The sequence below is a fragment of the Bidens hawaiensis genome, unplaced genomic scaffold (assembly GCF_021521415.1).
Source record: "Bidens hawaiensis isolate Kalapana, Puna unplaced genomic scaffold, B.hawaiensis_p1.1 tig00000636_1, whole genome shotgun sequence".
NCBI lineage: Eukaryota > Viridiplantae > Streptophyta > Magnoliopsida > Asterales > Asteraceae > Bidens > Bidens hawaiensis.
The window spans coordinates 802,028-874,116 of record NW_027491038.1 but is presented as its reverse complement, the minus strand read 5'-3'; the positions used below and the strand labels follow the sequence as shown (position 1 = coordinate 874,116).

The following is a 72,089-nucleotide window of genomic DNA, read 5'->3' as shown; positions in this document are numbered from 1 at the left end:
CGGTGCCCTACTTTGAACGTTGGATTTACTCATAGACACAGTTCTAAATATCAGAGTTAATTAAAACTTTACGCGGAATATAAAACTTTCATAACATTACAATAAAAATTCATAACTTGTCTTAAAACATTCATCTTATCTTTCAAAATCAAAACATTAATTATAAAAATATAGCAAGTCTTCAGATGTCAGGCTTTTATTCTTCTGTCATGTGCCCTCGCTCAAGCCAGTTGTCTCATCCTACTCACCTGCGTGCATATTAAAAGTCAACTACGCTGAGTGAGTTCTAGTTAATCACCTATCACACAATGCATATACTTTCCTTCAATTATGCATCCGAAGATACATAATGGATACTTTACTAGATTACTTTCATTACATAATTCCATACATACATTCATACTTTATTTCTTTCATACTATATATTTACTGTCTGTTTTATCTCAGATATTATTAGGGTCTGATCCCTCTTTCCTTGTCTATCTCAGATATTATTAGGGTCTGATCCATTTTTGTCTATCTCATATATTATTAGGGTCTGATCCCTCTTTCCTTGTTTATCTCAGATATTATTAGGGTATGATCCCTTTCTTGTCTATCTCAGATATTATTAGGGTGTGATCCCTCTTTTCTTCTCTATCTCAGATATTATTAGCGTCTGATCCCTTTCTTCTCTATCTCAGATATTATTAGGGTCTGATCCCTTACTTCTTCATCTTCGTACATTTTGTCTTTACATACCCGTAGCATACACATACCACATACTTTCTTTAATCATTATACATACTCATATGGTGTGTGTGTGTGTGTGTGTATCATACGCATTCATATTTCATATACATACCTCCCTTGTCAATACATGCAATATCCGAAGATCGTTCACGTACCGACAAGCTTTCATCCACATTCATAACATAATATCTATCACATAAATCATACATGGCATACACTTACCTTTTAAGGTAGGTGTATTAACTATCACATCGAGTATGCACACAGCCCCAAAAACATAACAAGGAATGAGGCTAGAAACTCACCTGAATGTGGTTACGTTCAATTAATGGTAATCCATTTCTTTAGTTATGCACAACTAACTGTATAACAATTACGCGTATTAATTACTACCACTTTCCATAACGTATTTCTAGTTTAATCGTAACCCTCAACTAACGGGGGTCCGCGGGCAGCGCCCCTGGCAGCAGGGTTCTAGGGGCGGCAGCCCCTAGCAGAGTTCAAGGGGCAGAGCCCCTGGCTTGGGTTAAGCTGCCAGGTCAGCTTGAAAAAAATTTATTTTCATTAACCGTCTTAACACATTTTCTATTAGGATTTTTAAATTATTATTTAATTCGTCCACTAGTTTGCTATAACGAATTAAGCCTAATTTGTTATCTAAACATAGCCCGATTCGTGGCCTGATTCGTTATCAGAACATGGCCTGATTCGTTACCTTCACTTAGCGAATTGGTGAGTAACGAATCACCTGATTCGTTATCTAATTCGCTATCTTACATGATCTGATTCGTTATCCTAGTTCGTTAGCCTAAATCGTTATCTTTCCTTAACGAATTGGCATAACGAATTAAGGCTTATTCGTTATCTTTCCTTAACGAATTGGCATAATGAATTAAAGCTTATTTGTTATCCTTCAGTTAACGAATTACTGTTAATTCGTTAGTTTTCCATAACGAATTAGGGTTAGGGTTCTGACATTCTTTTCAACCTCGTACACGCTTTTCCGGCATCGTCATCCCCGGAAAAGCTTGTTTCACCACCGTTTTCGCCGTTTTTCGTCCCGTTCGATCCAGATATGAGATAGGGTGATCCCTAAGCTCATTTTTTGATCGGTTTATACCCGATTCTATCCGGATCTCGTGACTTTAACGGTTTAGGGTGTCGGCTCGTTGTTTCGCGACTAGATCTAGCGGGTTTGGATCCATACAATATCAACCTCGGGTCGAGAATCGATTCTTCTTCTTGGTTTTAGCTAGAGAGAGAAAGTAGGATGATAGAGAGCTAAGTGTGTTTTTTTGATGGTGTATGGAGTTAATGAAAATGAATGGATTAATGCATAAGTTTGGTTTATATATCATGGGTCATGGGCTCAAGCCCATGGTCTTTTCTTCCTTTCTTTTTAATCCAAGTCCATAACCCATATCTATTTAACCCAACACTAGCCCGACTCATAATAACTCATATTTTTATTTTATTAACCGAAACGAGAAAACGGGATGTTACGCCATTTTGGTAAAAAAAAACTCCATTTCTATCCCTACATTATTTTTTTATTATTTATTTCTCTTTCTTTCATTTAAATTCTTAACTACCAACTATTTTGTTTTATTATCTTTTATTTAGTGTTTATTTCTATTGAAATTTTATAAATTGTGACTATTATATATATATATATATATATATATTTTGGTGTTATCATTTTTTTCTCTTATATTAGAATGAGAGAACTTTTTTTAATCTTTTATCCAACGATAACAAAATATAATATAGATTAATAGTCATCGAGTCTAAATGATATAACATTATGCTATAACATGTTTCAAACTCTAACTCATAACGTGAATGAAACAACAAAATGTAATGTGGTATCGCTTATTGTTTAGAATAAAGTATCCATTGATGTTCAATTAGATCTTCTTGAAGTTGATGATGCGCCGAACTATCTCTTATATGAAGATGACCTTGGATTAAGTCCATAATATCAGTTGTGTGATTGCGCGACAATTCGGGGAGATCTTCAAGTTGATCATACTCAATGTCAAGATTGTCAACATTATCACACTCATCTTCAATGATCATATTATGTAGAATAACACATGCTTTTATTATATTTGTCATGCCTTTCACTTTGGATAGCCGAGAAAGTGCTCGAAAGATGGCGAATCTTTGTTAAAGTACACCAAATGCTCGTTCGACATATTTTCTTGTAGATTATTTTGCTTTTGCAAAATGTTTATTCTTATTCCTACTAGGTGATGGAATCGTCTTCACAAAAGTACACCATTTAGGGTCACTACCATCTGCAAGGTAATACCCCATCGTATAGTCGTGATCGTTGACCGTATAATTGACTGGAGGCGCACGCCCTTTTGCAAGTTCAGTGATAATAAAAGACCTCTCTAGCACATTAATGTCGTTATGTGAACTAGGCATGCCTAAAATAATAGTAGGTTCATGAATGTGGCCAGAGTACATACCTTTCCAGGCCGCGGGACAAATTTTCCATTTCCAATGCACGCAATCGATGCTGCCGAGCATTCCGGGGAATCCTCGTTGTTCAGCAACAACAAGCAATCGAGTAATATTGTTGGTGTTTGGTGACCGAAGGTATTCAGTTGAAAAAACACTTACTATCATCTCACATAATTTTTTGAGGCTCTCCATTGCGGTGCTTTCACTAATGCATATATATTCATCCATAAAATCTCCGGTAACTCCATACACCATCATTCTAAGTGCTGCATTTATCTTTTTCATAGAAGATAAACTGAGTCTTCCGAATTATCTCTTCTTTGGATGAAGTATGGCTCATTAGACTCTACCTGATTTAGAATACAAAGAAATAGAGGCCGACGCATCCTAAATCTCTTTCGAAATAGCTTTGAGGAATATGTCGGATCTTCTGCAAAATAATCTTGAAACCATCACTTTTGTCCTCAAATACGATCACGTCGAATAAAATTTACGACGCCAGTGATTATGCTGATGACTTGCTGACTGTCGATCAACATCCTCATTAAGTTCAATATCACTATCATCTTCAGAAGAGGATATGCATGTCATCAATTTTTGAAAGAATGTACGAGTCATGTGATAAAAGCATATGATGCAAATAAAGTAGAATATGTTAACATAATGGCATTAATGTGAAAATAAAGCAACAAATGTGATGCATTCAAAATCATATAGAAAAGCAAAAGTAGTTGGTTTGCAAAAAGAAAACTTAGTCAACACTTACATAAACTAAACTGGTGGTTTGAAAATATAGTTTAAACCATACAATCAACATCCAATAGAAAGAAAACTTAGTCAATACTTACATAAACTAACTGGTGGTTTCCAGAGAGGGAATATCTCATAGAATAGTAACCAACTTTCAAAAGTGTTCCAATTAGGTCATTAATACATATTTTTCCCAAATTGGGTTATTAAATCTTCAAATAGAGTTTCATCGATTTTTTTGTGCGTCAAGAAAGAAATGGATGATAAGATGTGGGGGTCAGAATTTGCAATATATGTAGTTAAATTTAGAAAATTTTAAAAAACGTTAATTATATCAAAATTTCAAAAATAAAAAACAAAATTCACGTCGCCACTCGACATCAACATAAAAAAAAGATAAAAATATTTCCTATATGAAACAAAAAGTAAAAAGGCTTAAAACATGTTAAAACCTTTAATTTAATAAAATATGAAAGTTGAGTGACTTAATTGGAAAACTTTTTAAAGTTGAGTGACCTAATTGGAACACTTTTGAAACTCGATTACTATTCTATGAAATTGCCCCTTGCAGAAATTACAAGTTAGAGTAATAGAATAATAGAAGGTTGAATCTTAATGTTTGTTGTTCCTAGCTTTTTATAGTACATAAGAGGATGCTGAATAATAAATGTTGATTTTATAGTACGTCAGCGTGAGCAGTTCCATGTCTGCATGTTCACTTCCATACTCGACCCGTTAAGCAACTTATGACCCGCTGACAAGTGAACCCGCTTGACCCGTGAACAACTCGATTAACCCAACAAAATATTTTATACATGTAATTGTGATACAACTAAAAATAATTTAGGTGTGTGGAAGACCTCCTGAATGAAAAAGGATGATCTAAAATGATCTAAATGAAAAGGTTGTCATATAATATAAGTCAGGTGTGTTGCAAAATCTTTTTCATGTGACTCTGGCCATAATAGGAATATTTGAATAAAAAATAATTAGATTGTTACATGTTCATGTGATGAACTTTCTATTTGAATACGGTAACTAAAAAGGGTATAGCAGGGAATAATAATATAAATAATAATAATAGTATGCTTAGTAAGTAAGAAGATATCTAATTGCCTTTAGTGTGCTAATTGTTATGAGCCAAATGTTTTCAACATGCATATTTGACAAGGGGTATAAATGTCTTTTATGCTGATTTCGGATATGGTTAATTATCTAAATTAACATTTTCAGCAAATTTTGCTTTATTTCTTTGTTGGTGCTAAGGCTGTAAACGAGCCGAGCTGAATATGTTCTGTTATATATCATGCGTCTTAGTTATACAAGTACTATTAAACATCATAAGCAAACAAAATAAATCCTTACATGCGTAAGATGTATGCAACCTAATGTTTGGTTTTTCTTGAACACACATTGCAGCCTGCAATATTGCTGGAGAATATCCCTAAACACCTTGGTGTTTATGTCTACAACCTGATGCAAATCGCATACAACATTTCAAGTACAAGCAGGTTGATTTCAATCAACAGTAACAATTGCAAAAATTACTAATAACATAAAAAAATATTGCACGCTTCATGTCACACCCCAACCTACGGTGGAAATGCCGGGGCGTGAGATGATTGCTCACAGCTCTCAAGGTACTATCATGCAATATTTAAAAGTGGAAATATCTATTCAATTCGATTAAATGATTCAAATAATTCAAGTACAAAGTACAAAATCCATAATCATACAACAATATAACTTATATCACAAATGTTCTTGATTAAAAATTTTTTAATTTAAATTCTTCACTAAGTCTTTACCAAATATAGCAACTAGTTCAAACAATAACTTGCATATGCGTATAAAATAGAAATGTTTGTCAACAACACATGTTGAGTGGGTAAAACACCAGTTTAAAACACAATGATAATATATAAAGAAAGATGCAAACTGTTCCTGTAAGAACAAACAGTTAAACCAACCATAGCATATAAACAAATCACACAAATATAAAGCAAGGGCTAGGGGTGTGCATTTGAGAATACCCGACCCGAACCGAGCATTACCCGACCCGACCCGACCCGAGTACCTGGAAATCCTGTAACTGAAGACCGAAGACAAACCCTAATTTGAGAGATCGGTTAACCAATGAAGTCGGTCTCGGTTGCCGGGTATGCAAGGAAGACTGATTAACCGATTCACACACAAAAACATCTGCAATTCAGTGTGAGCAAACTGCAATTCAAGCCAATCTTCATCTTCTCCACCCCTTGTATTGTTCTTCAGCATTTTTAAAGGTAATTTTCTGTGTAATTACATGAAAATGTTTGTCTTTTTACGGGTTAAACTGATGAACGCGATGTGTGAATTTGTGATTTACATGTGATTCTTGTTTGAATTTGTTTAAGGGGTTCAACTCAATACAAATTTATATGTGGCGAATTAGCATTTTTTTGATATCTGTTGATAATGGTCGTAGGGAGAATTGAGGAAAAAAAGGTTATACAGTATTTAAATGGTCTCTATACATGGTTTTTTTTTTAATCTTCTAGTAGTTGATTTATAAACTATTCATCATTTCTGAAAAGTTCAGTCCAATTTACATGAAAAAACCTGCATATATGAATACTTACGTGGTTATACCACACGAAATTGGCAAGTGGCAACTGTTGTAACAAGTGTGTTAATCACATGGACAATAGTGATGCTCTATGAAACAATCAGGTGATATTACCTGGGTCGTTCGATAATAAGTCTAGCTTGCTAACCACATCAATGTGAGAAGTTTAGATTCTTTGATGTTCGATCAAGGTATTCACATGTTGACCATCATACTTTGATTATGAATGAAACAACTAATATTAACATAAAAGTTATCCTAAATTCCTTTGTGGCCATCCTTCCAGATAATTGTGTTGTGATCTTTAGTTTTATCATATAAGGAATTGGAAAATGGGAAATAGAATGGGAGTCATTCTTGACACAAACAGTTAAAAAGCCCGTTATCTATAGAATGAGAGTCATTCTTGACTTCTGTTAATGCTTGACTTTCATTTCATATCAGTAATAAACTTCCAAATAAACATTAACTGTTTATAAAGTTAACATCTTTATAATTAACAACTAAACATCACTGACAGTGCTAGAAACAAGAAAGCATTCATGTGACTTTGATTTGTGTAACTTTAGAACAAGTTTTATCGGTTTTGATTAGGGGTGTCACCGGTTTAAAACCGTGATACCTCCAAACTGTTCATTTGTTAGGTTTCGCAATCGGTTTTTATAAATGTAGTGTTTTAAATTTGTGTATGTTAGTTTTCATATTCCTTTCTATGTGACATCAGATCATGCTTTTGAGAATGATACATAAGATTTGGTTTTTTTAGTTTCATTAAGCTTTTGATGGTGTTGTGCACATTTAAGTTAGGCGCATGAAAACTTCATATTAAAAGCATTTCCGGATTAATTAAATTTCATGAAATATATAAGCTTAATATGTAGAATCTTAAGATTGGTGTGCTTTTGTTGCAGGTTATCATATCATAGTGTAATTTTTAACAGTTTGGTTCCGATTGTCAGTAATGAAAAACCGTTACTAATTGTTTGGCTTACAGTTTGACATACATTGTAAATAGGTTTCTTTTATTTTTGGAGCATGTTGCTATATGGTTAATAAATATATTTTTTTTGTTCAAGTTTTATCTTTTAACTTTCGAGATGAACCTGGCAGGCAAGTTCAAGGTGCTATTAAGCTCAAGAACACCAACAACTCTCATGAAGGTAAGATCATTAAACTTATTATAGCTTGATTCAATATTAGTTGATAATAGGCTTGCATGAAACTTGATGGGGTTGGGCTCGACAATTATTTTAAACTACAACGTCAATATATATATTGGCAGAAAAAAGAAAAATTTAAGTGGAGGGTCTATATAAAATTCTTTTTTACTCTTAATCGTGTTTCGGTTATTATTTTAAGTAATTGACGTACTACATACGCAAGAATGAATGGCGACCTCTTTTAACGTTAATTTAGAAAATTTGCTAAATTATATTTTAGAAAGTCATAATAATTTTTAGAAAAATGATATATTTATTAAATAAAGAAAATGTTATTCAGATATAAAAAGAAAAATCCAACGGCTTACTAAAAAAACTAATAAAAATGAACAAAATTAAATAAACAAATAAATTAGAAACTAAAATAATACAAAATATCTTAAAAAGGTTAAACAATTAATAAAGAATTAAATTGTTAAAGTCTTTAAAATTTGGCCATTAAAAGATTAAATTTTAGATCATGTATGTCTCTTGTAAAATGTAGACATTTGTTTTTGTTTTATTTTGACTGAGAGAAAATTTTGGGCCATGGCTTAGTTTTGAAAAGGCCCAACAAATCTTGATATTAGCCATTAGGTTATGCCATCTTCCTTATAATATATTTTAAACCATGGGAACGCAGGTGGCTGGCAATCGGAAAATATGGCTCTTATTCTAATCTTCTTTCTCATCTCCAATGCTCCGAATCTACCAAACAAGACGAAGTAATAAACCCGTATTTGAAGAATTTTGTCTCATATATATCGGGTGTCGGTTTTTAAAGGTTTTTCAAGCGACCCGACCCGATACCGACCCGATAACCGATCGTGATAAATTCCAGGACCGACATTCTCTACAATACATTAGGGTCGGGTCGGTTTAGTCCTTTTTCGGTCCGGTTTTACGGGTAATTTCGGGTCGAACCCGAATCTGCACACCCCTAGCAAGGGCTAAACTGTTGCCATGCGGATGGGCGTTGGTTACCAAAAATGAGTTGTCGATAAGCTCGATGCCAGATGAACTGGATGATAGCTACTACGACGGTCGTATGATCATACTATAATGAGAATATGTTGGACATCTCCGAAATGTATTCAAATAAAGCAAGTAAACAAATAACAAGTTAGGCATAAACTGATATACACACAAGGATTAAACAGTTGCGGTTTTGGATACTAGATAATATATAAATAGTGTAAATACGCATATGTCCCCAAAATGATTTAAAATAAGCAAAAAAGGGAGTGACTACTCACCTTAGCAATTAAGCAAAACGGTAAAGAATACGACAAGAAGCGATAAATCACGATCTTTGGGAACTACCGACGAGAATCCTAATTATAATAGTTATGGAAAATAAATATGGATTCAATAACGAAGTTAAAACTTGATAGAAGTTCGGGATTTGATGATCGGGTGTTTTCTTGCGAAAGTTATCTATTAAGTTAATTAGATAATACATTTTTAGTTATGTAAAATAGGTGTTTAATAAATAAATAAATATTTAAAGTTATTGGATAGATTATATAAAGAGGTTGTTTTAAAATATTTACTTTAAACCAATCTACCTTTAATATATTATATACTAGTTTGAGCCCCGTGTATTACACAGCTAATTATTGAAAATTTTAAATTTGATCATTAAGTAAAATACAGTCAACAAACTGATCATATATTATTAATACAGTTACAATTAAGTAAAAATTACAGAAATTACATAACTAAGATTACACAAATATGTTACAAATAGGTAAAAACTTTCTTTTACACTACATTTGTGATTGTATTAGCAGTATACATTGTTTATCAAAAATCAAAATTTTTAGTCCATGTCTGCTTGTAACTCTTAATAAAGTAACATATAGATCTGCTTATAACTCTTAATATAGCTATATATAGTTGTTCATGTGAAAAAAAAAGTTATCCAAGTACATACCAACTTAGATAATTGATAATATATATCCATGATACTAATAAAAAAATATTCATACACATAAAATATCATAGCTTTTAATCAATTAATATGATGTCATTTGAGAACATCTCCTCATGTTTATCCAAAAACAAAAACATGATTATCCCAAAAACCATATACCTGAACCTTGATGATATAATTATCCTTAGAATCTTTACAATTTGCAATTGATTGATCATGATAAATTTATTATCATTAATATTCTGCGTATGACAAATTTTTAATTGACTTTATATTTTACAATTAAAAATTGCATAATCAAGCAACATAAAAACCAAAAATTTAAATATAACAAAATGATTTATTCATTTCATATGAATGTAACTGATACGAAAATGAAAAATGCATACTAACGTTAAAACCATGTTCAAATAATAGTGATTATTCTGAGTTAAAAGAATATTACAAGATTTAAAGTTGCATATAATGAATGTAGTGATTCTTATTTATAATCGTTGAAAGTAATTCAGGTTGGTTCTTGGGTCCGAATTCAAGGTTTCGGGTCAACCTGAAAACTCTTAGTTTTAAAATCATATGTATTTTTAGGTATTAAAGGCAAAGCCTTAGCCGCTGACGTTATCGGAATTTAGTCCAAGTCGATTGTTCTCATTCCACATATTATGAATCAAATGTTTATTGTTTATTATTTTGAATATAAACCATAAAAACACTTTAATTAACACTTTGAAATTCACTAATCGTCTCTTGTCAATCCATATGGAGAATACTTATTATATGTAGTAATAGATTTAGTTGAAATAAATACATGTTGAGTGGGTAAAACACCAGTTTAAAACACAACAATAATAATATATAAAGAAAGATGCAACTGTTCCTGTGAGAACAAACAGTTAAACCATAGCATATAAACAAATCACACAAATATAAAGCAAGGGCTAAACTGTTGCCATGCGTATGGGCATTGGTTACCAAAAATGAGTTGTCGATAAGCTCGATGCCAGATGAACTGGACGATGGCTACTACGACGGTCGTATGATCATACTATAATGAGAATATGTTGGACCTCTCCGAAATGTATTCAAATAAAGCAAGTAAACAAATAACAAGTTAGGCATAAACTGATATACACACAAGGATTAAACAGTTGCGGTTTTGGATACTAGATAATATATAAATACTGTAAATACGCATATTTCCCCAAAATGATTTAAAATAAGCAAAAAAGGGAGTGATTACTCACCTTAGGAATTAAGCAAAATGGTAAAGAATACGACAAGAAGCGATAAATCACGATCTTTGGGAATTACTGACCAGAATCCTAATTATAATAGTTATGAAAAATAAATATAGATTCAATAACGAAGTTAAAACTTGATAGAAGTTCGGGATTTGATGATCGGGTGTTTTCTTGCGAAAGTTATATATTACGTTAATTAGATAATACATTTTTAGTTATGTAAAATAGGTGTTTAATAAATATTTAAAGTTATTGGATAGATTATATAAAGAGGTAGAAGAGATGAGAATGCTACGCTGGATGTGTGGGCACACAAGGTTAGACCGAATAAGAAACGTTGTGTTTCGAGAGAGATTAGGGGTATCTAACATTCAGACAAAATAAGAGAGTGGGAATTGAGATGGTTTAGACATGTGAAGAGAAGACAGACAACGAACCCGGTTAGATCCGTAGAAAACATTACTATAGAGGGGAGGAGGGGTAGAGGACGACCTAAATTGACGTGGGATGAGAGAATTAGACATGATTTGATAGACCTAAATCTCTCAAAGGACATGGTTAGGGATAAAAACTTTTGGAGAAGTAGAATTAAAGATAAGAATTTTTAGGGAGAAATGAATACCTTAGGGGCATCTATTTACCTTATTTTTTATCACACATCATTATGGTATTTTCTTTTCATATATATATATATATATAGTATTATCATTTTTACTACGTGCTACTATCAATTATACTATAGTTGAACTTTGATTTCCTTTTATATTGCCGTATCTCACCCTTCCCAGACCCTATTTATAGCTTTGCTATTGGTGGGACTCCACTAGGTATGATTGATTGATATTATATATATATATATATATATATATATACATATATTTATAAGGATTTGTTTAAATAAATATTGTAAATAATAGTTGATAGATGATAAATAATTAATCAAGCTTCGAGAAAAGTGAACGGTTAATATGTTGGTTTTAACAAAATATTAATTATTACAAGTTTTATAATATTAATATTAATTAAATGATTTAATATATTATAATACACTTCCTAAAAATAAAAGAAAATTAAAAAAACCAGGACTGAGGATTCGAACCTGCGACCCCCAGCGGCTCTAGCCGTAACTATATCATCAGAATACAAACTTTTAAACTGAAAGACATAAAACCCATATGAACTAGGAACCCTAACAACATCAATCGGTTAATCCGATTGGTATTGTTTTAATTATTGTTAGGGCTAATGATCAGTGGCGAATTGCGATTCTTATGCATATTTTAAACTACCTTAACTGGTGACAAATTGATGGTGAACCAGAGCAAGAACTCGACGACGGGACTCAAGCCTAGACCAAGATCAAAAGTTGATGATAATTCAATTGCACTTAGGGTTGTGGTCGTGGGTTTAAAGGAATGGTGCAACAAAGATTAATTAGATTATTGACAAGTTTATATAAGCAAACCCGATTACAACTATGACGATTTAGAAAAAATAGGAATTATAAACATATTGAGATTCGTTTTCCGCAATTAGTTGAGGTATATTGACGTTGAAATACGTATAAACGGTATGCACGAATGTAATTTGATTTTTAAACGAAGATTAGGGTGCAAGATAACATAAACGAGCAAACGGGTTACAGATGGATCCTAATTATGGGTTTGGGTTTGGTTAAATGGGTTATATTATAATGTAATAAGAGTTTGCAAAAATGATCCATAAACTTTAAATGTGGATACAACAATGGGTTAAAGTTATTGTTTTAGGGTTATAAATGCATATATATTAAAGTTTATTTTAGTAGTTATAATAAACAATATAATAATAAGAAAAAGATAAAATAATATTTTAATATTGATTTAAATTTCCTGAAAACGAAAACAGGTCGGGTAATTAGGCATTTGTTTATTATCGAAAAATCCAAGTTGGTACACTTCAGACAACTACTTCAAATAAATTCAACATCTAAATCAAAAATAACAATAATTAGTTTATTCAAGAAGCATCATTACGACCCATAACACCAAAAAATGATACATTTATGGATGCTTAAACTAAGACAAAACATCGCTCTTAGAACCCATAACACCAAAAGTAGTCAATAATAGTTCTTCAAAAGCCTTCGGTCTTCAATGATGTTTCTTCAGGTATGACTGTCTCTCATCATGATTTCCCTCTGACATTTTTCGATATAATCATTGCAATTCTGACATGACACTCACATCCATCAACATAATTCGCTCATCTGATTCCTTCCTTGCTAAATCAATTTTCTCAGCATCAATCCTCAATTTCTCAGCCTTAAGTTGATTTTTTTTCCTTCTTTTTCCTTTTCATACTCCATCTTCTTTGTATTGAGATCAAATTCTTTTTCTTCTTTCGCCTTGTTATACTCCATCATCTTAACCTAATGATGAAATTCTTTATCCTCTTTTGCCTTGTCATGCTTCATCTTCTCAGCCTAAAGACGATAAAACTCTTTCTCCTGAGCACATGACTCTTCTAAAAGAGTATACTTCATCTTTCTAATTTGGTAATTTCCTCAGTTTGCTTGCCCAGGGACTTTCGTTTTTCCTTTTCAACTTTCCCACCAATTGGACGGCCCAATTCAATAACTTCATTCTCGATAACATCTTGCTTTGGATATGTGGTTGTGGTCGGTCTCAAGGTTGAGATTGGGTTCGGGGATGGGAACATAGTTTTCCTTTGCTTTGTGACATCCTTTGTGGAATGCGAAACCCACTTAAGTTCGTCCTTTAATATGTTCCAACAATGCTCGAATTGGAAGTTACCTTTTTCATTTTTTTGGTACATAAACTTCGCTTTCTCATACTACAAATAAAATACATGCTAGAAAAGAAAAGGAAAAAACAACAATCTCAAAATAAGTAAGAATGTGAAATTTCTACCTTATCATGATCAATCAAGCCACTTTGATTTACGCTTTCAACTTGAGTCAGGTACGAACAAATTTATTTGTAAGCTTTTGAATTAATGACTGTCGATGTATTAAAGACCTTGTTGATCGCTCAATAGTAGTTTTCTTAAATTCTTTGAAGTAATTAGAGACTTTTTCCAAGAGTTGGGAGTGTTTCTGATTAGCTCCTTGAATGGCATCAATGTTAGTATTTAGCCATGCAGAAACAAGTAAGTTATCTTCGTCAATGCTAAAGTTTGCACCCCTAGCGGGGTTTTTCACACTAACTGGGTTGCTTAAGGGTATGGGCGGCAAGTCTTCAAGACTCAAAGGAGAACTTACACTTTGCCCACCAAAATTTTGACCAAGTTGAGGATCTTGGCTAAGAAGGTTGGTGAAGAACATATCTTGTGAATTCATATCTAGAATACTAAAAATAAAACATAGAAGAAAACTTAACTCAAACACATATAAATCAATCTTAAAGCAAAACTAAACGCACCTAAGTTATGTTTTTAAACTTAATTCATAGTTAAAACAAATAAGCAGTGTTTAACCATCAAAAATTCAAAATAAATACAAGTAAATCAGGTTTCTATCTATTGCAAAGATATATGTGAGCATCGACATGTAATAACTGATGCATATGCATATGCTAGATTCTTGCTCAACCCCAATTATGAGTGAGACTCATTCAATCAATAAAGCCTAATTAAGCCTACATTGCAATGAAACTCGATGATGAACAATCATATAGGTTTCATTTGGATTCAATCAGTTTCAAACCAAATCATTTTAAACTAATTTAAACAACATGTGAAATTACATGTTCTGCATATTGTTGTTGTCGGCTAGATTGAAAGGATGATTGAAAGAAGAATCTACCATTAACTTGCACCAATCAAAGCACATATAGAGATTTTATGATGAGAAGTACTATAATAGGTCTTGATTTATTGGTATTCTTTTGAGATAGAAAAATGAAGAGGTGAAGATAAAAGCAGGAGAATTGTAGGGGGAAGAGAAGAACGGGAGAAAGTTGACATAGAATACAATGTAGATTAAAAGTGAGTTTGTATATTTAGGTTGTTACTGTAGCTACCATATAACACATCCATATAATAGAGAATGAATTGGAGATTTGATTTTGATGGTTTTTTCAAATTTTGCCCTAAAATATATGGATTTTACAATTTTAAAGAATGAACTGGGAATCTCTTAAGCTATTAATTTGGATTAGGGTGAACATTAAACAAATATTATGATTTATGGACTTTGGTTACATACTGTAAGTTAATCATAAGTTCCTAAAACTTCCTAAAAGAATTTATTTATCCATGATAAAGCGGGTAAAAGAGTCGCCTTTGTAGCGTTGACATTCAACATTTGTACAAAGTGTTAAGTGTGTGATGGTGTCGTTTCCGCCTTAGTTTTTATGTTGTATTTACTAGTTTAGACTATTAAAATCTCCTCCACCCCTTGTGGCGTGGTGGTGTTTCACAACATAATCTAGGGATGGGCACGATTCAGTTCGGGTTATAGGCGAAACAGAAACAGAAACCGAAGTCATTGGTTATTTGAATATACAAACTGATTGGTTTTCAGCTTTTTGAATATTTTCAATTTTGGTTCGGTTATATTCAGGGTTTTTTTCAGGTTTGTCTAGACCGTGCAAAAAAATATATTTTAAAAGCAAAATGCAGATTTTAAGTTTGTAAGAACGTATTAAAGTTTCACATAATGTATATTGAATTCAAAAGACAAAATTAGGCACGTGTTACGTGGAATCATACGAATACAAAGTTACTAGAGTAGTAGAGGACAATTTCAAAACTTAGTTAATATTCTATAGACCTTTAAAATTTCAACAAAGTTTTTTAATCAAAAAACACTAAAAGTTTAGTTCCAATTTTCATTCATCATCTTATTCATTTTCAAGGTTTGGTCTTGATCTTTCATCATTTTCATAAACTTCATCACCATCAATCGGTTCGGTTAGGTTTTTCAGTTTTTTAAAAACGGATAACCGATCAGAAAGCGAAAATTTGGTTTATAAAACAAACAAAAAACTAACCGTCGATTAATTTTTCAGTTTAATTTTTCAATTGAATCGATTAATTCGGTTTTCTGCCCTTACCAGAAGGGGAAAAAAGAAAAGAAAAGAAAAGTTGGATAGTAAAATTAGTTGTTAAACAAAAAAAGACTATTAAAAATTAATTTACTCATAGCAAAATTTATCGAATCAGAGGAACCGTTTTAAAAGAATCGGATCCGACCCCACCCGACCCAGGCTTTACAGCTAGGGTTTCTTCTACTCGAAAGAATTAGTTGTTTGGAATCAAACAAGCTTGGTTCACCTCCGAGGTAATCTGCTCGTTCTCTCGTAGGTAAACCTTTTTCAATTTCTTGTTCAATATCATGTTGCCGTAAGGTGTTTAGATTCCAGTTATCAAATTTTAAGGTTTATGTACCCTTGTTCTAATTGAAATTAGTGTTTTATGCTTAAGTATTTTACAAACATAACATCTTTTCTTATCAAAAACAGAAACAAACCACTTTGAATGGCGTTGGTTATAATTTGTGGTCAACCCTGTAGCGGAAAGTCAACGGCCGCGTTTTGCTTATCGGAAGCTCTAAACGATCTTGAACCCAAACCTAATGTCAGAATCATTAACGAAACGTCATTTCACCTCCACCGCAACCAAGCGTACGCGGAAATGACATCAGAAAAGAACTTAAGAGGAGTGCTTAGATCAGAAGTTGACCGGTCATTGTCAAAAGACAACATCATTATAGTCGACTCGTTGAACAGCATTAAGGGTTACCGGTACGAGCTATGGTGTCTTGCACGCGCTGCAGGAATCAGGCATTGTGTTCTGTTCTGTGATGTTGAAGAAACCGATTGTCGGAAGTGGAATGCTGAACGCAGGGGTAAAGATGGAATTTCATTCTCAGATAATGATGCGGTTTTTGAAGATTTGGTTAGACGGTTCGAAAGACCTGACAGCAGGAACCGATGGGATTCACCTTTATTTGAATTATGGCCGGTTAAAGACGGGATAGAGAAAATGTCTCCGAGTATTGTTGACTTGGTATCTTACATAACCAAAAAGGTTGACTCGAAGACCCGAGACGTTAAAATCTTGCAACCGACAATAGCGACACAAAGTGCTCGGTTTTCAGAGGCAAACTCGCTTTATGAAATGGACCGAGCCACACAGGAGGTGACCAGTGCGATTGTTGAGGCGCAGGCATTAGCCATGGGTGGGCCCGTGACTGGGCTGGTTATTAGCCGTGATTTTCCGGTTATTAATATTTCGAGGTCGGTTGGGTTACCGGATCTCAGGAGGTTAAGGAAGACGTTCATAAAGTTGACCGGTCAATCGAGCTTGAGTGGCCCCCCACCGCCCGCGGATGCTGACAGTGCAAAGAGAATGTTTATTGATTATTTGAACAGAGAATTTGGAAGTGAGTGAAGAATGAAGTTGTCTTTTATCAAAGTTGGTTTTTGAAGGTGATTTCTTAAGCTTTTATTGTTATATTTAGCTTAAGTTTTTGCCCCTTGTGATGAAATCTTGAATATTTATGAGATTAAGTTAACAGAATCTATATTTATGATTTAGGCAAATGAGAAATGTTTGAATACATTTATTTTGGGTGGTGGTTGGTGTTTGCGGTTTTATTATTGAATTGCGTGCTTTATGATTTGTGTAACAATTTTGTAAACTTGTGGTCTGTAAACGAGCCGATCAGGTTGGTTTCGCTCTTGCCTCGTTTATCTTGACGAGATGAAATGTTGTGCTCGAGTTAGGCTCCTGAAAAGCTCGATCCAGTTTGTTTACTTTTAATATTTTTGAAGTTGTTTGTATGTTTAGTTTTACACATTAGTATATAAAATAAAGCAAAAAATAATATTTTTTAGTATATTAAGATGCAGAATTTTTAAACTATGTAATTTATAACTCAAGTTAAATGTGTAACCAAGTTATAAGGAATAATGATTGATGGTTCAGTATTAGAGCTGTTAATACTTAATACCCTAAAAAAACTTGTCTTTCAAAATTGGCTCTGGCTAAATGAGCAAGCCAACAAACGAGCCAAGCTGACCATGGGTTGGCATGAGCTCAGCTTGTTTACAGATCGAGCCGTCTCGGCGCGACTCGTTAAATTTAGAGCAAGCGCCATCCAAATGAGTCGTGAGTTCGAGACTCGTTTGATTTTGAGCGAGCGTTTTCCAAATGAGTCGTGAGTTTGTGAACTGAATCGTCACTTACATTTTGCTGTGTTTTTTATGTATAGTATCGTTTATGTATCATCTGCATCATGAACTAGTGTTCGTCATTGTCTTTTGTATTTTGTTTAATAGACATGCGCATGTTAATACATTAAATGTTTTACGAACGTATGCATCTAAATTAGTTTCTGTTCTGTACTCGAGTAAGTATGTATACTTTCTTGAATGCACATATGGTATACATATGTTCCTAAGGTTACTGAAATTTGGAAAGAAGAGACAACAGAGAAATAAAACAAGATTATACTTTTATCATTTTTTATATATAAAAGTATATTGTTACACATCTAAGACAAATGCTTATTTCACCAGTAAAGAATTCAATTTTGGATTCGACAAACCATACATGATCAATCGAAGAAGCAATAGTGACGATTCCTAAATAACCACTTGTGGTTAATCTCATGTGCCGTCACAAAATCACTTATTTTTGGCTTCTTGCCATCAGTAACCGGTTGTTTCTCGAGCTCTAGATCTAACGCTGGTTTCTTGGCTGCACGACTTTGATCCAAGACATATTAAAAGTAATAAACCAGACCAAGAAGCACACTCACGAGACCTATAATACCGGCTGCAGAGAAGACCCTGGGCTTTATAGTGTAACAATAATAGACACCATCAGTATCTCTTTTCACATCTTTCTGACTGCTTAATTTTGCACCCGCGATAAAAAGAACAACAGCTATAGAAGACGTAATCCTGTACAAAAGCAGATAAACTGTAACAAAAATTGATGGAAATCTTGATCAAGGATTAAGTAGTTGAATATGTAGTTACATACCATGATATAACAATACAGACACGGCCGAATATGGGAGCGTTGGGGGTAGGTATGCAACACGAACAACAGACGGTGGCTGATGTGATGATCACACGCGCTAGCACAAGAGCCATGGTTGCTGCGATGGCTAGGCCCATGGCTGGACTACTTGGGTACTCGCATTCAGGTTCCAGACCATCAAAAACCAGTTTGAGCTGAGATCTCTGACATATGTGGTAAAAACATGGATATTTGTTAGTATTTGTAAAGACTGATTATATTGTTGAATTTGAAAAATTGGATATTTATATCTAAACTATGACAAATTGGGTGATAATAATTCAACAATTTAACTAGTGACATTCTTAACATTCAGTTGCACTTGATTCGCTCATAATCTTCCATGTAGGTGAAATCGAGTGGAAATCACATGTAAGTCTATGATGATTATGCCAACAGGATTGCTATTGGCAACAAAAGTAAAAATTATGATCAGGTAATAATGATCAAACACCGCTGGATAGTTTTGGTTATTAAAATCCAATGTCTTATTTTACTCACATATATATGTGTCATTTACCTTAACCCTGGTGGCTTCAGCAGCAAAACCTGCAACGGCAACTGCTATCCCAAGTGAAGCCACGAGAGTGCCGACCAAAATCGTTTTGCACCTCATTTATTCCTTAATGATGTTACTGCTGAAACAAAACGGTAATCTAGTTTTATAGTTGGGGGGACTTGAAATGGAGTCATCCTCTCTCGGGGGTAACGATCATGAAATGGGATCAACATTGGGAGTGTACAACTAGCTATGTATTAAATGTTTTGGTAGATTGTATTGTACAAACATTGTTACTTTCAAATGTTTTAAAAATATACTCAACACAACTTTGGGATAATGTTATTTGGTTGTGAAGGGGTTCAATACAAATAAACTCTAAGTAACGATGTAGTGATGTCCATTAGGATGCCGGTTTTCTCTCAGCTCTCATGGTGAGCTGTTGATAATCACTGACGACCATGACTATCACCGCATTTTTAGTTTTTCTTGGATTTTATTTACCTTTCGATGATCACTAACGAATACAAATAGTCTTGAAGTGGTTGGTTATCTGACGACTTTCAGCCCTTGAGTCACCACATTCAATTTCAACTATAGATCCCACTTTTGTGCCATCTTAGATATAGTAACGGAAATCGAGTTGTTAATTATAACCAACCCTTCATGAGACTAAAAGCACTTTTACCATCTATTAACCTTGTATGTTTGCTGACCTGGCATGTTTACGGGTTGGGAGTTGTAATGGGTAAATGACCGTGTGTGTAGAGGATTCATTGCGCCTTGTATGAAAATTCAATTTGACAACCACCTTATTTAGATATAAAGAAAAGATAAGAAAGGGTGTTTGAATGTGCTTTTTGAATTTGTCTGTGTCTGTGTCTGAAGGGAAGCGGTGGTGGCTGCGCTAAAGTGGCGTTGTGAAGAATCTAGAGAAGATCCTTAAATACAACTTGTGTAAACAAACCTTGTGAGTTATGATAACCCATGTAGTCCTGTAACTATAATTAATACTATAGCATAATGTAGTAAGTTGTAATCCACATGATGTTTTGAATCTTAAAAGATAAACAAACCTGATAAAGAAATGTCAAATAACTTACAGCTTTTATTTAGCACATAGCCCTACTATAATACTGTCAAAGTATTAACAATAAAATTGTAAAAAAAAATCAAAACCAAAAAAATATGTGATTTAAGTTATACCTTTAAGTCAGTGGCACTTATCTTCTCTGCAAAGTTGGTCTACAACCACATTGCTTGGAAATCACCGTTATATAATTTCCTGGAAATTAATCACAAACCGTTCAATTATTTAGTTAAAAATATAAAAACCATTCTAAGCGCCCAAAGCTCAACTCTACACCTAATGCAGGCTGTTTTCGGTGTGCTCTAAGTGTTTGATAGAATTTGCTAGCAACAAGCCAACAAAGCCACGAATTATTACATGGTCAACATATCTCCGTTACAAAAAGAAACACTGCATAACATAACATAACATAACATAATACAACATAACACGACATAACACAAATCCAAAATACAACAAATCCAACATACAATTCTACCTTCATTCCAAAAGAACATAAACTTTTGTCCCCTGACCAGGTACCCTGGCATGTGTTAGGAAGTTGGCGTAGGCATCATCATTATTAATCAATAGAGGAGTCGTTCCCAATCCCGGCAAATACTCGAGTCTAAAGGCTTGGTTGGCAGGAAGTCCTCGGACAAGTCGAATGAATTGTTGCCTCGGGGTGTTTACAGGGAAACAGAGAAGAGAAAAACGCACGTCAGATATGAGTGATCTCCATTTGGCCATATTGTCCGACTACCATTATAACCAATGTTCACAAGTATATTTGGCATCTGCATAGATTTGGATTTAGTATATATCTATTACTATAATATATAATAGAGATAAGAGAGAGAAAATGAAGATTTGAATGCAGGGCGGGGCGCCTATATCCATCACTTTCTTCTCAAAGCCGTATTGTTGATTCATTTGAAGATGGAAATGGAACTGCCATTTCCAACCCACCTGGAGGAAGATGAAGATGAAGATGAAGATGAGGTTTGGTTTTCTGATAATTCTTATATAACCCGTCACTGGTTTGCCTTTCTTTTGTCATTTTTCGATTATCAAGAGCCCGTCTATTTATAATCCGCGTTCTCTGGTTGATTTTTGAAGGGATGAAACAATTGTGAGAGGATCCTTATGGTAGTTCTCAGAGGAGCATTGTATGTTTTTCGTGTTTAATCGATTTAGTTGTGCGGTTGGTTGGTATGTGTTAATTAGTTTCTGTTGTTTGTTACGAGAAAGTGTTTTTATGTTTTTTTTTTTTTATTGTTTTTGAGTTTGAATTTGCAAATATTTAGGGTTTGATTGATTTAGTTGATGTTACATGGTTTTTGTGCAAATCAAATTGTTTTTATTTATTATTAGGATTGTAATTCAAAATCACATTTATTGTTATTGTATATATATCTGGTAGCGTTTAAACTGATAACCAAAGTGCAAGAAATAAACATCTTATTGTTCTTTTTACACTCATTATATCCTTCAACAATAGTATGATTCTTGAATAGGGGGTTGGATCTGATCTTAAAAGTTGGATTTTGTTTTTGAAATGTTAAATTATCTGTATTAACTTTAATTTTTGGGAAGGTAGTATACAGAGAACCTTTTTTCCTGTTGCGATCAGAAGATGTATACTATTTTAGTGATATTCTAAATGGTAGTTGTAAACAAATAAGTTATAACAGATGCTCCAGTATGGTACTTGTTTTTACTAAACAAAGTATATGGTAGCCTTTTTTTCATTTTTGACCATAGGTTTATTTGACTCTATAGCTGACTATGCTTTTCATTGAATAGCTTTTTTATGTGACTATAATTTTATATAGTTTTTACAACAGACCAATATGGTTATATAGTACATATTCAAGAAAAATATGCCCGAGTTTAAATAGTTTTAATTGGTGACGTAAGATTTAAGCTAACATTATTTAAGATTTGTGTTTCTTCCTGATATTAATCACTAAATGGTTTATTATATTTTTACACTGTTGTTTAGCTGGACAATGCTCTAAGTATCTGTATTAGTTTGTCAAACTATATTTGCAGGATAATTTAATATGGACATGGATTTGGTTAAGCACATGCGCCTAAGAACTATCTAGAAGACACGGGCTTTAATAAGAAAAGACGCTAAACAGATCTAATTTGTTTCTTTTGCAGCCACAACTTAACAGTTTGAAAAGGAGCCCGATAATGATGGCAGGTCCATGGTTCAAGTATACGCTAATCCAGCAAAGTCACAGGTTTGTGGGTTATTTTTATAACAACAGGTTTATTATTGATAACTATTCACTGACTAATTTTTTTGTTTGAATAGAGGCTGCAGTAGGATCAGAGAAGGTTTTAATACTCCAGGTGAATTTTAAGATCAAATATAAACATTAAATATTGTTTTTTGAATTGGCTATTATTTGAATGGTTAATGTAGCATACCATTCTCTATGGACGATATTTCCAAATCAGTGTTGCACGAGGAAACATGTGATATTGAACCTTCATTGTTGATATGTGAAAAAAGTGGTTTTGTGTTCTTAGTTCTTACATCAACACACAAAATGATAAATGAAAATAAGTTTCTTTTGATGTCATTATGGCTGCTAGCATAAATGCTAACGCATCATATTTTTTAGTCTTATTTGCTTGTGTGCAATGTTTTCTTCTTCTTCTTCTTTTTTTGTTCTGGTGGCTAATTTAGTTTTGCCTGCTTTGAGCCTTTGAGTTGGTAATTAGGGCGGTCATTTGATGTGATTAGGCAATTGATGATATTCCAAGAAGTGTGATGTTATTTTAAATAATTATGTTAATGTTAGGGAGGGTCTTGGTGGATTTAGGGTTTATATTCACAGTTGCAAATTAATTGGTTACAATCGGTGATAATGACAACAAAATTAAATGAATAAGTTTTTATGATGTTCTAACTGGACTAATTATGCATGCTTAAATGATGAGATGCTTCTAAAAGATGTCATGACCGAATTAGTGTCAACATATTCTCATCAAATTTGGTTGTACTTGAGGAGATTAACGCCCTTTTTTACTTTGTTTTTTTTTCTTCCTACATTTTGAAGGTTTAGTTTGGGGAATCTACATTCAAGAGGCTGCCTCCTACTTGTGTTCACTGTATTTGGAATATGTAATGGATTAAATGGATATATTCCGGTGTATTATGTTATACTGATGACGTGAGTATCATCATGATTTTAATTGTTAAGTGGAAGGAAGGTCTTGTTTTGAATCCAAACTGCTTTAGGGTTTGACATGGCTCTTCGACGGTGGTTCACCACATACTGAAACAGTTTGCATGATGTTGTGGCATATAAAGGTCAACTTGGGCTGTCATACAAACTAAAGTCATTTCTATAGGTGATCTTATTCGTGTCTTCGATTATTGGCTTTGTAAATTGTCGTCACCCCCGCCGCATCGCGCGGGTTTCCGACTAGTATATATATATATATATATATATATATATATATATATATATATATATAGGGTAAGGATCTTAAGAGAACCCTTTGCAAATTGAGAACCATTTTGGACCACTAAAAACACTTTTGAAAAAAATATTTAAAAAAACATAAAACAAAAAATAACAAAAATTTTAAAAAAGTAAAAAAACCAAAATTCTTATATTTCATTCCGGTTTCATTAAAAAAAAAGACACGTCGTATTATACACATATGTATAATTTTATTTAATCTTTATTTACGTAATATACACATATGTAAGTGTCATATATCTTAAATTATACACGTGTATATAAAAAATCATGTAAATGTACATATATGTATATATTATACATATGTGTATATAATTTGGCTAAACCGAGTTTTTTTTTATGAAACCGGGACGTTAAAATAAGAATTTTGGTTTTTTTTACTTTTTTCATTTTTGTGTTTTTTTTTTATTTTATGATTTTTTTATTTTGGGTTTTTTTTGGTCTAAAATGGTTCTCATGGTTCTCAATTTCAAAAAAGTTATCTCATGATCCTGATCATATATATATATATATAAATCATGACTTACTAATTAGCAGTTAGCAACTAGAATCAAAACCCTAAAACATATGAATCGAAAATTAATTTTGCCCAAATTTAGAAAATCCTAAATAAAAATAGTTACCTTCGAAATTGACGGTCTGCAGAGAAGATGAACAACAATGGTGCGATTAAGGTTAAATGATAATCATTAAGGTTGTTCACTCTTTTTAATTCTTTGCAAAAAGTGATTTTCATATTTTTATTATTTTAATGATAAAAGATAGAATACACTTCAAGTCTTCATCATATATATTAAAGTACGTGGATTTTTCCAACCTTGGATTTTAAAATAAAACGGTTGCGGGGGTAGTGAACCATAGTCGAATACAAAAACCAAACGCGAATGACATTTAATCGAACAAATGCGTGCACTAAGAAAAAAAATATCTAAAACCTTTATTCCAAGGCCATCAACCAATATAGAACCAAAAAGCCTAATTTTTAGCCCACAAACCATAAACATATTTGGTTTCGATATCATTAAAAAGTTCAAAGGAAGAGAATCTTAATAACAAACACTTGAAAAGCATAAAGATACTCGAAACACAAATGAAAAGAACAAATATATAACACAAAAGAACCTAAAACCAAAAATCAACAACTCCATATACAAAAGACTCCATAACCAAAAAAAAAAAAAAAAAATGAATGAGCAAACACAAAGGAGACAACCACAACATTAGCTTCACAAAATAACCATAGCCTTCTTCGGCACACCCACCCCCCTCTCCTTTGCAGCCCTAGACGTGAAAATATGTGTAAAAATAAACAAAATATCAAAACATTCAAAATTAAAAGCTAACTAATTGCAACAAACAACATTCAAAAACCAATTAATTAATTACAAAATAAGAAAGTTAATGCCACAAACTTGGATTTTTAGTAGGGATGTTCATTGTTCACAGTTAGTTTGAAGCCGCCCAATCCGGTCATTAGATTGGCTTAACGTTTAGCGTTTTTAACTTTTGGTCGTTGATTTAAAAAATTTCAAACCGTAACGAACTGTTTGGTTCTTGGTTTGACCTAAAAGCCGCGAAAACTAGAACATGAACACCATTAGTTATTAGGTTATTCAACTTTTAAAAGCTACCAAACAGTTGCTACATACGCCAATAAACTACAGTAAAAAATCACTTTAAAATAGAAAATACCTTTTGTTTAGGAGAATCTATAACACCAACCACCAATCAACTGTAATGTATCACCTAATCGAATCAAACGAAAGTTTTTGTAATAGTTAAAAGAGATTCAACAAAGGACATGCAAAGTAAAGTTGTCTAATTTAAGAACCAACTATTTCTATTTCTAATTACTGAGAATTTGTTTCTAAATAGATTATATGTAAAGTGTCTAACATAACAGTTACAGTTACTTAAATGAAGTTACTTAAATGAAGGACCTGGAAAGTAAAAACATTTGTATGCAATCCCCAAAAGCATGAAAGATAGCAAACATCTGATAAAACAAAATCGACGTTAATTTGAAAAGCACGTAAACAATAATTCATGCGGTCACACACTCACGCCTAAAAATCAATTTGGAGAATTCTAAAACCTTAGATTAATCCTAATTTGCAAATGTGTTACGGGTTTAAGGAAATTCACTTAGAAAGACGGATATTGGCCGGTAACTAACAATACATAAAGATTGTCACAAGTCATACAACATTAACAAAACAACAATCAAAACACCTAATAAGACACCAACCTAAAAACGACATAATATGTATAACATACCAAGAAACCACAACAGGCCTGGCTCCGAGAACGGTCAAAAAATTTTAGGTCGAATGCGAAATTTTCTTTGGACCTTGGTAAAAAGGGGTATCTTGTTGGGTAACAATTTAATTTTTAAATGAACCTTAATTTTTTGGGTCTTATGATTTGGTTGTGTGAAAAACAATTTTTTTTATAAAAAATATGGTTAAAATGTCTCAAGTGAGATTAGAACCTAAAACCTTTTGTTTAAAAGTCATACCCCTTTACCACTAAACCAAGTTAGTGGTTGTGTATTTAAGTTTAAACATTATATATACATATTGTTTTTCATAAATATATATATATATATATATATATATATACATAAATCCGGGTGTAAGGCCTCAATCCCGGTGTCCTGCTTTAGCGTCGGATTTACTCATAAACACAATCTTACAAATCAGAGTTAATTAAAAACTTTACGCGGAATATAAACCTTTTATTAAATATCACATATTACTGTACGAACATGTCTTAACAACATTTTTGACTTTCAAAATAAACGTCAATAATGTAAAAACGTCTTGAGTCGTCGGATGTTAGTCTCTTATTCGTCTGCCATGTGCCCCGCTCAAGCTGGCTGCCTCATTCTACTCACCTGCGTGCATACTAAAAGTCAGCTACGCTGAGTGAGTTCTAGTTAATCAAGCAACTTACATACAACCATTACATACAATTATATACGTCTCCGAAGACACATAGTCCACTATCTATACAGCTTACCTTACCGCTTAACCACTTAACTGCCCCTTACGTTTTAGCCACTTGTTTACGGAAGCACATAGAGGCTTTCCCTCACACGCACTCACGTTATGCCACTTAATAACGAAGGCACGTATAGGGTTACCTTACCACGCACTCACGTTATGCCACTTTAATAACGAAGGCACGTATAGGCTTACCCTACCACGCACTCACGTTATACCACTTTAATAACAAAGGCACGTATAGGCTTACCCTACCACGCACTCACGTTATGCCACTTTAATGACGAAGGCACGTACAGGCTTACCCTACCACGCACTCACGTTATGCCACTTTAATAACGAAGGCACGTACAGGCTTACCCTACCACGCACTCACGTTATGCCACTTTAATGACGAATGCACGTATAGGCTTACCCTACCACGTACTATCGTCATGCAACTAACACCCTTAATAGACCCCTTACCACTTCTATCACACTTTCATCTACTTGTCTACAACACACTTCCTATCAGTTTAACATTTACATAATAAGCACGTCACACCATAACATTCACACACTTATAATCACTTAGAGATCATTTCCTTTGCCGACACGTGCAATATCCGAAGATCGTTCACGTACCGACAAGCTTTCTTTCATAACGTTCATACATCATCCTTACATTACATTCAATATTCATATTTTTATTTATAACCTGACAGTACGTGCAATATCCGAATATCGTTCACGTACCGACAAGCAATCATTCGTATCTATCACATATATCATACATGGCATACACTTACCACTTAAGGTAAATGTATTAACTGTCACATCGAGTATGCACACAGCCCCGAAAACATAACAAGGAAATGGGGCTAGAAACTCACCTGGGTCCTGTTTCTTTCTCCGTTTATCGTAATTCCCTTCTCTAATTGCGCCCTACTAACTGTATATAGGGTACGCTCATTATTATTCATTCTATTTGCATTCCAATTGGAAATGACTAAGTCTGGTATGATCGGTTGGCCTTGTTTAGATTTCATTTACTTATTATATTTTTCTTAGAAACCCTAATGTAAGGTTTTTAATTATTTTATTATCAGTTTCTCTTTCATAAAATATTTTATTATTATCATAATACTCGATTATTTAAATATTCTTTTAATATTCTTTTCTTTATCGAGTTCACGTCCCGCCTCATAGACTGTCACGTGTTTATAAGAAAAAGCTTGTTTAAGCGATTTTTCGGTTCGTTGTAGCACTTAACAACTCGTTTAAGCGATTTTTCAGTTTGTTTTAACACTAACAGCTCGTTTAAACGATTTTTCAGCTCGTTTCAGCACCTAACAACTCCTTTAAGCGATTTTTCAGCTATTTTTAGCACCTAACAGCTCGTTTAAGCGATTTTTAGCTCGTTTCAGCACCTAACAAGCTCGTTTAAGAAATTTTCAGCTCGTTTTAGCACCTAACAGCTCGTTTAAGCAATTCTCAGTTCGTTTCAGCACCTAACAGCTCGTTTAAGCAATTTTTAAGCTCGTTTAAGCACCTAACAGCTCGTTTAAGCGATTTTTCAGCTTGTTTCAGCACCTAACAGCTCGTTTAAGCAATTTTTCAGGTCATTTCAGCACCTAACAGCTCGTTTAAGCGTTTTTCAGTTCGTTTCAGCACCTAACACGTTACAGCTCGTTTTAATAGCACCTAACATGTTACAGCTCGTTTAACAGCAAAAGCTTGTTTAAGCGATTTTTTCGGTTCGTTTTAGCACTTAACAGCTCGTTTAAGCGATTTTTCAGCTTGTTTCAACACCAAACAGCTCGTTTAAACGATTTTTCAGCTCGTTTCAGCACCTAACAGCTCCTTTAAGCGATTTTTCAGCTATTTTTAGCACCTAATAGCTCGTTTAAGCGATTTTTTAGCTCGTTTCAACACCTAACAGCTCGTTTAAGCGATTTTTTAACACGTTTCAGCACCTAACAAGCTCGTTTAAGAGATTTTATGCTCGTTTCAACACCTAACAGCTCGTTTAAGCGATTTTCAGTTCGTTTCAGCACCTAACAGCTCGTTTAAGCAATTTTTCAGCTCGTTTAAGCACCTAACAGCTCGTTTAAGCGATTTTTCAGCTTGTTTCAACACCTAACAGCGCGTTTAAGCAATTCAGGTCATTTCAGCACCTAACAACTCGTTTAAGCGATTTTTCAGTTTGTTTCAGCAACTAACACGTTAGAGCTTGTTTTAACAGCACCTAACACGTTACAGCTCGTTTTAACAGCAAAAGCTTGTTTAAGCGACTTTTTCGGTTCGTTTTAGCACTTAACAGCTCGCTTAAGCGATTTTTCAGCTTATTTCAACACCTAACAGCTCGTTTAAACGATTTTTCCGCTCATTTCAGCATCTAACAGCTCCTTTAAGCCATTTTTCAGCAATTTTCAACATCTAACAGCTCGTTTAAGCGATTTTTTAGCTTGTTTCAGCACCTAACAGCTCGTTTAAGCAATTTTTAGCTCGCTTCAGCACCTAACAGCTCGTTTAAGAGATTTCAACTCGTTTCAGCACCTAACAGCTCGTTTAAACGATTTTCAGCTCGTTTCAGCACCTATCAGCTCGTTTAAGCGACTTTCAGTTCGTTTCAGCACCTAACAGCTCGTTTAAGCGATTTTTCAGCTCGTTTCAGCACCAAACAGCTCGTTTAAGCGATTTTTCTGCTTGTTTCAGCACGTAACAGCTCGTTTAAGCGACTTTTCAGCTCGTTTCAGCACCTAACAGCTCGTTTAAGCGATTTTTCAGGTCATTTTAGCACCTAACAGCTCGTTTAAGCGAGTTTTCAGTTCGTTTCAGCACTTAACAGCTCGTTTAAGCAATTTTTCAGGTCATTTCAGCACCTAACAGCTCGTTTAAGCGGTTTTTCAGTTCGTTTCAGCACCTAACACGTTACAGCTCGTTTTAACAGCACCTAACACGTTACAACTTGTTTTAACAGCAAAAGTTTGTTTAAGCGATTTTTTTGGTTCGTTTTAGCACTTAACAGCTCGTTTAAGCGATTTTTCTGCTTGTTTCAACACCTAACAATTCGTTTAAGCGATTTTTCAGCTCGTTTCAACACCTAACAGCTCCTTTAAGCGATTTTTCAACTCGTTTCAGCACCTAACAGCTCCTTTAAGCGATTTTTCAGCAATTTTCAGCATCTAACAGCTCGTTAAAGCGACTTTTTAGCTCGTTTCACACCTAACAGCTCGTTTAAACGATTTTTAGCTCGCTTCAGCACCTAACAGCTCGTTTAAGAGATTTCAGCTCGTTTCATCACCTAACAGCTCGTTTAAACGATTTTCAGCTCGTTTCACCACCTAACAGCTCGTTTAAGCGATTTTCAGTTCGTTTCAGCACATAACAGCTCGTTTAAGCGATTTTCAGCTCGTTTCAGCACCTAGCAGCTCGTTTAAGAAATTTTTCTGTTTGTTTCAGCACCTAACAGCTCGTTTAAGCGATTTTTCAGCTTGTTTCAGCACCTAACAGATCGTTTAAGCAATTTTTCAGGTCATTTCAGCACCTAACAGCTCGTTTAAGCGATTTTTTAGTTCGTTTCAGCACCTAACACGTTACAGCTCGTTTTAACAGCACCTAACACGTTACAGCTCGTTTAACAGCAAAAGCTTGTTTATGCGATTTTTTCGGTTTGTTTTAGCACTTAACAGTTCGTTTAAGCGATTTTTCAGCTTGTTTCAACACCTAACAGCTCGTTTAAACGATTTTTCAGCTCGTTTCAGCACCTAACAGCTCTTTTAAGCGATTTTTCAGCTATTTTTAGCACCTAACAGCTCGTTTAAGCGATTTTTTTAGCTCGTTTAAACACCTAACAGCTCGTTTAAGCGATTTTTTAGCTCGTTTCAGCACCTAACAGGCTCGTTTAAGAGATTTTCAGCTCGTTTCAACACCTAACAGCTCGTTTAAACGATTTTCAGTTCGTTTCAGCACCTAACAGCTCGTTTAAGCAATTTTTCAGCTCGTTTAAGCACCTAACAGCTCGTTTAAGCGATTTTTCAGCTTGTTTTAACACCTAACAGCGCGTTTAAGCAATTTTTCAGGTCATTTCAGCACCTAACAGCTCGTTTAAGCGATTTTTCAGTTCGTTTCAGCAACTAACACGTTATAGCTCGTTTTAACAGCACCTAACACGTTACAGCTCGTTTTAACAGCAACAGCTTGTTTAAGCGATTTTTTCGGTTCGTTTTAGCATTTAACAGCTCGTTTAAGCGATTTTTCAGCTTGTTTCAACACCTAACAGCTCGCTTAAACGATTTTTCAGCTCGTTTCGGCATCTAACAGCTCCTTTAAGCGATTTTTCAGCAATTTTCAACATCTAACAGCTCGTCTAAGCGATTTTTTAGCTCGTTTCAGCACCTAACAGCTCGTTTAAGCGATTTTTTTGCTCGATTCAGCACCTAATAGCTCGTTTAAGCGATTTTTCAGCTCGTTTCAGCTCTTAACAGCTCGTTTAAGCGATTTTTCTGCTGGTTTCAGCACGTAACAGCTCGTTTAAGTGACTTTTCAGCTCGTTTAAGCACCTAACAGCTCGTTTAAGCGATTTTTCAGCTCGTTTCAGCACCTAACAGCTCGTTTAAGCGATTTTTCTGCTGGTTTCAGCACGTAACAGCTCGTTTAAGTGACTTTTCAGCTCGTTTCATCACCTAACAGCCCGTTTAAGCGATTTTTCAGGTCGTTTCAGCATCTAACAGCTCGTTTAAGCGAGTTTTCAGTTCGTTTCACACTTAACAGCTCGTTTAAGCAATTTTTCAGGTCATTTCAGCACCTAACAGCTCGTTTAAGCGGTTTTTCAGTTCGTTTCAGCACCTAACACGTTACAGCTCGTTTTAACAGCACCTAACACGTTACAACTTGTTTTAACAGCAAAAGCTTGTTTAAGCGATTTTTTTGGTTCGTTTTAGCACTTAACAGCTCGTTTAAGCGATTTTTCAGCTTGTTTCAACACCTAACAGCTCGTTTAAGCGATTTTTCAGCTCGTTTCAACACCTAATAGCTTCTTTAAGCGATTTTTCAACTCGTTTCAGCACCTAACAGCTCCTTTAAGCGCATCTAACAGCTCGTTAAAGCGACTTTTTAGCTCGTTTCACACCTAACAGCTCGTTTAAGCGATTTTTAGCTCGCTTCAGCACCTAACAGCTCGTTTAAGAGATTTCAGCTCGTTTCATCACCTAACAGCTCGTTTAAACGATTTTCAGCTCGTTTCACCACCTAACAGCTCGTTTAAGCGATTTTCAGTTCGTTTCAGCACCTAACAGCTCGTTTAAGAAATTTTTCTATTTGTTTCAGCACCTAACAGCTCGTTTAAGCGATTTTTCAGCTTGTTTCAGCACATAACAGCTCGTTTAAGCAATTTTTCATGTCATTTCAGCACCTAACAGCTTGTTTAAGCGATTTTTCAGTTCGTTTCAGCACCTAGGGGTGTTCATCGGTTTAGGTTATTCCGTTTGGATTAGTTTTCGTTGTAATGCGATGATATCGTTATATTTTCTTTAGTAGAAGTTAGAAATAAAAATGAAGTTGTGATTGCAACATTGGAATGAATTACTCATGTAAGTCATGTGTGTTCTTCAGAATGTGAGAATATTGAGGCGGTTTTGATGATTGTTGTGAATTTAATTTCAAAATAAAGGTTGTCCTCACAATGTTTTTAAAGATTAGTAAGCATGTATTCATGATACTTGATTGTTGTCAGTGTGTTAACAACAATACACTAAAGAAAGTTTCATACTTGACCTTCTGCTAACATTATTAACCTCATTTCATGTTGCCAATTTACAGTTCAAGAACATGTAAATGTTTCATGCATGAAAGCTTTTGTGGCTAGGATTGTAGCATGGTTTCTGGATAATTACTTTTTGGGTTAGTTATTTTTTTTTATTTTTTTTCCCTTTTTGATGATTTTGGCCATTTTCTTTTTAAACTGACTCGTTTTGATCCAAACCTATTTTGATCAAATCAATATTTTTTTTGGCACGGATTGGATTGCCAAGATCCTTTTTGTAGTAAAACTCAAATTGTTGTGTAATTGTATTAATGTTATTATAGTGTGGTAGATTTTTAAATAAAATGATTTCAGATGTATTATTTACTTAATATACGTTGTGGGCGAATAATGATTTGTTTTGTCTTCAGGTCAGAATTGAGACCTTAAGTGGATATGGTTTGTATTGAAGAAAGGATCTTGAATCCATGGGTTATGTTTGCCAAATAATATAACTTCCTTCCACTTGTTGCTCGTGGATCTATCAAGTATTACTCAGTTTTCCTCCTATTAACTTTAAATTATTATTGTAACACATGAAAGTTAACAGCTTAAATGGAATGCTATTTTTTAACACTTCAGTATATATTTGTTGATTACATAATTCAACCTGTGTATGTTGCTGATATCGCTTTGTCAGTTGGTTTTTCTTATTTTATTCACTTATTTTGGTTAAAAGGAGCGCACCCGGCCTTGTCAGATATCGAGCACGGGAAAAGTGTATGTTCTTGGTGGGTTAGAAATCTATAAAGTGCATCAATTGGTGAATCAAGTTATGTTAAGCAATGGAGTTGGGTTAGGGTTAGTATGCAACCCAAATGATAATGTGATGATTAAAAATTCAAAAGTGTATACATGTAAGTGGTCGTGACACACCACACACATCCGGTTGATTAAATTTCATATGATTTAAGTTGGTAAAAAATGATTTAGTGATACAAAGGCTGCAATCTATGAATGTTTAATATTGGTTTCGGTATAAGGTGTTAATATGGTTATGGAAGATATAGAGTGATCATTATTTATGAATAAGATTTTAGATATATTTTCGAAAAAATCGCATGCCGAAAGAGAAACTTATTATGGTTAGCATTCCCAGCCAAACGATAATGAAATGAATGTTTCACGAAAACATAGACTTAAGGGACAGTTTTCAATTTTCCAGGTACTTATGAATGTTTTTGTTTAAATCATATTTAGTTGATTGAAATCCAAGGTTTCATGAAAACTTAGCCTTACAACAAAAGTAGATATGAAATGGTTATATCGATCATTCTTTTATGTCATCATAAAAATCAACAATTTCAATAACCAGGGTCTATTCATTCATGTTTTTACTGGTAGTTTTTTATTTCTTACTCACAATTTATATTTTTTGTTGAAATTTATGTTTTCAACATGTATTACTGAATGCTTTGACAACAAAACCTCTAATTTGTGCCTTTTTATGTATTAATATGTATTTGAATTGTCACTTACACTTTCTTATAGATGTTAAGCAACAAGCATGCTAATAAATACATGTATACACCAAGAATTATTAATTTAAAATGTGCCTAAAATATTATTAGTAGTAGATACATCGATGAATTTGGGCATAGAAAAAGAATCAATCATATTTTGACTTGATATAAATTTGGCTTTTCAATATTAATTTGATGAGGATACATTGCATAGCGTATTGCTATGTGATAATCCCAAACACTTCTAAATTGTTTTCGGATGTTATAGATGACATTAATAGCATGTTTTCAATTGAACGACAACTTTTTTCCTTCACGTTATCAAATACTTTTTATTTATACATTCTAACTTTTAATTATGTATTATTCTATTTTGTTATTTGATCATGTTCTTTTTTCAATATATGTTAAACATAACTGAAGGTGTTAAGTTAAAACCTTTTGTACCCAGCCCCGTGTAATACACGGGTTATAACCTAGTTTAGATATAAAGAAAAGATAAAGGAGTGTTTGGGTGTGCTTTTTTAATTTGATTGTGTGATTTTGACTACTTGGAATAAAAAAAATGTGGTATGAAAATGCAAATTTAAGCGCCCTCTTAAAAGTTTAGAAACGGGAACCGTGTGTCTGTCTGAAGGAAAACGGTGTTGGCTGCACCATAGTGGCTTTGTGATGAATCATCTGGTGACGAATCCTTAAATCCGACTTGTGTACGTGGCGGATTCAGGATTTTTTTCTGGGTGGTGCATTATTTTTAGATGCTTCAAATTCATAGAGTCGGTTGTAAAAAAAATTCGGGTTGGTTCGACGATTCGGGTCGGGTAATGTTCATCACATAATAAAAATACGATACAATAATAAAAAAAATGCATCAATATTAGAAATAAAAAAACACATACGTTTTCAGATGCCTAAAACGGATTAAGAATTTAGGCCTTAAAAAAATAATAACAAACTTCTCTTTTACCCCAGCTTAGGACGACCAACAATAACTAATAAACAAAATTAAAATTATTAACTTTTTAAAAGTTTTTTTGAATAACCAGATTCAGTTTTCATTCTACAATGAATATTTATTATCAACTAATGTTTATTAATTAATAATGTTTACCTAGTTTTTTATTAACACGAATTTGTCAAAATAAGAAATTAAGCTAATGGAGGTTTTCTCACTATTGATAGGTCTCAAAGATCAAAACTATTAGAAGTCTAGAAACAAAAATAATCAGAATAAACCAAAAAATTAATGAATAAGAAATTGAACCTGATGCTTGTTTAGTAGATCAAATGATAAAAATTACATTAACAACGTTTAGTTTCGCCCTATTATAATTTTAGTGACCGTCTCTTGTAAGAAAAGGATAGCGGCTGCGGGTTATTGTTTGAAACTCTAAAAACATTAATACCTCCCATAAACTGTATTAAAAAAATACAAAAAATTAATAGTACTACTACGAGTTTCAAACATGGAACATCTTTGTTATTAACCACTTTCTTTGCCACTCCATCAGTTTTCATATTTGGTTAGGAGGTGTAGTCTAATTTTAATAAGGGGTATACTCCATATTTTATATATAACATTACACTATAATTTTGAAACTCGGAGGTTCCTGTGCACCCCCACCACTCAACGTAAATCCGCCCGTGCTTGTGTAAGCAAACCTTGTGAGCTATGACCTATGTAGTCCTGTAATTACAGCTGACAATGTTAACAAAATGTCAAAATGAATTATTTGACTGATATCATCAAAAATTCCTTGAAGGATAATTACTATTTATACATTTAAAAAATACTTGAAATGTATGTCAAATCAAGCAATACCATATTAATGGGAAACGATTCACAAGGACAAGTTAAAAAGAAAACTGACATTCAAGGGTATTTTAGACATTTGATGACCGGTCAAACTGAGACACAAATCATAAGTACTCCCTCCGTCTCATTAAAAGTGTCCACATTTCCTTTTTATTTATCTCATTAGAAATGTCTACTTTCAAAATTTATTAGTCAATTTTCAAGTTTACCCTTAAACACACACAACTAACATTAATAAACAATATTGATGGACCCACTTTCCAGGGATATTATTGTCATTTGGTAAACAAAGAAAACAATAATTTAATTTACCTTATACTTTGTGTTTTTCAAACTAGGACACTTTGACTGGGACGGAGGGAGTACAAGTTAAAAAGAAAACTGACATTCAAGGGTATTTTAGTCATTTGATGACCGGTCAAAATGAGACACAAAATTGTTTTTAGATAAAATGGCAAAAGACGTCCTTTATGTTTGCACGGTTTTTCAATGGAAGTCCTTTGGCAAACTTAATAACATAAAACATCCTTTACGTTTCAAAACGCTATCACATTATGTCCTTTGGCACTAACCCAGTTAACTTTTCTTGTTAAATCTGGTCATGTGCATCCCACATGAGGGTCTTTTGTAAATTTATAAATATATTTAATAATCAAACAAAAAAACATCTTCTTCTCAAAACAAAACCTATGCATTTCTTTTTCTCTAATGCCACCACCAACCCAACAACCAACAATACCAGTTGCCGACAACCGCCGCACCTCTGGACTACCGTCGCCGTCGCACCACCGCACCTATGGACCTCCACCGCCGCACCTCTGGACCACCACCGTCGCATCTCAAGACCACCATTGTCGCACCTCTGGACCACCACCGCCGCACTGCCGCTAGCATACGGTTCCACCTTTTGCCATTTTGCCATTATCCCACTACTCCTCTTCCTCATCCACACCACCATCATCCGAGTGGAGATCCGCCAGAGCCACCTACTACGCGGTAGCCGACCCACGACAACGCCGGCGGCTCGTGCAGGATTATATAAAGAGTGGAAAGCCGGGCACGACCCCGTGCTTCTAGGGGAATAAATGTTTCTGAATCAGAGAATTGTACGAAGTCAGCGCGTATCATGCTGAAGATTCTAAGGTGACCACGGTTCCGTGCTTCAAGAAGCATGGCCCATGCTTTTTGTCATTGAATTTTTTCTTTTACTTTTCAGCCAAACGCGAGAGCCGAAATTTTTAGAATGATGTTTAGTATGTTAATTAAGAGTTTGATCATCCTAAAAATTACTTTTCATTAAAATCAAAGGTCCTAAAACAAATATGGGATAAGCTCGGTTTTTCTAGAAACATGAAAATATTCGGGTTAAGCCCGAAATTCCTAACACAATATGCCTAGTGCACTTGTTTACACATGAAAACATAAAACTAAGGTTCCTAGATTTCCCCGAAAGGTTCTCCTCTTCCGAATGGCCCTGGTGGTGGAAAGTACGTGAAGCCGAGAACTTGGAACTGGAGTTGCTCGTTAATGTCCCGAAGTTCCATTTTCATGTTTTCCACTGATTCGGTGAGTTGAACGAGATGCATCTCAGCTAGGAGATTCATTTCGGTGAGTTCCTTGACGAGTTCTTGAAGTTTCAAAAGAAGCTCGGTTTTGGACACATTGCGGGCATCGTTTCTCGGTTGTCGAGGAACGAGAATTGCTTCACTCATTTCAGTAGGCATGTCGAATTTTCAAAGAGGAGTGTTTTGGTTTTGGTTGGTGCAAGGAATGCATTGGAAAGAGATGCCTTTTTATAGCCAACCTGATTCCAGGCACGGCCCCGAGCTTTTAGAAGCACGGTCCCGTGGTTTTGCTCTGACAATTCTGTTACGAACCATCTGACTGAAATTTTTGCAGCGAAGATTCCGACCCGCATATTGTGGCACGGTACCGTGCTTTCTTAGGCACGCCCCGTGTTTCAAAATTTTTTTTAGTTAACTATTTACAAGGCCTAGTTTATGAAGGTCTTGGCTGGACCATGTTTCCTTATATGTCTACTTGGTTGGTCATATGATAATTACCTCCGAAATTTCTTCAATTGGTCCATCGATATATGGTTTTAATCGATGTCCATTGACTTTGAACTTGTGACCATTAGAATTTGAAATCTCGACTGTCCCATAGTCGGAGACTGATTCAACTATGTATGGACCTATCGTGATTTCAATTTTCCTGGGAAAAGACGCAAACGTGCGTTGTATAGCAGTGCCCGATCACCAACTTGAAAATTTTTGTTTCCTTTCAGATGGGCATCGTGTAGACGTTTAGTCTTTTCTTTGTAAGACCAGGAATTTTCATAGGCCAATATTCTTAGTTCTTCGAGTTCGTGAATTTGATATTCCCGGTTTACGCCGGCGGACATTAGATCGACGTTCACTGCTTTGAGGGCCAGTAGTAGGGCTGGCAAGTTATACACGAGACATGAATACATGACACGTACCTACACGACTTTAACAGGTAACATGCAAGACCTTAACAGGTTTCGTGTACTAAATAGGTAGACACGAAATTACCTGTTAACTTTCGTGTCTAAACAGGTATAATACATGTTTACCTGTTTGATACCTGTTAGTACTTGGTTATTTTTAAAATTAAATAAATATATATATAATATATATAGTTATAACTCATATTAAAATATCCCTAACCCTAATTCTTCCTTACAAGTTACAGCCGTCACACACACATTCTTTATCCCCAACCCTCTCAATCCGGCCATCACCAAAATCCGTCTCCGGCCGTCCCTCTCACGCCGTCCATAACCCGTCGTCTCCATACTCTCTCCGGCCTTCACCCGTCGCGTCCATCCGTCCATACTCTCTCCATCCATACTAGCCGTCTATACGTGATACGTCACAGACTGTATTGTGGGTCATTTGAACGCTGGTGAGCTGAAAGTTGTTTTATTGTTTACAAGTCAAACTTTACTTCTTTTGATACTTTGACCAAAAAGCCAATATTATTTATGTATGTTTTTTGTTCCGTTCATTAGTTTTGAACTTTTGATTATAAAATCCATCTTTAGGGCTGTTTTAGTTTAATTATTTCACTTATTTGGTTTTGAACTATTGATTGCTCACATTTGTTAGTATTTACTATTTAGGTAATTATGAGTAACCCACAAAATAAGGTGGAAAAGGCGAAGGATAAGAAAGCCAAAACAACGGTATGTTTGTTGATTCAACTATACTTATTTTGGTTCAAGTTTGGTTTTATTTTTGTGTAACTTTATGTATTTTTTTCTTTAACCATTCTAGACGGAGATTGATTCTATCCAAATTGATTTAGAAGATGACTTCTCGATGGATATGGATGTGGATGATGAGGTTCACTTGGTGGATGAAGAAGATATAAACGATAGCAAATCAAGGTCAAAGAGAAAACAAAAAGAAATAAAAGAGAGATCTCATATGTGGCGTTACTTCATTAAACACGCTAAGCAAAAAATAGCAAAAAGACTCCAACCGAATGCAAGAATTGTCATCATATAATGATATATGATAGTGGCCAAGGTACGGGTAATCGTACGAAACACATAAAAAGCTGCTATGGTTCTAGTTATAAAGATGTTGGTTAAATGCTTCAAAATAGTGACATGAAGTTAAAGTCGTCTTCTTTTTCTAACAATACGTTTCGTGAGATGATTATAGATGCTATTGTGATGCATGAATTACCTTTGTCATTTGTTGAGTATAAGGCTTTTAGAGATTTGTTTGAGTATTTGCAACCTGATGTGAATATTCCCTCTAGATATACCGTTAAATCTGATTTAGTGCAAAAGTTTAAGAGAGAAAAAGAAAAGATGAAAGTTATTCTTATGGAATCACCTGGGAGATTATGCTTAACTGGAGATTTATGGACTTCTATTACTACTGATAGGTATTTAGCAATTACAGTTCATTATATTGATAAACACTAGGTTTTGCAAAAGAGAGTTTTATGGTTTTCTTTCACGCCACCACATCATACTGATGTTGCCATGTGTGAAAAAGTGTTTTCTATTCTAGTAGAGTGGGGTATAGAAAAAAAAATATTTGGTGTGACATTGGATAATGCATCTTCTAATGATGCTTTCATTAGGCTTCTAAGAGAACAGTTGAATACAAAAGCACCACTTGTTTCTAAGGTTGATTTGTTTCACTTGAGATATTGTGCTCATATTTTGAACTTGATTGTGCAAGATGGGTTAAAGGAAATTGATGATTTTGTTTACAAAGTAAGAGAGAGTATCAAGTATGTGAAAGGTTCACAACAAAGGAAGGAAAAATTTTTGGAATGTGTTGAGTTGTGTTCAATTAAAAAACAAAAGGGGTTAAGGCAAGATGTTGTTACAAGGTGGAATTCCACATATTTAATGCTTGATGGTGCTCTTTATTATCGACGTGCATTTAGCCATTTAGAATTGAGTGATTTTAATTATAAGGAATGTCCAGTTGCATCAGAGTGGGATAGGATTCAAAAGATATGTTCGTTTCTTGAAGTATTTTATGATGTGACAAATGTTTTTTCGGGTACCAAATATCCGACTGCAAACTTGTACTATCCACATGTTTTTTTGGAAAGCCAATGAGTTTAGATATTCCATACTAGCGAGGATGGCATGAGACTTTTTGACTATTCCAATATCTACTGTGGCATCGGAGTCGACATTTAGTGCAAGTGGAAGAGTGATTACCAAACATCGAAGTTCACTTAGTAAAGCTACCGTTGAGGATCTAATATGCATAAAAGATTGGTTACATGGAGAATTTTGTAATGTCTATCTTTGATTAATTTTTATAAGTTTTATACATGATATTATATTAATTTTATGTATATGTTTGTTTTTACTTTGTAGGTTCTAACAAAGTTAGTGTGGAAGAGCTCACTGAAGATATAATGTCGCTTGACATTAGTTGTGAATCAAATGCTTCAAACTCGGTAAACAATCCTAAGGTACCAACTCTAAATGCTTCAAGTAGTGTTGCTCGCTAAAAACAATGAACAATCCTAAGATACCTCACTCTAAAACTTTCTAATAATGTTACTTGATAAAACTATATGAATATGTCCAATTGTCCATGATTAATATGACTAATTGACTATACTTATTTTGTGTATAGGTTTGATTGCTTGGAATTGAAGATTTGAGAAGAAAGACCAATTAGAACTTGGAAGCTTGGAACTTGATATTGTTTTCAATATATTTTTTGGTTAGAATTCTATGTGTTTTTGTCTTAAACTTGTTAAGGAGCATGGATTTATGTTTTATTTTAAGACTTTTATGAACTTTCGTCGACTTTTGTTTTGCTAAAAGGTTGTCAAATATGCGTTTCTAAACAGCTATTATCGTGTACTATCGTGTATTATCGTGTATACCAGGTATTAACAGGTTCGTGTTCGTGTTTGGGTTACAGGTACACGATAAGTTTTCGTGTCGTGTACAAGTATACCCATTTCGTGTTCGTGTCTTATCGTGTACGGGTATACACGATATGCCATCCCTAAAAACGACACATGATAAATTCCCACAATAATTTCTTGACGCTCGCTGCAGTGATGGAGGCGACCGGCTTGGCTTCTATCCACTTAGTGAAATAATCGATAGCCACAATCAAAAATTTGGCGCGTCCTGAGGCTTCTGGGAATGGACCTATGATATCAATAGCTCACTTTTGGAACGACCAAGCAGATGTTAGCGGTACTAACTCGTTTTTGGACTCAAGGTATTGGGGGCATGACGTTGGCATGAATCACATTTCCTTGTTTCTTGCACTGCGTCTATGTGCATCCCCGGCCAATAATACCCAGCGTTCATGAGTTTGGCCACGACCATCCTTGGACCCGCGTGAAGGCTAAAAATTCCTTCGTGAACTTCTCGTATCAGATAATACGCATCTTCGGCATCCACACATCTCAGGAGTGGGCCGAGGAAGGATCTTCGATACAAAATACCATCCTGCACCTGGTAATTCAAAGCTTTATATCTAATATTTCGGGCCGCAGCCTTTTCTTCTGGGAGTGCTCCCGATGACAAGTATGCTACAATTGGTGTCATCCAAGATTCGACACCGGTTTGTATCACTAAAACCTGGTTTGCAGAACAGATGGTCGATCAAGGACTTCTACGCAAATGTCCTTTGTAAAGTGCTCAAAATTTGTTGAATCCAATTTGCTAAGAGCATCCGTCAATTTATTTTCACTTCGCTTGATGTGGATGAACTTGCAGGATAAAAATTGAAGGATCAAGTCCTTTGCTTGTAATAAATATGAGGCCATCATATCATTCTTTGCTTCGTACGTCCTGTTGATTTGTCCCACAATCAACATAGAATCCACCCGCGCTTCCAAGTGTTTCACCCCAAGTTTCTTAGCTATCCGCATACCTGCTAATAAAGCTTCATACTATGCCTCGTTGTTGGTACTTTTGAAGTCCAACTTTATGGCGTAAGTAAATTCGTGACCCTCGAGGTTCACCAACATAAGGCCTGCGTCTGATCCTTCGTTACTTGAAGCCGCATATGTAAACAATGACCAAACCTGGTCTCACTCAGGAGGAATTGGGATTTGATGTTCAACCAAGCACTCTTCCTCCTTGTTCTGTGGGACTTCCGTAACAAAGTCTACTAACACTTGGCTTTGATCGCGGGTCTAGGCCTATATTCAATCGCATGTTCTCCCAACTCTATGGCCCACTTTGCTCATCGTCCAGACAATTCTGGCTTGCTCAACACATTTTTCAGTTTATACCCTGTTAACACATTGATGGGATGACCTTGGAAATATCTGCGGAGACGCCTGGCAGCATAGACCAGTGCCAAAACCAGCTTTTCAAGCATTGAATATCTGGTTTCTGGTCCTGTCAACGTTCTACTGACGTAATAAATAGGCGTTTGAACATTTTTTCTATCAGTAGGACGGCCCCAATGGCCATATCCGATGCTAATAAGTACAACGTCAAAGGCTCTCCCGCATGCGGTGCTGTCAAGGTAGGCAATTCCATCTAACATTTTTAACCTCTAGAAATGCTTGTTCAGCTTCTGCGGTCCACTTGAAGTGTGCTTTCTTGAGACAATTTCTCAGAGTTGAGAAGAACGGGTAAGATTTAGCTGCATGATTGTCTAAGAATTTGTTCAGCACAACCAACCTTCCATTAAGTATCTGCACTTCTTTGAGGGAGGAAGGTGAAGGCATGCGGGCTACCGTCTGAACCTTATCTGGGTTGGCTTTGAAACCCGCACCTGTTACTATTACACCCAAAAATTTTCCTTCTTCCATTCCGAATGAACACTTGCTGGGGTTCAGCTTCATGTTGATATGCCTGAGAGTTTCGAACGTTTCCTCTATATCTCGAAGCATTTGATCTTCCTCCACACTCTTTATCACCAGATCATCCATATACAGTTCCAGATTTTGCCCAATCTGACCCTTGAAGGCCTCATCCATCAAACGTTGATATGTAGCACCCGCGTTTTTTAATCCAAAGGGCATCATCTTGTAACAAAACATTCCAAGGTCTGTGCGAAACATTGTCTTGTCCTCATCATCCGCCGCCATGCGGATATGGTGGTAGCCTTTGTAGGTGTCGAGGAAACACTTAAACTTGAATGGGGCTACTGCATCAACTTTGAGGTCGATTTCTGGAAGTGGGTAACAATCATTTGGACACTCCTTGTTTAGATCTTTTAAATTTATGCACATTCGCCACGTCCCATTGCTTTTGGAAACGATGACTGGATTGGTAACTCCAGTCTGGTACTGGATTGGTCGGATGATACCAGCATATAGGTTGTCTTGAACTTGTTCGTTCATAGCCTTGGTCTGTTACAGACCCATCTTGTGCTTCTTTTGTACAATTGGTGTGAACGCTGGGTTTACCTGCAACTTATGCTCTACAATCCTCCGCGGGACGCCAGTCATATTCGCGGGCTGCCACGTAAAGATGTCTATGTTCCACGTTAACAGCTGCTTTAAAAATGTCCTCACTATGTCAGAGATAGCGGGCCCGATTGTTAACGTTTTGTCTGGAAACTTCTTATTCAACACCCATTTTTCTGGCTCAGTCTTCTGAAGTTGCTTTGGAACTTTGCTGGGTTTTGAACTTTCTGTCGTGAAGCAGTGACGATTAATGTAGATGATTGCCACACCAGTGCGAGTCGGAACTCCTACCGCACCGTGTGCTATAGAAGGATGAGCATTAAAGTCACCAATCACTTCACGACCCAAGATGATGTCATGCTTTGGTGTCGCCGGTAAGACCAAAAATTCAACATCTTCAGTTTTCGAATGAATTCCATCACTAAGAGTGACTGGAAAAGATATTACCCGTCGCGGGTGCATCACTTCACCCCCAAAACCGGACACAGGTGCGTGAATCGGCTCCAGCCTCACCTTGTCATCTTCATCCAGTTGTTTAAAGCATTGTTCGTACATTATGTTCTAAGTACTTCTAGTAGCAAAGAAGACATAATGTGAACGATAATGGCCTATAAGGGCAGTGATTATCAAAGATTCTTGTTGCAAGGTCCTCCTTTGACTCGTAGAAAAATTACAGGTTCGATTTTCCATTCCTCATCATCAAACTCTCTCCTCTTCCCTCCAACTTTGTGTCTGCTTTGTGTCATGTGAACATTCAGGTCTTTGAACTGCTTCTTGGGCGGGCCCTAGTTATCTCGCGCGGGAGCTTTAGCAGTCCCTGGTCTTGCACCTCTGACCAAGTGTCCAAGCTTTCCAAACTTTACAGCCGCCTCGATTACTCCTTTCAAAGTTATGCATTCATTTGTATTATGACCTATTTCCTCATGAAACGAACAGTGTTTCTTAGGATTGAGGAATGATCGTTTCATGAGTGGTTGAGGTTTCCTGAAATTAATGTTCTCAATAGTAAGAACCTCTGAAGGAGTCTTCGACAGTGGAGTCCAGTTGTTGGTGACTTGCGCTGAAGAGCTCGATTTGTTTGTGGCCTATCAAAGATCTGGCATCAAATTGCTTTGATGTTCCCGCGGAAAGCCTTGACCAAATTGTTCCTTTGGCCTGTCTATTTGGTCGCGGAGTTTGAAATTCCACTTTTGACTTTTGTTTTTGGCTACCAGAACTCAAAGTCTTCTCTGTTCTTGCGAACAGTTTTGCTGTGGACATTATTTCGTCCCATGTTTTGGGCATTCCGTCTCTGCCAGTCAATGTTCGGATCAAATCATCACTTTTCACATTCTTGCGGAAAGCTCCCCTCAGCATGTCTTCGCTGATTTTGCCGATATTAAGACTTTCGTTATTGAATCGAGTTATGAAGTCCTCGATAGACTCATTGTTTCGTCTAACCACGTCTAATATCTCAGAAGGATCACGAGTGTGCTTCTTCTACTGACTAAAATGTTGGGAAAATTTGGCTACAAAGTCATCCCAGCTCTTGATTTGTCCGTCCGGCAACTTCTCAAACCATTCACGTGCTGCTCCAGTGAATGTCAATGCAAACATGTGACACCAGTAGGGAAGAGTCCAACCGCTGACTCCTCCCACAGCCACAAATAGGTGATCGCTGGGATCAGTCATCCCATTGTATTTCCCTACAGAAGTTGGGATTTTCGCATTGATCGGGAATGGAGTTGTTTCAATGCGTGCGATGAACTTTGATTTTTCGGCGAAAGCTGCAGGACGATATGGCTTGGTGAAGTCCTCTTCTGCATCACTATGGTATTCGGCATGGCAAACTGTCGCATGCGGGCGACTAGTTCATTCCCAACCATGAAGTCTGATATCTCCGCTGTAATAGCTTATAGCGCTTGGACGGTACGACGAATCAAAACTTTCAAAGTCATCTCTGTAGGAGGGTGGGCACGCGACCATACGAGGATGATCATGCATCCTCCTAACGAATTCAACTTTAGGGAATCCCTCAGTTTGCATACTTCTGCGAATCTCCTCCGCGCGGTTATGGGAGGAGAAAGGGATCTCCTGGGAGATTCATCATAAGCCAGAATACGAGCATAGATTCACTCTTCACGAACCATGCGCTCGTACTCTGCTGTAACATTCTCCTGCTTGATACGTAACCATTCCTCAGGAGATAGAGCTCCTCCAGGTCTGGAATTACGACGATGGGTTCTCGTCAGCTCAGAATGGTCAGACTCGTCTTCCAAAGTGTTGTACGAGCCTGGCTAGTTTCCACCGTGATACGTCCTAAGTCACCTGGAGTAGGACCTCCAGGTGCTTCGACATCAGCAGTACGTCTAGCAATCGCAGGAGTTTCCGTCGGCCCCTCAAGAAATTGACTCATGTCGTACGAACCAACAACCAATAAAAAAACTTTCGCAGTTCTAATGCAAGCACGGATGGAGCCAATGAAGAAACACGGATCTACTCCCCTTACGGGTCCTAGATCCAATGAGTCCATAGAAAACGGGTCAAGTAAACTGACTAAGGATATGAGCACAATCTCCTGAAGTCTAGTGACAAAAACCTGCAAAACAAGCACCGTGAGCTCGTTACGGGAAGGACAGGAGGGGGGGGGGTCTTCCCGTAACCACCCTTCGGCGTGAGAATAAGTACAGTTCTGATAGAGAGAAAGTACTTAAGTATTTAGAGTAGATAGTGGAGAGTGAATGTGTTACCTCATTGAGATTGCGAATTATTTATAGCCGAAGAGTGTGAGAATATTATTGGCTCAGCTGTCCCTTTCTAGAAGATGCTCTTGCCACCGTTTGGACACGTGCCCTCTTGTAATAGGTTGGGCTATACGGCCCATGTGCATAGTGGTAACAACCTGGACACGTGTCCGTGTACAATAGGGCGAGATAAACCTGACCATGTGCACGGTTATAACAACCTGGCCAGCTGTCCTTCTTCCATTGGCTGAAGGGTCACGTATTCACCAAGAAAGGATCTTGGTAAATCTTCTAGAAGAGAGTTAGTTAAATACAGTTGTCCTATGACGTTGCCTACTGGCCATCCTTGCGGGTGTAAACAGTGCCTTGCGGATGACTCCTGAGGAAGTCTAGATCCTCCCGCACATAGTTCCTAGGAAGTAATGTTGTTCTTCCTTTGTCTTGGATTATGCGGGTGATTTAAATGCCCCACGGGTGGCATCTAAGGATCCCCTCTGACCCGTGAGTGATACTTAAGGGTATTTGGGTCTTTTTGATACCCTATCTGTGTAATCTATGTAACTAAAACCCAGCAACTCATGGCTCATAATCAAACATACTTAAAATCATGTAAATGGATCAAATTAATATTATATCATGAACAAACATACCGAATCAATAAACAACTACCCTACCTCCATTGATATCTATAAACGCACTTACTTTTACTCTTAAAAAATACAATAAAAAATAAAACGTAGAAAACCCGAATTCAATATTAAGCCTTGATTTAATTTCATACAGGTACCCTTTTGCCACGATAGCGGTCCAAAAACTGTCCAAAAAAAAAAGAAAACAACAAACACGTAAATGTGATCAAAATTCAACAAACCCAAATTGAGATAAAAAAATACCGAATTGAGTCATTTGTAACATTAAATCATTAACGTACCGATCTAATAAAAGGTTGTTGAAACACCCAACCGATAATTGGTATCTTCGACACAAAAACCGATAGCGTGGGCCAGAAACCACTACAAAAAAATAATAAAATTTAACCAAATGTAAGTATGAATTATATAAATGTTTCATTTGTTACACATTTAACAAACCTGCCATTCCTGTTACAGGCCATCCGCTTATTACAAAGAAGAACCCGATACCGAAAGAAATCGTGTCCTGCGCAAACAATGAATAAACATAATAAGTACAAATACACACGAACATAAACACGCGTCGGATATTAAAAAAGTATGTGAAACCTTCAAGTTGGTTTGTTTCATGAAGAATTTCAAAGAGGACTTGATACCAATGGTCATTAACACACCCGAGACAAATAAGATCTGTTTAATATCACAATAAAATGATTATTTATGGTGATAACTTATAACAGTATTGCTAAAAAACACCATAAATAATAAAGATAAATGGAAAATTAAATAGTATACAAACATTTCCAATGGCGAGTAATCCCTTGTCGAAGAAAAAAACAATTCCAAGAAACGAGAAGATGATACCGAATCCAGTGAACCCCAGTCCAATCTCAAGAATAACTCAAATTTAAACCTTAGCATTTAAACCTCAAATTTTGACCCTAAAGTTTGAGCCCTAGAAGGCTAGAACATTTAAACCCTAAACCCCAATATTGATCACCCAACTCTTAACCCCATCAAAATTTGAACCCTTAAACTTTAACCCAAATTTTTGAACCCAAAAGAATTAAAGCATTATTAAAACTTAAAAGCTCACTTTTCCAGTCATCCATCTCCAAGCCAGCCATCTTGCTTATATCAAATCACCTTCGAAAACGAAGCCACAATTAAAATCATTAGCGGACCCATGGTCAATCAACTTCCGTTCATTGAAAAAAAATAGTGTATTTATACGCTAAAACCCTGACGGCCCTCATTAAACTTTTGTTAAGCCATCGGTCGCCAAAACTTGACTTGGTCAACCTTTGGTGTTTAGAGGGCTTAAACAAAATTTTATGATGGAAAATTGAGATTTCATGTATTAATAACACTAAAATTTTCTTTATGGGTGACCGTTGCCCCCATTATTTGATTGAGATTTCATATATAAATAACACTAAAACTTTTTTTGTGATGGCACTTGCCCCCCTTATTTGTATGAGTATGCCACTATGATCAACTTAAATCAATGATTAAAAAAGCGAACGAAAACATAATAAATTCCGATTTACGAGGCAATAATATCAGCATTTCATTGAGAGATTACCTTTGAGAAAAAAGTGCGGATACGAGGAGATGAGACGTAGAAATACAAAGCAATCTAGCTACGAAGATGGAGGGAATAAGCGATTTTTATTTGTATTTATAGTTACGTTTCATTGTTCTTGTGACTGAAGGAATGGATTGTCATTGGTGTGGTGATGTGGTGTTTCTCAAATTAAAAAGAATAATGACAGATTTAGTCCACGTAATCTTGAGTTGTTGACATAAAAGGTACTTGAAATTTATATTAAAAATTGTGACACTATTTTCCTCATTATAAATTATAATAATCGATTTAAATGATTAGTTGCTGAATAGTTGTATTGTATTATTATCCATAACACCAGCTTGATGAAAAAGACTAATTCAATCGATTTTTATATTTAACTTTTTCAACTGTAAATTTTTTTAATCAGTATTGGAGCACGCGTTTCATTGTCAACGATATGGGATGATTTCCCATATCTCTCTTTATTTTATGTTGACTGTATGAATTATTATATTGATACACTTTCTGTAATTATGCTTCTTGTACTATTATATATAGCTTATGTAACTATTGTAAAATACATCAATAAAATTCCAAGGTTATACCTTTTATATGGTATCAGCCAAATAATACGGTCCTAACCCTATTTTTTTCTCTCCACCGCCGCTCTCCCTACCCCTCTTCTACCATCTCCTATGGCATCTTCAACCCCTAAAACAACTCTATCCATGACCAACCTCCTTCATATGCTTATTATTAAGCTCTCCTCCACCAATTATTTGCAATGAAAAAACCAAGCTTATCCCCTTCTCTCTCACCAAAAACTTGTCGGGCATATTGATAGCACATCTCTCTTACCCTCGCCGGATATCACCACTGATGGCAAAACATGCCCAAACCCCGCTTATGCCACTTGGATTGAAGAAGATCAACGTGTCTTACTTCTTCTCCAATCTTCTTTAACCGAGGAAGCCATGGCAGAGGTAATCGGGGTCACCACTGCCCGTGATCTCTGGACAACTCTTGAGCGTGCCTACAGTTTTCATTCAATTGAACGTGCTCAAAATCTTCGGGATGCTTTGCGTCAGTTAAAGAAAGGTACCCTCTCCGTTTCAGATTATGGGAAGAAATTTAAATCTTTTTGTGACCAACTTGCAGCCATTGCTGAACCGGCTACCGAGTCTGACAAGTCCCATTGGTTTCCTTGTGGCCTCGGGCCTGCCTTTGAAGGATTCTCTACTGCCCAACGGGCTGTTTATCCTCTACCTTCATTTCGGGATCTGCTTTCCCGAGCCGAGACCCATGAACTTTTTCTCGTTTCGTTACATGGTACTTCCACGCCTAATGTTGCCTTTAATGCTCAGCAGCATTCTTCCCACAACAACAGTTCCCCATCTCGTGGTCGAGGACGGGGTGGGCGTACTTTCTCGGGAGGTCGCGGTAAGCGCCCTCCTCACTGCCAGCTTTGCCGAACTGAGGGTCACTATGCCTCATCGTGTCCCCAACTAGCAAATTTTCAACAACAAGCTGCTCACTATACTAATGCAAATCTTGCACGCTCTCCTCATTGTCAGTTGTGTCGAACTAATGGTCACTATGCCTCCTCATGTCCTCACCTAAACACTTTTCAACAACACACTGCTCCTCATACCAATGCAAATCTTGCACAAGCTTTCCATTCCATGTGCAATGTTAATGATCAATTGCCAGATTGGTGCGTTAATTCGGGGGCTACCGCTCACATGGCTCCTTCCACTCACCATATAGATCATGCTCAACCCTACATGGGTCAAAGCAAGGTTGCATTTGGTAATGGTAATACCCTCTCGGTCTCTCATATTGGAAATAAAACTATTTCAAACATTCCTTTAAAAGATATTCTTGTCATTCCTCATTTGTCTAAAAATCTACTCTCGGTTAGCAAACTTACTGATGACTATCCTATTGATGTTTTATTTTCTCGTCATTTTTTTCAGCTCCAGGATCGTCTAACCGGGAAAATCTTGGGCAGCGGTAGACGTGAATGGCCTTTATATCCTAAGTCCTTCTTTTCAAGCGCATGTAGCCACCATTCCTAAGCTCCACGCATCTTTTGAGTTATTGCACAATCGTTTAGGCTATACTAATTATGATGTTATTTCCTTTTTAAATAAAAATGGTTGTTTGTTTGTAACTTCGATATTACCTAATCCGGGTATTTGATGCCCATATTCCAGCTTCATATTGGGTTGATGCATTTTCAACAGCAACCTATATTATAAATCGTTTACCGTCACAAGTTTTACAACATAAATCACCTTTTGAGCTACTTTATAACTCAAAACCGAACTATGCGAATATGTGGGTTTTTGGTTGTCGTGTTTATCCTTTTCTACGGGATTATTCAGCCCATAAACTTGCTCCTAGAAGCATTCCTTGTGTGTTTATTGGTTACCATTCCAATTATAAAGGATATCGGTGCTTGGATCCTACAACTTCTCGCATCTATATTACCCGGCATGCAACTTTTGATGAGACATGTTATCCTTTTCTCTCCTCATCTCTTCCCACTTATCTCACTAAACTTCTCCTCACTACCTACAATGAAGACAACCCTATTGTTACTCAACCAATAACACCCCCTGCCTCATTATCTACCCCAAACCCAAAACCACTCAGCCCATGTCCTGTTTGCATAGACCCACACTCTACACCACTACCCATGACACATTCTAACTCACCTACACTAACCACGACCCAACCTCACCTACCTGCAAACTCAATTTTCCCAAACCAAGCTGCCCAACCAAATATTCCTACATCACCTCAATCCCCGACCCGCCATCCACAATCCCCAGACCCTACAACCCAAGACCATCAAACAACACCACCACCATCAAACACTACTTCGTCCACCTCCCTCCACCCCATGGTCACCCGTGCCAAGGCAAGTATTTTTAAACCTAAACATCGAGTTAATATCGCCATTGTCGATTCCTCCCGCTTGCATCATGCTCTTTTTACCACTAAAGAACCTCTTGGTTTCAAAACAGCCTCAAAAAATCCTCACTGGACACAAGCTATGAATGAGGAAATTCAAGCTTTGCATGATCAGCAAACATGGGATCTTGTTCCACGTCCCGCGCCTTCAAACGTCGTGGGGTCCAAATGGGTTTTTCGCACAAAGTTCAAAGCCGATGGTACCATAGATCGCCTCAAGGCTCGTCTAGTTGCTCAAGGTTTCAATCAAATACCCGGCCTTGATTTCTCGCATACTTTCAGTCCGGTTATTAAAGCTTCCACTGTTCGAGTTGTTTTATCTATTGCGGTAACCCGTAAATGGCATCTCCATCAACTGGATGTCAAAAACGCGTTTCTAAATGGTTTTCTAAGTGAGACGATTTATATGGAGCAGCCCCCTGGCTTTAAAAGTTTGCAATTTCCGGATCATGTATGTCGTCTTAAAAAAGTATTATATGGTCTAAAACAAGCGCCACACGCCTGGTTTCAACGCTTAAGTACTTTTCTCCTTGCTCAAGGTTTTGCTTGCAGTCAATCAGATCCCTCTCTTTTTGTATTTTCTAGGGGCTCGTGTCTCTTATATTTGCTTGTTTACATTGACGACATTATTCTCACGGGAAATGATGAACTCTCTATTAAAGGCTTCATAAAACGCATGCATGCTGAATTTGCTATCAAAGACATGGGAACATTGAGTTACTTTTAGGGCTTGAAGCCTCTCATACTTCTACTGGCTTGTTCTTAAGTCAATCCAAATATGCTCATGATATACTTACGCGTGCCAGTTTACTCGACTCCAAACCAGCTGCAACACCATTGAGTACACAAGATGTTTTTCTTTCCGCTGGCACACCGTTTCATGATCCAACTTATTATCGTTCTTTGGTCGGAGCATTACAATATCTCACGATCACTTGTCCCGATCTATCTTATGCTGTAAATCAAGCAAGTCAATTTCTACATGCTCCCATGGTTGATCATTTTCAGCTTGTTAAGCGAATTCTTCGATATGTCAAAGGGACTATGACTTATGGATTAAGTTTTTCTAACGCTCCTACGGGTTCGTTACTGAGCTACTCGGATGCCGACTGGGCTCGTTGCATCGAAACTCGTCGCTCTACAGATGGCTATTCCATTTTTCTTGGTGGAAATCTTGTATCATGGAGTGCTAAGAAACAACCCACAGTTTCTCGTTCCGGTTGTGAGTCGGAATACCGGGCCATGGCCAACACTGCTGCTGAGCTCATTTGGGTTACTCATCTTCTACGTGATTTAAATGCTTTACCGACCGGTCGTCCGACTATCTTATGTGACAATCTGAGTGCAATTTTTCTTAGTCAAAATCCAGTTTCACATAAGCGTGCCAAACATATTGACATTGACTATCACTATGTTCGCGAGCTTGTTTTATTAGGGAAGCTTCACACGCGTTTTGTTCCTACCAAGCTTCAGGTGGCAGACATTTTTACTAAACCATTGCCGAGACCTCTCTTTGAAGATTTTCGCGACAAGCTTCACGTATCTCCTCCGCCTGTTCGCTTGAGGGGGGTATCAACGATATGGGATGATTTCCCGTATCTCTTTTTATTTTATGTTGATTGTATGAGTTATTATATTGATACACTTTCTGTAATTATGCTTCTTGTACTATTATATATAACTCATGTAACTATTGTAAAATATATCAATAAAATTTCAAGGTTATACCTTTAATATTCATGACATGGTCATATGAGAGAGTTGACGAGGAATGAGGGTGTATGGATTAATTAATACATACCATGTAGATTTTAACCTTTAACATAAACAACACTAAAAGTAATCAAGTTGCATGGTTAACTAAACATCTAGAGTTAAAAGTTATATTTTAATTATAATAAGTTAAATAAATAACAATTAACAAAATTTAGCGGATAAAGAGAGAGAAAAGAGAATATATATATTTTTAAAAGAAAAGACAAAAAATTTCAAAAATGTTTGTTAGGTTATCACTTTCATGTTTAGATATTGCAATAAATGAATTCTTGATTCTTGATTTTTTATTTTTGATTTTTGTGTGTAATGAAGCTCGTAAAGTGCGATTTGTGTAATCAACAAGTTGTTGATATTTAGCAATAGTTGTGTTTGTAATATTGAAACATAGCTGCTTAGAAATGTTTGTCTATACGATGTAATAGTTTTGTCTTTAAAAAAATTGAAAACCCGTAGGAAGCAATGTTAGACTATTGAATCTTTAATATGTATTTTCTAATGATGATCGACATATTTTTATTATGTATTTTGTAATGGATATGGTTTTATCTTCTTTTTCATGTAACCCTAACCGAAAACTTGCATAACGAAACATTGAAAATTTCATACACCAGTGAAAAAAAAAATCTTGTGTCAACTGTTGCAGATATACAAACGTATTGTCGTTAAAAAGAGAACACTCAATACGTTCCTAATAGAGTGGCTAAAAGCAACATAAAATATGAAAGATTAGTCAAACAATAAACTAAATTGTCTTCTGGTTGTCTCACAAACAACTTATCTTCCTATCAGTCGAACTTTTCCATCCTTCCCTGTTGGAAAATGGATTAATTATCTTTCTTAGCTAGGATAAAGTCATTTTCATCTCTTTCTGCTTTAATCGCTAAGAAATCGTACCTAGCCTCTCGTCTGTAACCTAGCTCAAAGCTCTCAAGCGATTGATTTCACACAAGTTGTAGGACCTTCTTTTATGTTGGAGTTAGAATAGGCTCTAGAATAGTCGAATGAGTGGTCATTCTAGCTCTCCACCTTGGATAAAGGTCTATGAGGTGTTGGATGTCTTCTCTTCATGAATTGTTGTCAAAACTCAAAAGAATAGTAAGCAATAATCATGTTGCCAACATGCTATGAAACTGGTCGATTATCTTACTAAGCTAAGAACTGGATCTTTATCCAAGAAAGTTAATAGACCTTTTTTTATGGTTTTTAGTGCCCCTAGCATGAGAACATCGTACTACACTTTAGTTAATGGGTTCACTTTGTTGCTAGTATGTTTTAGGACTTCTCACCGAATGTCAACTTACTAGCTAATTCATGGTGTTGGAAAGAAGCTACTCGATTAATTCATGAGGCTACTAGTTGCGAACTTTGCTTCAGAGCGTGCTTTTGTGTGAAGCGGAAAAGAGGGCCTAGTCATATCGTAAAGGGACAACGAAATCTTAGCCGACGCCAGATGGGGGGAAACGAGGAAATAGAATTCAGCTCGACCGAAAGGATGGGGACTATATCTTTCTTCAATCACTTGATTTGCTTATTTGTTTATCAAGGCATACATTGAAGTTGAAACTTGAAGTGCATAAAGAAATTCCTACAAGTTGAACGCCCGAAAGTGGGTCTACAAGACGAGGACTTTCTACTACTACTAGAAAAATAGCTTTTAATGGCTAACAATTTATGACTCGCGGCTATTTATGACACGCAAATGTGTGTGTCATAGAAAAAGAGTTATGTTTTTTAAAAATTAGAAAATTAGGAGTCATAAAATGAAAAAACAAGAATTTATGAATAAAAATAAAAAATTAAACACCCCTCATGTCATGTATCCGGATATCTTTCCCCTTTCCTTCTCCACCACTGTAAAGGAGGTCCACCGGAGGTCACTCTGGAAATATTCATGGGTGATTTCACCATCAATCGCCTCCCCAAGTATGTTCAAATATTTTGGTTTTACTGATTTAGAGTTTGAGTTCTATCTATTTATTATGCTTATAATCTGACGATGTGTATTCTGTTGATTTACTTCTCTAATTTAGGGTTGTGTTCCAACAACATTATCATAGAGAATGCTCTGCCTATCAAAATAAAAGATCCCAACTTACTTTCAAAAAGCATAGTTTGTTTATGGTGTATTCAATCCTGCTCAAACTTCTATTTATGTATTGTAATTGTTTCTTAAATTGCAGTAATATTAGTTGATGTACTCTTAGTTGCATATAATGGTTGGGTTTCGATTTCGATTATCTTGGTGAATTAAGATTATCAAACTTGCACTTGATTTACAAGTTTCTGTAAACTGTTTTTGTAAGTTTTATTATTTTGTAACAATTATGGTATTTTATGTTTTGTATTGGCATGAACATTCTTGCTACTTTATTCAGCAAATGGATTCTTATATCAACGAAGATTACAACTTTAGAGTTCACATTTAAAATACTTAGCATGTAGGATTTTTATTTTTTCTATTTGTTTGAAGTTTTTCAGTATGTAACTTGAGATAAAATCTATTTATATTAAGTTATCAACGTGTCGCTAAACAACTATACGCTTAACAAACTTAAGAAAGAAATTGATGTTGGCTTTTGTGTGTTTTATGGTTCTGAGATACTCTGAAAGAGACCAAAGTTGGTGTTAGTAAACTTGAAAAAGAGAAATGTTGTATACTTTTGATTCAACGATTATGAACTTTTCAGTATGATGATACGTTGCTTTTACTGGTGTTAGAGTTATGGCGAGCTGGAATGATTGATGGTGAACATTTTCAGCCAAACTTATAATCAAATAGGTTTTCCAAACTGGAGATGAAGTTTTCATTCCCTGAACATAGCAAAATCTAGCAGCCAACACACATGTAAGCAACATATACTATATAGTATTATAAAAATATACATGTAAAATATATCAATTTTATATGAAATATAAAATGAGTGTAAAGTTTGTCAAATAAATTATGATTTCAAACATTTGATATTTATCTTGATATGGTTCAGTGGCTTTAATCTGATTATATGTTTTAAATCATAATTTTAAAAGCATTCCACATGTTTGATAAAATGCCCCTTCCAACTTTTTTTTTTCGGAAATTCAATAGTTTTGACTTTTGGGTTTAATTAGGTTGTTGATCTACCAATGGTAATGGATTCACGGCAAATTTTGATATTTTAGGCTTACAATTTTGTTGAGTTTACTACAACCTAAATTGTTTTATGATTTTTGCAGGTTAAGCGTTCACAAATAATAACAAACCAGCGTCAATCATTCCCGCCTTCCCGGTACGTAATTTGTTGCTTCACTGATTTTTAGTTCGGCATGCTACTGTTAAAACCACTATTAAACGTTTTAAAAAGTTGCATATAGGTCTAACTGATGTTAGAATTTGTGCTGCTGATGTTAAGGCTACTATTGCAGTTGCAGCCTCTGATGCACAGGTATGCTGGATGCCCTACACAATTTGGTAATTTTTTTGGTTGAAAAGATAGCTTTTGAGGTTCATTTTCTGAACATTAGATTATAGTGTTGCTATAAATAAAGGGAAGTATATAGTGCGGATATTATATCTTAACTTCATGAAGGAGATAGTTCGTAACGGACTTGACATACTCGTCAATAACAATGTAGGTGTAATTTACTCTTTTGCTTATTGGTTTGTATTGGCTTGTTTTGATCGAATATGTTTTGACCCGACCAAGTTTGTAACGTATTTTTTTTTCTTCTTAGGTTGGTGGAGGCAAAGAGGTATACACGGATGCGGTTCGCGAAGAATGGTCGAGCTATGCGGTTCAGTTTGTTTTCCAAGAATGATTTATTGTATTGACTAAACAAATAATTTTTGTAACATTTTGATGTAGGATGTTTAATTAAGAAATGAAATGAAAGGTTTATTTTGTATAATTGTTTTAATTAATTTAAATATTAGTATACTAATAATAATAAAATAGTAAAATATATTTTTTTAAATAATACCATGACTCGCAAATTTGCGAGTCATAAATTGCAGTCATAAAAGCGTGTCATAAATGCGAGTCATAAACGCGGGTCATGAAATGTGAGTCATAAAGGCGAGTCATAAAATGTGAGTCATAAGTTATGACTCGCGAGTGCGAGTCATAATTGATTTATGACTGGGCTATCAATGACTAGCGTTTGCGAGTCATCTATACCCATTTATGACTCGCAATGCGAGTCATTAAAAGCCTTTTTTCTGGTGGTGTACCGTCATATTGCTTGCAGTTTGGTTTTGCTTTCTCCTATCTTGGTCCATTAGTAAACTCGGGGATTAATCAACCGCTTGAAAACACAAAACTCTGAAGAACTTAAAATTGCGGAAAGTAACTTACAACTTATTTACAAAAGAGTTAATTTACATAAAGTTATATAAAGCAAATGGGGTTTGTGTTTGCGCACATGATTCAAACGTTATTGGGTCAACTCTAGATAAGCAAGGCAAAGGTTGGAATAAGGATTGCAATGAGCACCTAGTGTTTATTTATTTAAAATGAACAGTGAACAATTGCGTATATATATACCTTGCTATCATATTGTTATTGCAACCATAAGAGTATGGCCAAGCTTTATCGCCAACATACATCGTTTGACACCTTTATAAAGATAAATTGAAGTGCAACTCATATACTATATATAAACGGATTCATATAAACATATTTTGGGTATGCTCTTTTTTTTAAGAAAAAACGAGATTTACTTGTGACGAATTGAGGATTGGTACCTGACCAGATCAAAAAGGTATTAAAAGGCAAAGCATAAACTATTATTTATTAAATTTTTATCAAATTAGTATCAAACACATACATGATACATCAACTTACGCGTATATTTGTTTTGTTTAATATATGGTATATCTTAGATATTTTCTCTTTGGTTTTATAATGTGTGCCCTTCTCTTTGTTAAGTATATTTACTTCACATATCTACCATGTAAACTTGTTACATATTAAAAACAGTTTCCTCATAGCCAAAAGGGTTTTTCAACTCTTAACATATTCTCTCTAATAAATGCTTGTGTCATCAATATTTGTGTGTACTCACCCTGACAATCCAAAATATTTTCCATGATAATAGCCTTGCCGCTCGCACCTTATAGCCCACTCAAGACTTCATAAAGCCCTCTAAATCTCTAATATAACTAAGAAACTCCCCGGAAGGTATGCATCAATAGGAATAGGCACTTATGAGAATGTCTAGAGGAATGCATGTATATGCCTATACATTCACCCTAGCATACTCATCTTTGCTGTCTTCAACTTTTGCACTTATGTCCTTGATGGCCATCAATCGGTTCACATAACATGATCAGTCTAATCACACACCTATAAAGTTCCCTCTCTAGAATAACAGTGAGCTTTAGAATAAACACACAAAATGTTGATTTTGATGCTTTCACACAAAAAACCCAAGCTTAGAGTTGTTTGTCCAAACTTGATCGACAAACCCAAGACTTAGCAGATCATAAGTGATCCAATCCTCGGTCCTCGTCATTTGTTATCTTTGGTTTCAGTCCCGGGTAAGTCTTGTTCGTTGAACCCATGATCACCCTTACGTGGGCTCACTTGACCGCCATCTCAGCTTAAGTTTGCCCCAAACACAACCGGTATATATTTTATAGCTGTAAATACATATATATATATAGTTATAGTTATGAATTATGATTACATAATACATTATGTAAAACAAAATAGTTTTTGACTTGATCTGAATCACTTTGGGCCCAAAAACCAGTTTTACTACCTTCACACCCAATCCACACAAAAGTTTAAAGGAGCTGTGGGCTATCATGCAGCCCAAGCAATCCCTTTTTCAAATTGTAAATGACAAATTTAGGGTTTTGAGCTCCGCCGCAACCAACCATCTTCATGCCTCTATTTATTTATCCATCTACCAGACTCTTATTCATTCTCATTCATCATCTAAATAAATTTTCATTGATTTTTTTTTATTCTAGTTTTCTTACGTTTTAAATATGTTGTTTTAAGTTTCTATTAGTTTTAACTTGATAATTTATTCGCTATGAGGAAAACATACTTGCTCCGGAAACAAGATCTAATCTTGTCGATGATGGTAGCAATACCTCTAAGAAGTTCTGAGCGATTAAATATTAATGTTATTAAAGAAGGCGAGGTGACGATAAAATTCAATGGTCTGTCAATCCACTGACATATTTTGATTGATGTTAAACATTGAATCCCGACAGGTTCCGATCGCTTTTCTTGTTTTTTCTTTATGTTTTTTGTTTTTGGCATATGATGAATCTCTATTGTCAAATGGGTAATTTGCGTCTGAAAGCATATTTTTGATGCTACATCACCTTGGAGAACTGATGCTTATATAAGCGTCATTAGAATTTGTTTTCGAATTATATTGTTTTGGTTTATGGATTATTTTGGCCTAACATCTTTTATGAATTGTAATACAGTCATGGTGTTTTACACAATATTTGGTTTAAAAATATTTTACTAAAACATGTTTTGTGGAAGTTAATTACATTTTATAGGTAATTGGATTTTTGTAGAATTATATGTTGTTGGATGAGTGGGTACTTTGGTTATTCTGCTCTTATTTATTCTGATATTTGTTCGTACTAAAAATAATATGATGGTCTTTATGATCTTAAATATGGTACAATATGTAAATGCGTTGCTAGAGATGCATTCTTGATTATCTTCTAAGCAATTTTATAGATAGTTTGGTAATTTATTTTTTATAAGGTTTGTTAGAATAAAACTGAGATGGCATCATTGGCAATGTGTTTGCAATTGGTTTATGTTTATAATCATATATGATCTTTAAATTGTTATTCTTTGTAGTGAACAAAATATAGAATATGAGAAATGCAATGGGAAGGTTTTTGGTTTGTCATTGGCATTGCTAAACGGCTTTATACAGAAATCTTATTTAATCCTGTAAATTAGCTTGACACAAGCCGATACACGAAGTTGGATCTATGCTACCTAAATCAATTGTCTTGTTTTTGGCTAACAATTTTTGTTGGTGTAATAATATGGGGCTTACATATTTATGTATGTATATATATGTAACACACACATAATAATATAATAATAGTATGAAAACGGCTATGCCTAGCAGGGGTTACAAATAGTGGCGTTTTGTGATGTGTGGCATCCAGTCAGCAACGTGAGAATTTGTTTTTATGGTGTAATGGTGTAGGGGCTATAATATTAATATAATAATAATATGTATATGTATGTATGTATATGTAACACATATAATAATATTTTTTTCTTCTTTCTGGATGACAAATTCCTTCTTTCTGCCTCTTTTCGCCTAGGTTGTAGTCCTACTATAGATAGTCATTGATGGATGTGTTTTGATGTTGTGGATAGGCACGTGAGGGATGAATATTGTGCCTTGCATGTATAGTACTTTATTAAAGAAATCAGACATGATAATCTGTGAAGTTTTAGTCTAAGGGAAAATTCTCAAAGTAAACGTTTATGAAAACGTTTTTCAGGTTTTAAGTGTTATTAGCAAGAAATTCCTAAAATTGGTATTATAAACTAGTCGTGACGATTAGTTTATAAACTACACACGAGTAGTTTGTAGAACCAGTTAAAACTTGCTCCGTGCCTTTAAATTAACCATAATGAGCATATTCACTGCTCATTTACCCGTTACGATTAAATAAGTTTCACGTCTTGTTATCAACGTCCACGAGTAATTCATGCATCCTTTAGTTGCGGCGACTAGCTTACCTGGTTTACATTCTTTAGACGAGTAGTTTGTTAGTAATTAACTCGCTGCGACTAGTTTAACCTTACAATCTACTTTTCGTGACTAAAGAACTTGTGAATTACTCATGGGCGTTGACTACGAGGCATAAAATTTATTTAGTCGTGACGAGTAAATGGTTAGTAAATATGTTTGTTATGGTTAGTTTAAAGACACATCAAGTTTTAGTTGGTTATACAAATTACTCGTCACGACTATATTATCTAAAACCTGAAAAACGTTTTCGTAAACGCTTATTTTAGGAATTTTCGCTTTAGTTAAACCAAAACCTAGGAAATTTGTGTATTTGATCCTATATTCTGTAAGCTTTTGATGCCATTTGGTGAGGACCATGTCTCTCTCCAGGATTAACAACACACCTGTCTTCAAAGATGAGGCTCATCTTTGAAGACAGGTGTGTTGTTAATCCCGGAGAGAGGCTGATCTTATTTGTGTATATATTTCAGAAACAGAATTTTTTAAAGATGAAGTAGTTTTGTTGACCAAGGATATGTAAAATGTGACGGGATGTTAAGTTATTTGATTATGAATATGGCCCCTTGTCCCTAAGAAATATTCGTAGCCTTAACACTGGTTTCCAATGACACATATAGTTAGTAATTAATTTAGTTTAAATTTGTATTTGTATTGTAGTCAACCAATTTTTATTGACCAAGTCCTAATAGAGCATAACCCAAATTGCCCTGTAAATTTTGATTTTCAGATGTTTGGCCGGGTTTGGTTTATGATGCATTCGTATCCAATCAAGTATCATGTCAATAGTTTGTTTAAATTGCATAACATCGTGCATTATTGGATTTGGACCATGACACATTGAGTTAGTGATTAATTTAGTTTAAATTAGTATTTGTATTGTAGTCAACAATTTCTTTTTTGACATTTCAAAGACCATTATTTTTAGTGACGAAAAGCAATGAAAAGTTTCTCTAGTTATGATTTAATTCACATGGTTAACTAAATAATATGGATTCATGTTAATTGGATTTAACATAAAATAATTTGTTGTCTCATAGCGTTGCTCTAGTGCAGGTAGTGTGGCGGATGGTGGTGGAAATGTTGGAGGCAGCAGTGTCAACGTCGATTAGTAATTATGGTTGTGGTTGTTATGATCCATTTGGACATGTTTCAAGTTAGCAGTTTTATTGAGGAACATGTATAATGTGAACCTTGACTGAACTAGGTTTAACCTAAGTATAATGTGAACCTTGACTGAACTAGGTTTAACCTAAATGTTATATAATTTGAATCCAAGCAAACTTATATAAATTATATTTTACTCAAATCAACTTGTTTAAAGATTGATATTTACTTATCTGGATAGTATTTTAGGCAATGTTGTAAAACTCGTTAGGCGGTCTTTAGGCGTATGACCCCTTGTAGGGAGTACTTGGAGTACTCGGTGAGTGGCTTGTACTCGGACATGATAAATATATAACATAAAATAAGTATTGGATATTATATATATGTTAAGATAAACATAATACACGTCAAAATAAGCATAATTCACATGGAAAAAATATATCATGTTTTGTTGTTACTAAAAAAATAACAAAAATTTTTTTGGCCGAGTTGACCTTGGAGGCCGAGTACTCATACTTTTGACCGAGTTGGACCTTGGCGAGTAATGGTGACCGAGTTGGGAAAAGGCGACAAGGTTGATGTCTGAAAACCTTGGAATCTCAAATTTCAAGGCCTTAGAATCCGAATTTTACAACACTGATTTTAAGAGTGTGTGCCTGTGGTATGCAAATTGCAAATTGAAACTATTGCAACTTAAAACTATGAATAAAAATAAATATTTGTTTGTAATTCATGTCCATATCAATAATCAGTCTTCTTCTCACAATTTAGTCAATGTTTATCTAGTTTAATGCTAACTAATTAATTATAAATTTAAAATTAGTATCAACTCTATCCAAACATTTACTGAATTTATTTGGTTGATGAAAGTTTTATCTCCAATCAACATATATAATATGAAAATATAAATACATGTATATGTGTGCATCAGTATGTCAGTGTGTGTTTGTGTGTTTTTGTAAATGTCAAAACCAAGGAATATACGAAGGAAGTAGTTGATGAGGTTTGTTGTTGTCTTGTTGACGGGGAGCGTATGTCTTCACTTCGCCATATCATTCAATTAATTCATACTACATTCATCCCAAGGAGAAATATTTAAATAACTAATTAAATGATATAATATATTTCTGAAATTACTCTTTATCAAAACAATACTTTAAATACTTGAATAATAGTAAAATCTATTTAAGAAAAGTATTCATGAAATCAATAGTTGTATTTATTTAATTATATATTGTTTTACCAAATAACTTTGGACAACTTCGAAAAATGCAAGGATTAATCCTCTAATGACCGGTAAAAGTTTAGTCAAAACTAAAAATATACTATGTATCACGTGAAAGTTAAAAAAATAAATGATTTTGAATACTTATATTTTATTTAATAGAAAGAGAACCTAAAGGTATTATTTTTTATCTTCTTCTTAAAAAGTCATTAATTTATGAAGTTACAGGGATGTAATACTCATCTTAAATGTTCGGTGAGGCATTATGAGTTGTCATTATCAAAGACTAAATGAAATTGTTCGGATCTCGGATCACCAAATGCATGGTTGATAATCATGACCTTTCTATTTTTACAACCAATGTATTTAAGATACAATTATGCATCATTAAAGCAGAAAATGATCATAATGAAAGAGAGTAGAGACTTAAGTGTGTTGAATAACGAGTCAAAACAAGTTGAACACAAATCAAATAATGTGCCCCCAATATCCCATCAATTGTTTTGTTTCATTTTTCTAACGACCAACGAATCATTTGAATGAGCTACTGACTAAATTCATCACATTGGGACACACTCATCTTTCGATCCGGAAAAAAGACTCGGTTGACAAGCTCGTTGGCAAGACCGGAGGGGCTAGGTCGGAAATCAGGGTGCACGTTGCTTTGTCGCGGTATTTATTTCACCCAAGATTGGGTCTCTCTACCAGGTGTTCAGCCTGTAGGTTCGGGAGGTATTCACGTTTGGCATATGCCTGCTTTGGCCGAGATATTTGGGATGATTTTGTACTACAGTTCGGTGGAGGAACGTTAGGGCAGCCTTGGGGAAATGCACCTGGTGCTGTAGCTAATCGAGTAGCTCTAGAAGCATGTGTACAAGCTCGTAATGAAGGACGCGATCTTGCTATTGAGGGTAATGAAACCCTCACATAAGACCAACTCCTGTGAACACTCGCCTGAATACACAACTCTCTTGGGTCACATGAAACACTAAGTCTCTCCCTTACAACTTCACAACTAGCTCATTGGCGTTTTCTTTTAAGTTTTAATTATTAAACATATTAAATAAAAATATAACACAAGTAATCAACTTAATAAATTATTAAACAAGTCTAGATTATGATTTATCAGCACGATCAAGTCATCATCCAAAAACAAATCCGTTAATTAAATATAATAATATACTTTCGGTAATAGCCGGTTTGGCGGGCATCGTGACGTGACACTGGTCCCACACACAAAAACAATTAGGGCCAGCAATTGAATAAAGTTTTTCTCATTTTAGCCAGGGATAACATTCTTTAAAAAATAAAAATATAACCCAAAAAATTTCAAACTTTATAATATTTTTTTCTTCTAATCGATTATCAATTTCTCACACCCACTTTTCAATTCCACCAATCCATAATCTGACACACACCCACCGATCATCAATACCCACATCAACATCTGTAAGTCTTCTTAATCAAGATTTATCCAATATTTGTTATAAATTCAATCCAGTTTCGGATCAATCGGGTTTTTTTCGATGATCCGCCACTTGGGTATTGTGAATTCGTTGATTATTGTTCATAAAGTTTAAAACTTTATTATAAATTCGTTTGATTTCATGGGGTTTGATAGTTTCTTGATTTTTTAAACATTTTATTGTATTTTGTGATTTTTTTTTTCATTTTTTATTGAATTTATTTATTTTTTTGGGTTTTGTGATGTAGGATTGAAGTAGTTGATAAGAATTTAAGAACATAATATTGTTGGTTTGAGGTAGTTGAAGGTTGATAATACAAGTATGGGTTGTAAGGGGTTTTTGGAGTGTTTGTTGAAGCTTTTGAACTTCTTATTGACACTTGTTGGTTTGGCTATGGTGGGATATGGAGTTTACATGTTTATTATGTATACAAATGCTGCAAAGGGTGACTTTGAACCGCCAAATGGAGAGTCGGTTAAGCTTGGTCGGCCGATGTTGATGGCTGTTGCATTGTCTAGCAGCAGCATTTTTGATAACTTGCCTACAGCTTGGTATGTGTTAAATCTAGATATTATTATATTTATGTTGTTTTTGGGATCCAAGAACCTCTTATATATATAATTATCGGATTTTGCATATTGTAAACTGTGCATCAACTTGTTAGGCTTATAATTTTTAGTATTACAAAACTTTTATGTCAATTTTTTAGTAGCTGAACTGAAACTATAATATGATTAGTTACTAATTAATTTACCTTGTTTTGTGCAGGTTCATTTATCTATTTATTGGCATTGGTGCAGCTCTCTTTATCATATCTGTTTTTGGTTGCATCGGAGCAGCAACTCGAAGTGGATGTTGCCTAACTTGTGTATCCTTTCTACTTCATGACTCAACTACACACTCAAACTTATATTTGTGGGAAGGCGTTCAAATCAGAACAACAAAAATGTTGAGAATTGCGAGAACCACTAATGAAGTTGTACCTTTAGCTTTAAAAGTGATAAGGCATTTACAATTTTACATAACCACCTACCCACTATCCCATTAAATCATCAATGCACTAGGTACAAGTGCTTTATGCGGTTCTCGCAGTTCTCAACATACAATTTTTGTTCCGATAAGAATGAGTCCCTTTTACCTATATGTGTGTGTATTTTATGTAAAAGGGAGTAACTTACATGGGAACAGTTAATCAAGAAGGTAAAATGTCAAAACGGGCATATTTTGTTATGATAGGTCAAAATATGCTCGGTGTTGTTGGGTTGATCTGCCACACTTTTGGTTATTTTCCAAAAATTTTGTAAGTTATCGAATATATTAAGCAATGTAGTTGGTTGCAAACACATTTCGGCTACTTTTTAACAGTTTGGCATGTTCCCTTAAAAGCATTTTTCTTTAACTTAGTGGTTGATTCGTTATTCAATATAAATTAACCCTATTTGAGTTGATTTTCTTGACTCAATGTAGTACTCTGTTCTCGTGATCTTGTTAATTCTGGTGGAATTGGGATGTGTTGCTTTCATCTTTTTTGACAAAAGCTGGAAATCTGTTAGTTTACTTTCAACTACTGTTTTGATTATTATTATATTATGTAGCCGTTTTGTATTTATCTAGTTCTAATTCTTTGAGCATACTTATGGTCTTCAGGAAATCCCACTAGACAAGACCGCAAATTTCGACAGGATATATGGATTTCTGGAGAAAAACTGGAAAATATGCAGATGGGTTGCTCTCGGGGCTGTTGTATTGGAGGTATGTTGGTAATATATCTTGCACTTGTATGTTTAGAAAATCATGTAAATAGGATAAAAGTATTATTTCAAAGATGCGAATGTTGATTCGTTTACTAATGAGTGGGTTGATTTCGGCCTCTAACGGGTAAATAAAAAGAATAACTTAAGAAAATCGTTCAATAGGTCAAACGGGTCATAAAACGTCTTAAATGATTTTATTAAAAAGAATAGATTACCATTTACATAATATAACTCTTAATCATACCCAGCACTAATTATTTATGTAAGTGTGAAAATGTTGGATGATTTGGGTCGGTCAATTCAACCCAACCCATCCTGTTTTGACCTATTATGTCTAATGGGTATATCAAAAGAATAGCTTAAGGAAATTGGTCAAACGGTCAAACAACACCCAAAGTGGATTTTTAGTGCATACAACTTCCTAAATTATTATATAAAAAAATAGATTCTTATCGACATTATATTACAGTTTTAATCATATTCGACACTAGTTATTTATAAAAGTGTGAAAAAAAATAATTAATAAAAGAATGATTTGGGTCAACCCGACCTGACCTGTTTGGCCCGTTATTTTATCAGCCTACTTTTTGCCATCTGTAGGTATAATAGTTATCACACTTGCATTAGCTTTCAAATATTGATTACGTGTCGATTTGCAGGCTCTTGTGTTCTTGTTAGCTCTTATGGTACGCGCTGCAAACAGTCCTGCTGAATATGACAGTGATGATGAGTACATAGCGGGCCCCAGGCAGCAAAGACAGCCATTGATCAACAGGCAACCGGTTCCTGCAACACCTCCTGCGGTTACTGGAACCCTTGATAGCCGTCCAAGCAGAAATGATGCATGGAGTACACGAATGAGGGAAAAGGTGAGCGTGTATTTCACTTTTTACTAGTCTTTAAACTTAGAGAATTTAATAATCTTAGTTAGTGTTTTGGTGAAGTTTTATATTCACTTTTTTAAGTGATGTGATTGATTAGTTTGTTGAAGTATATTTAAAACTATTGTAATCTTTAAAAGTAGTTTCCTTGGAGTTGTATCCAACTGAAAGTATTTTTGGATATTACGTAACCAAAAAAAATACTTTTAACAAAGACAAATGTACTTTATGTTGGACGCAACTCAAATTTTTTTAAATGAATTATATTGAGATGTTGGCAAGAATAAAAAACTTAACAAAACTGCATATTTACATTCATACTATACACTAAATCTTACTAATTATTAGAAAAAGAATAAATTATATTTTATAAATGAATATTAAATAGAAAGTACAAATATTTTAAAATAGACAAGAGTTTGGCTTGTTTAATTTACAAGAGCTCAAACCCAAGCTCGGGTTATTTCAAACTCTATTTCTAGAGCTTGAACTTGGCTTGTGAGTAGTTGTTCATGCTCGAGCTCGGCTTGGGCTGGGCTTGGCTCGTTTATTATTTATAATTTAGTTTATATACATTTCATTTATTTTATATGTATATATATATATTCTATAATTGTAATTTATATATATAACATAAATATATTATTTAGTTGTTTTTATCGTAAGTTTATATATAATAATAATCATATAAATGAATATAAAATATAATTTATATTAATAATAGGTTTGTTTAGGTTCACGCGCCAGCTCGAGCTCTACAAGTGAAGCTTGGGCTCAGGCTCCTTTATTACAGAAGCTTATTTTTAGGCTTGGGCTCATTTAAGCTTGCCACAATTTGAGCTTTTAGTGAGCCGATCTCGAGTAGCTGATGAACGGATTGACTCGTTTACACTCAGAATTAACAAAATACACTCAATATCGAAGTGTCTGATTTTAATAACTCTGGACAGTAGAAGCACATACAAACATTATTTTTATAATTCATTTTGTTACGACTACTCGACTAGTTATCCTTTTCTGAGTTTATTCAGTATCAGATGTTCACTGCCGAAACACACACCCAAACCTCTACATGACTACATATTATATTGTGTTATATGACTTTTCTCCTTAAGTTATAACAAGAGCTTTGTTTATACAATATTGAAAACGGAGCCTTGTTTTTGTTGTGTTTAAAACAGTACGGGCTTGATACAACTGAGTTCACATACAACCCGAACGAGCCAAACAGGATGCAAGCCAATGTACAACCAACTGAGGAGAAAAGCCGATGCTCCATCATGTAACAACGGTCTGAGAATGTGTCATTTTTTGTTCGATTGATGTTTGATCTCTGTATGTTTTGTCACCATAACATGTTATTGTTGAGTGTGTATAAAACACAGTTTCAGGAGCTTCTTGTATTTTTATTTATCTTCTTCAGTATCATCTTCTCTGTGTTGCTTATGGTAGCCATTTTTTTTAGAAAATTTTACTTATCTTGTATTTTTACGCGTTTTCGTTTGAAAATTTTTATACGCATTAAGTTCGGCACACTGGCATATGTTGTTAAGATAGTTTAAGTGGTGTTTGGATTAGCAAAGTCTTCAAAATTTAAAGTGCTTCTACTTATTAGATTTGGAGATGAGTTTAATTAAGTAAATGTGAGATTAGTGGCTTAAACTAGCTTTAGTTTACCTTGGTTATGTAATTCTCATTACATAGGTATATGGTTAGCACGAGTGCGTACTTGGTGACTCTTGAGGCTTAAGAATTAGAGTTCGTGTAAACTTTATTAATACAAAGAATTGTAGATTTGAGTTTGTTTCGAGTCTTATCTGAAAAAAGTTCTGGATTACTTGTGTTTGCCTTTGTGTAAATCGTTTTTGGAAGCATTGTTGTGTTGGCGATTTTGTTTATAGCATCAACGAGGGTTAACTATATGATATCTTTCTCTATTTTATTTATAGGACCATTCGATTGTTTAGATGTCTGATTTTATTTTACGTAACTATACTTTATTTTTATCTCTATTTTCTTTATAGCACCATCTAGTTTTATAATTGGTCCCACCAGTGGATTGGCACACTGCTAAATAAATGAGTATTAACAAAAGACGATTTCGTTTGTGACTGCCAATGATGCTACGTTGAAAATTTGGTTGTGGGTAATTTGATCTCCGGTGGATTACCAACAAGTTTTATGAGGTTGCAATGAGTTCCCCATCAATTACTGACCGATTTCTGTTGGCATTGAGTTCCCAAAAACCTTTAAAATCTGGACTAGGTTTTTTTTACCGTTTTTTTTCTTTAAAACCAAGCATTTTCTCTATAAATCTCTATCTTTAAAACTTTGAGGTGATCATGGAACAATTCTCTAAAACCATGCATTTTTCTCTACAAATGAAACATTAATCAAATGTTATTTCTTTCTTTCTTTCTTTCTTTTACAAATGAATTAAAACAATGAGGGAAGCTTCAAATCAACCTCAAATTCACCAACGAAATGCAGCCTCACAGCCATCATCAACCCCGGAAATCAGCCACCAATCTCCGTCGCCAGCACCACCCAACATGCAAAACAACCACCAAATGCCACCAATGTTTTGGCCAAACTATGGTGGCCTTCCGCCTCCTTATCCTCGACCACCTTTTATCATGGGTCCTGAATCAATGTTACTTTACCATAATCAAAGACACAGTTGGTCCATAGGCCTTTGTGATTGTTTCTCTGACCTTAAAACAAGTATATATGAATCCTTAAACCATTAATTAATAATGTCTAAACATGTTTTATTGTTTTGAGATGAAATGTTTTATATTTTTGTTTTTATAGGTTTCTTGGTTCTTCTTTGTCCATGTGTTGCATTTGGAAAGATTGCAGAAATTGTTAACCAAGGAGAAACAAGTAAACCTCTTTAAAACCCCTATTCTTTGAACCCCTAGAAACGGACCAAATCGATAAAATAGTCAGATATGAGATTCGAGGGTTTGGTTTTTATGGTTTGCCCATTTAACGGTATAGTTCCATTTAGAGCTTGATACTCGTAGTGTAAAGGAATTGTTTGTTTTTTTAACAATAGTTCCTAGATTTTCTATATCATGCATGATTTGAACAACCAGCTTTTTTATTATAGGGCACATCATTTGACCATCAGGATGTCTCTTTAGGGACCGAATTGTCTCTTTAACTTTTATTATTTATATATTTTCTACTTTTGAATATATGGTTATGCATATATAATAGTCATAAATCATCTTTATCATTTTAGAAATTGAAAAAGAAACTAATGATATGAAAAGAAAAATCAGTTCAAAACGTCGTACCAGCAAGCTCGTATGTCTAACCAAACCAACCCGCACTACCACAAAAATAGGTAAAAATGACTGATATTTGTGAAAAACAAAAACGGTTGCAACACTAGCAATTGGATTAGCGACTCAAGCCAGATGGTTGCAAAAGTCACGAGGATTTAAGCAACCGCTGAAACTAGTTGCAAATCGGCCATAAACGACGATTTGCATCCATTTTGAATGTCTCAAATGGTTGTTTTGTAGTATTGTCGAATTTGGACATATGGTTTGTTGTTCCTTGAAACCATAGTTAGCGGTTTGACAACGGATTTTCATCAAAACTGACTGAACAAGGCATTAAACATCCTAACTGCAAGCAACAACTGACTTAAATTTATTATTTAAAAAAACATTACAGTTTGGAGTGAACCTGGTGCGCTATATTGCTTTCTATACATAATACACGCGGGATTTATGGAACTCGTTGATTTGATTTCATATTTTCTATTGCATGAGCAATGTTTCGGTACCATTGGCTACGAAGGGTGTGTCATAGGTTTCATATTGGCAACGTTTTACAACGGCCTGTATCGCACTAAAATGAGAAGAATTTGGCATCTAAAAGGAAGTTTGTCTAGCGACTATTGCCTTCATCTCTTTTGTCACCATTGCGCGTTATGTCAACAATATCGACAACTTGAGCACCAAGGATTCATCGTTTTCCAAGGTACACATTTAGAGCATCCACAGCTCATTCCATATATTTTTCCCTATAATTTAGCTAAAAAACACCATTCCACAAATTTATCTATCATTTTTTAAAATTCTTTCACATTCTATTCCCTATTCATATCCATAAATTAATTCTTTATTACTTTTTTCTCTTTTGTCTTGTTATATAGTGAATGGTGATTGGAGGATAGGTGATATATTATATGGTATGGATCAAAATTGAGTCCCTA

The 72,089-nt window shown here is 35.1% G+C and overlaps 3 protein-coding genes, 1 long non-coding RNA gene, 3 other non-coding genes and 2 pseudogenes across 8 annotated transcripts; 6 read left to right on the top strand and 3 right to left on the bottom strand.

Annotated features, from left to right (window-relative positions):
- Positions 1-2,943: 2,943 nt before the first annotated feature.
- LOC143637373 (uncharacterized) lies at positions 2,944-3,489 on the bottom strand. Its single transcript, XM_077104778.1, has one exon. It carries the CDS (start codon positions 3,487-3,489, stop codon positions 2,944-2,946), a length of 546 nt encoding a protein of 181 aa, XP_076960893.1.
- Positions 3,490-16,219: 12,730 nt separating this feature from the next.
- Positions 16,220-17,710, top strand: LOC143529970 (protein KTI12 homolog pseudogene; annotated as a pseudogene). The gene is made up of 2 exons (XR_013134762.1): positions 16,220-16,242; positions 16,401-17,710. The product of XR_013134762.1 is annotated as a protein KTI12 homolog pseudogene (transcript).
- A 7,282-nt stretch (positions 17,711-24,992) lies between these two features.
- Positions 24,993-25,790, bottom strand: LOC143529082 (uncharacterized). Its single transcript, XR_013134590.1, has 3 exons — positions 25,736-25,790; positions 25,173-25,324; positions 24,993-25,121 (listed from the first exon to the last, which is right to left on the bottom strand). It is a non-coding gene; the product is annotated as an uncharacterized LOC143529082 (long non-coding RNA).
- A 14,343-nt stretch (positions 25,791-40,133) lies between these two features.
- LOC143637364 (zinc finger BED domain-containing protein RICESLEEPER 2-like) lies at positions 40,134-41,262 on the top strand. Its single transcript, XM_077104770.1, has 3 exons — positions 40,134-40,620; positions 40,992-41,089; positions 41,257-41,262. The coding sequence occupies exons 1-3, from the start codon at positions 40,134-40,136 to the stop codon at positions 41,260-41,262; spliced, it is 591 nt and encodes a 196-aa protein (XP_076960885.1).
- A 6,247-nt stretch (positions 41,263-47,509) lies between these two features.
- LOC143529073 (vesicle transport protein GOT1-like) lies at positions 47,510-48,493 on the bottom strand (annotated as a pseudogene).
- Positions 48,494-59,704: 11,211 nt separating this feature from the next.
- Positions 59,705-59,790, top strand: LOC143530306 (small nucleolar RNA U61). The gene has a single exon (XR_013134834.1). It is a non-coding gene; the product is annotated as a small nucleolar RNA U61 (small nucleolar RNA).
- A 25-nt stretch (positions 59,791-59,815) lies between these two features.
- Positions 59,816-59,904, top strand: LOC143530313 (small nucleolar RNA snoR14). The gene has a single exon (XR_013134835.1). It is a non-coding gene; the product is annotated as a small nucleolar RNA snoR14 (small nucleolar RNA).
- A 29-nt stretch (positions 59,905-59,933) lies between these two features.
- Positions 59,934-60,028, top strand: LOC143530302 (small nucleolar RNA Z101). The gene has a single exon (XR_013134833.1). It is a non-coding gene; the product is annotated as a small nucleolar RNA Z101 (small nucleolar RNA).
- A 5,023-nt stretch (positions 60,029-65,051) lies between these two features.
- Positions 65,052-69,267, top strand: LOC143529959 (tobamovirus multiplication protein 2A-like). Its single transcript, XM_077025628.1, has 7 exons — positions 65,052-65,203; positions 65,468-65,771; positions 65,989-66,088; positions 66,688-66,768; positions 66,868-66,972; positions 67,634-67,843; positions 69,037-69,267. Exons 2-7 carry the CDS (start codon positions 65,542-65,544, stop codon positions 69,139-69,141), a joined length of 831 nt encoding a protein of 276 aa, XP_076881743.1. The 5' UTR covers positions 65,052-65,203; positions 65,468-65,541; the 3' UTR covers positions 69,142-69,267.
- The last annotated feature ends 2,822 nt before the right edge of the window (positions 69,268-72,089 follow it).

Coding starts and splice junctions, on each gene's coding strand:
- LOC143637364 (XM_077104770.1), top strand. CDS start 40,134: ATGTGTGAAAAAGTGTTTTCTATTCTAGTAGAGTGGGGTATAGAAAAA. Junction 40,621..40,991: donor GGATAGGATTCAAAAGATAT/GTTCGTTTCTTG, acceptor TTTACTTTGTAG/GTTCTAACAAAGTTAGTGTG.
- LOC143529959 (XM_077025628.1), top strand. CDS start 65,542: ATGGGTTGTAAGGGGTTTTTGGAGTGTTTGTTGAAGCTTTTGAACTTC. Junction 65,772..65,988: donor GATAACTTGCCTACAGCTTG/GTATGTGTTAAA, acceptor TGTTTTGTGCAG/GTTCATTTATCTATTTATTG. Junction 67,844..69,036: donor GTACACGAATGAGGGAAAAG/GTGAGCGTGTAT, acceptor TGTTTAAAACAG/TACGGGCTTGATACAACTGA.
- LOC143637373 (XM_077104778.1), bottom strand. CDS start 3,489: ATGAAAAAGATAAATGCAGCACTTAGAATGATGGTGTATGGAGTTACC.